At 35.9% G+C, this 72,089-nt stretch overlaps 1 protein-coding gene across 1 annotated transcript; it reads right to left on the bottom strand.

The window, feature by feature from the left end:
• Window positions 1-35,791: 35,791 nt before the first annotated feature.
• LOC106673546 lies at window positions 35,792-64,663 on the bottom strand. The gene is made up of 13 exons (XM_014405695.2): window positions 64,562-64,663; window positions 58,775-58,998; window positions 58,116-58,714; window positions 57,839-58,064; window positions 55,227-55,446; window positions 51,848-52,119; window positions 51,459-51,585; window positions 45,731-45,874; window positions 40,582-40,811; window positions 39,931-40,520; window positions 39,646-39,871; window positions 36,583-36,802; window positions 35,792-36,527 (listed from the first exon to the last, which is right to left on the bottom strand). Exons 1-13 carry the CDS (start codon window positions 64,564-64,566, stop codon window positions 36,236-36,238), a joined length of 3,375 nt encoding a protein of 1,124 aa, XP_014261181.1. The 5' UTR covers window positions 64,567-64,663; the 3' UTR covers window positions 35,792-36,235.
• Window positions 64,664-72,089: the final 7,426 nt, after the last annotated feature.

Genomic DNA, 72,089 nt, shown 5'->3' with positions numbered 1-72,089 from the left:
GACTGGCAAAAACACTGCTGCAATTGGGCAGGGCTAAACTCAGAGGAGTGGTAGGACTACTATGTGGTCACTGGCAGAGAAAACATCTACAAAACATGGGCTTATACAACGATGCTCCCATCTGCAGATTATGTAATGAACAGGAGGAAACCTCAATGGTGATTCAACCTAACACACAAAAAAACTTAAGGAATCAAATTGTAGCAGCGACAGTCAATGACCTGATACTCCTTAGGAGAAAGGTGCACTGAACTAAGGAGCTAGGAAGGTACAATAAGCCAAAGGCTTCTGTGCCTGGGGGGCTCAAACCCCGCTTCCTAATATCCTTATTGTCATACCATACCATATATACTGGGTGTAAAGGTTGGTGGATAGACATCAACTGCTACACCGCCCTAATTAAGTAAATGATATGTAAATAGGAAAACACGTATATAAGATTGAATTTAGGTACGAATGGGTTTTAAACTGCATGCGTTAGATGGTGAATTGACCTAGCTGTAGCATCCCTCCCTAAGTACTCCATACCGATGGATGGACCGATAAGACCTATGTCTGACACCGGTAGGCCATCACTCCAAGTAATTTTAATTAGAAAAGCTAGAATTGCCGGTGGACTATGAGAAGAGAAGGATCAACTCTGTACCTATGTATATATATATATATATATATATATATATTCTTGTGAAGATTTGAGTTAATATTGTAAAAATCCATAGTTTTACTTTACTTTACTAAATTAGTCTTTTTTTCTGAGGTTTTTCATCTCAACCAAAACCCTTATATACAAATAATTCTCTATAAAATGGTATAAAAACAAAAATATTCTGCTTTTACAGATACGATTTTGCTTATTACTTCTTGTCCTACGTAAAAAACAAAGACTGACGTATAATAAATTTTAAATACATTCCCAACAAAGGCAGAAAACCGTATTTCAATAAAAAGTACGTAAATTGGATTTTTTCCCCTGCTCATTGACAAGAAAACTCCGATAAGTCTCTAATATTTTCCGACCTAGTATCACAAAAAAAAGTTTCATTAATATCGGTGATCCCACGTCAGTATCCTCCCTTTGTAAGTATAAATTATTTAAAATTCATTACACAGTCCATCAATCCAGGGGCGTTCTTTTTGCCCAAAGGCAAAGTAAAATATTTTTCCTTGTTAATTTTTATATTTTAAGTGCTTTCGAATAACTACCCCTAAACCTCAAGTAGTACACGCACTTTCATAATCAAAGTATAAATTATTTTTTTTGGATGGTATTGGATTTGGATTTAAGATTAAGATTAAGCTCAAATCCGCACAAGGGTCAAAACACATCATAACGCTTTCTCCGTATTATTCCCAAGTAAACATTCACGGTGTATGCCAGGATTCGAACCCAGGACCGATAGCGTGGCATAACGTTCAAAAACACGCACAACAATCAAAAAGGATAATAAAATGATTGAATACAAAACCTTAAAAATTATAATTAGATTAGATTATAGGTGCCGGCCTCTTTACGACCTGAGCTGTTTTATTAATGGTGTCAGGATCTGTACCCAGTAAAATTTTACCTGATTTTAATTGCTTCAAAGCTTCATCAAATCTAAATGGTTGGTTTATCATATGTCGCACCTCTTTATTAGATTTTAAGATATGACTGTTTTTTGAACACTACCAAAATGGTATTGAGTGATCTACATCCATGGTAATACGCAGCACCACGACCAGTATTGGTCTATTGTCTCCATTTTTTTAATTTAGAGCTACTCGTTAAGCTTACGGCTTTTTGGCCAGACCGCAAAGCTTTTGCAAGGGCTCCCGTGTTCAGGCCGTGGCTTTTCCTCTCCCAGGATTAGGAATCTTAGCCTACAATCCTTCGCACCAACATAGGACATGGTCCGCTGTTTCTTCTTCTTCTTGGCAATATCTGCACATGCTTTTTTCTGTCACTCCGAGTTGATACAAACGCTTCCCGAGTCTGCAGTGTCCATTCAGCAGACTAATTATTTTTCTAATAATTAGATTGAATAGTTCTGCTGTTAGCTTGTGCGATGGACCTTTGATAAACGTTTTTGACTCTTTCCTGGGATTGTTCCTTCTAACGAAGGAATATTTTTTTTAAATCCATTGTCTAATGGATACGCGTTTTTGGCAGTTTAGTATGCCACAAAAGGGTTCAGGGCAAATAGGTGTACTTATCTAACTTTCATTGGGCAATTTGTCAGCAATTATAATTATGGTATGGTATGGTAAAAAAGGGTACTAGGAAGTGGGGTTTGTGCTCCCCAGGCACTTCAGCCTTTTAGCTTATTGTACCTTCTTAGTTCCTTAGTTCAATGCAATAGACTCAATCTTTCTTCTTAGAAGTATCAAGTCACTGACTGTGCCTGCTGCAATTTGATTCCCTAAGTTTTTCCGTACGTTAAATCCCCATTGAGCTGTTGCTTCGCATTCGAAGATGATATGAGTGGCTGTTTCCTCCTCCTAATTACATAATCTGCAGATGGGGTCATCTTTGTATACGCCCATGTTGTGTAGATGTTTTATCTGCCAGTGGCCGGTTAGTTCCTTGATACTTTCTGATACTTCTTAGGAGAAGGATTGAGCCTGTTGCTCTGAACTAAGGAACTAACCTACCTCTGAGTTTGTCCTTGTCCAATTGCAGCAGTGATTTTGCCGGGCTTGGTGAAGGTTGTTCCATCATAAGTTTACTGTGTCTAGCCCCGCTAGAGTTTATCCACTTCTCCTTTTGTTTAGATCCATTCTGCGATGGAGGATTCTATCTTTTGTTTTTGTTATCCCAAGTTCAGCACCTATGTATGGTCTTGCAGATCCTCCTCTGGCCTGTCTGTTTGCTTTCTTGTCACCAAAAATTAACCCTAACCATCCCTAACCATCCCTAACCATCCCTAACCCCTCTGTGCCCTGGCATCCAACATATTATCAGGTTGTTGTGTTTCCCCAAGTTTTTGAGATTTGGATGCATTCTCTGACTAATTTTGGTGTGTTTTTTGACATGCTAATGCTTTAATGGCTGCTTGCTCCCCCATTATTTAACAAGGGTGCTAAATATTCCGCCTTCGACTCTCTCATCTACACATTCACGCTAATAAATGCATTCATGCTAATGTTTTAATAGCCGCTTGGCTATCAGATCTTATGAGGATTTTTTTGTCAGTGTAACCACTTTTAAGATTTTCCAGAGCACATGCATTGATGGCATGTATTTCTGCTTGAAAGACCGAAGTGTACAATAATGTAAATACCAATTAAAAACTGTGTAAGACAACCGCACCTCCAGGCCGGCCTAAATATAGTGAAGGAATTCCACTCAGATATGGTATGATGATAAGGATAACCTAGGGGGTTTGTAGGGTTTGTACTCCCCAAGCACTNCTACACATTCACGCTAATAAATGCATTCATGCTAATGTTTTAATAGCCGCTTGGCTATCAGATCTTATGAGGATTTTTTTGTCAGTGTAACCACTTTTAAGATATTCCAGGGCACATGCATTAATGGCATGTATTTTCTGCTTGAAAGATCGAAGTGTACAATAATGTAAATACCAATTAAAAACTGTGTAAGACAATTAGAATCTGCATAGTTTTGTTGTTGGTTTAATTACAAGCAAAATAAACATACACTGCATGTTAATGGGGGATTAAGGAATACAATAATATCGATTTAATACTATAAATGTTTGAAATACGTTATTTCAGCTTAATCTGCAGCCATTCAAAATTTGTCCTCATGGGTATCAAGCTTTAGACTAAAACTGGTTTAAAAAAAACGGAATAAAATGTATTAGTTGTTAACCCGGTCGAGATATTCAGAGTTTGCCGTCGTGGAAACTGGCCAACATGCTTACCCCCAACCCCAAATGATTTAAAGCCCTCGAAGGGTAAAGCCCCACCGAACGCTACACACACGTTAGCGGAAAGCACAAAAGATTCTTTATCTTTCAGGATAGTCGCTCAGCAAAAAAGGTTTCCCCTTGTTTTACCACTTTTTGATTTTTTTACGGAGATTTTTCCCTTTTATTCGTTTACGCTAAGCCTTGGAGGAAATCGGCACAATTTTCCTGCCATCCATGCCCTTGGTTCTTTTATAAATAAAAAAATCTATTCATTCTAATATCTCTTTGGTACAGAAAACTCTTGTAAATTGTATCCCTGTTTTAGTATTTTTATTAAAATTCATTAACCACTGGAAGATGATTTAGGGCAATGAATCAATGCCAAACTCAACTGAAAACTTCCAAATGTCTCGTGAAAATATGCTGACAGTGTCAACAATGTTGTGTATTGGAATAGAAAATCGAAATTCCCGATTTCAAACGGTAAGTTTTACATGCTGGCGATATTGAACTTAATAACAATTGCATATGAAATGTTCAACTCAATTATAAAACTTTCAGAAATTAAACTTTTACATTAAATATTAATCCATTTATGTTTAGTGGTCCAATTGACCAAATTACTTCTTTCGATTAAATATTCTTTTATGTAAGGTCTTGGTTGAGAAGAAGCTAGTCTCACGAGCGGGAATCGAACCCACGACCTTCGCCTTAATATGCCGCTGCTCTAACCACTTGAACTATCGTGAATTCAACTTTTACATTAACGTAACAATGAATACACGTCATCTTCTCAAAATCAAATATTCAAGACAAAACCAGAAAATTAATTTATTTGAAATAAATATTTCAATACTAAGTTCATAACCACCACCTCATAGATAAAGCATTTTATTATTTAATAATTGCAAAGTTATCAATCCTAAAAATTTGCAATCCTCATACAACTTATACAACGGACTTCATTAAACATCTAGTGCAGAAAAACTGATCAACTAAATTGAATACAAATTATTATTATTATTATTATTATTTTTTGCGTTATGAACTATGCATATTAGACATGTGACACAATTCATATGTGTCTTCAAATTGGGGGGGGGGGTTATTATTATTATTATTATTATTTTTTGCGTTATGAACTATGCATATTAGACATGTGACACAATTCATATGTGTCTTCAAATTGGGGGGGGGGGTTATTGTGAAAAAAGGGCCAGAGGCGACGGTGGGAATCGAACCCACGACCGCGGCGTGAGAGTCTCTCATGCTAACCACTCGGCTACCGCAGTCCCCTATGTGAAACGATATGAAAAATGCTTTATTCAATTAGTCATAATGTACAGTAGGGTACATCCTGATATATTACCAAAAAGCGAAAACAACGGGGCTTTATAAACTTCAACGTGTTCATCCTGTAAACTTTCTATTTTATTTATAGTTTGCACGTTAGCGCAAAAAGTTCTTAAAAACCGCTGACACTTGTGTTACATACTTACAGTTAATAACGAAAAAGTATTAAATGAATTGAATTTATGTGAGAAATAATCTGACAGGTTTTAAGGACGGGATACGTCAGGCTCCGTTCAAATTCAAAATTTCAAATACGACCCTACACTCATGACGCAGCATTTTAAAGGATGTTTTACTTATACAGGGTGAATTGCTACTCGTGCTACAAACTTCTCCAGTAGATTCTTCACCCTAAAATGAACAAAAAAGTTCATATTGTCCATGGTCCGATTCTCAACCATTTCAGAGTAATTTCGCTTTTTATCGATTTTGAAAGATATCACGTCCTGGCGTCGGAAAATCGTGATATCTTTTAATCTAAACATTTCTCTTAAAATCTATAAGCACCGTTGAAATCCCCGTTAATTTTTAGAGAGAATCAAAATCATAATTCCATTGAAATTTTTTAATTTAATTTAATGCCCATTTAGTATGTAATGCTTAAGAAGTTTACAAACAGCTAGAAGGTCAAGGAAGAAAGACCCAAACGTTTTGCCACCTTCATCTTCTTATTGAAAAATTAACGGGGATTTCAACGGTGCTTATAGATTTTAAGAGAAATGTTTAGATTAAAAGATATCACGATTTTCCGACGCCAGGACGTGATATCTTTCAAAATCGATAAAAAGCGAAATTACTCTGAAATGGTTGAGAATCGGACCATGGTCAATATGAACTTTTTTGTTCATTTTAGGGTCAAGAATCTACTGGTGAAGTTTGTAGCACGAGTAGCAAGTCACTCTCAAACATTAGCAATCCTTGAACCACCATTTTTTCTCTTTTTGTCATCAACATCTTGGTCTCACAACCACTAAATAAGAAAATGACGAGTGCGTTGGAAGCGTTATTAAATCAGGTAGTTTTCCTCAAATTTGCTGCCTTCTGAGACTAAAATTAGAAACTCTGGATTACTTTATACACTTTCCGATTTACACAATTTTCCACTCTTTTTGTAGTTCTGGCTGAAATAAAACACAAAAAATTAGCCCAAACATTTTGCCACCGTCATCTTCTTATTGAAAAATTAACGGGAATTTCAACGGTGCTATTAGATTTTCAGAGAAATGTTTAGATTAAAAGATATCACGATTTTCCGACGCCAGGACGTGATATCTTTCAAAATCGATAAAAAGCGAAATTACTCTGAAATGGTTGAGAATCGGACCATGGACAATATGAACTTTTTTGTTCATTTTAGGGTGAAGAATCTACTGGAGAAGTTTGTAGCACGAGTAGCAATTCACCCTGTATAATAACGAAAAATTATTAATTGATCCGTTAGGTTTCGTTGTCCGATAGGCCAAATAAATTTGAAAAATGGCAAAAAGGAGGGAAAATTCAAAAAGGCGGGTTGAGACGGGAGGTTAGTGTCCGATTGGATCGAGGTCAAGATAGCTCAAGTGGTAAGGCAGCGGCGTATCTAGCCAAAGATCGTGGGTTCGAATCCCGCTCGTGACACTGACTTTTTTATTTCAACCAAAACCTTACATAAAATGATTAATTAATCGAAAGAAGTAATTTTGTCGGGTTCGGAATCATAGCCCAAAGCCAACTCTGAGGATTGCGAAATACCGAAACGCGTCTGACAGACCAAACGAACGAGGAAAGTTAAACCAAAATGGTCAGTTATGACAAATTGACGGATCTTCTGATTATATAGGGTGGATTCGGATCAGTGAGAAAAATTTTTGGGGTTAAACCTTATCGAAAATGTAGTAGAACGCCGCCAGAGCGGGTTTCCTATCTTTGTTCAATATGGAGTTATAATTGTTATTGTGTTTTTCGAAAAAAAATCTGTTAAATAGCGTTTACCCAAATTTTTTCGTAAACAACTACAGCATTTTCATTTCTTTGTGACTTCATTCTTGATTAAATGTCATTTTGAATAGAAAAAATGTAAAACTGATCGGAAATCCGTAATTTTCAGATGAATTCAAAAATTTTCCCATCTTTTAATAATATTTTTACGATCTGTCGAATCACACATAAATGACCTCATTTGTTAGCCTTTCTAAGTATGTATGGAATACTGTGGTTGATACTTGTTTTGGAGGAGTAACCATGCTTCAAATGTGAAAAAAACGTGGTCTGGGTTGGGGGAAAGCGAGGTACTTTATTATGTGCAGATTCCTTTCCTTTCTTTTTATTAACTTTTTAGAAAAAAATGCACGTTAACCAAAACAATAATGTATTCAAGATTAAATTTGTCTGAACTGCCTTCTCCTTGTTCCTGATGCACAACCTTGCACGTTTACTCGAGTGGTTCGAGCAGCGGCTTATTGAGCCGTGAGTTCGAATCCCGCTCGTGACACTAACTTTTTATCTCAACCAATATTACTTAAAGAGTAATTAATTCGAAATTATTATCAGAATTGAATTTATGTGACAAATAATCTGGCAGGTTTTAAGGAAAGGTTAAATAACGGGTACAGAAATTTAAGTACAAATTATATATATTTCAATAAATATATAAATAATTAAATGAGTAATATATAAAAAGTAAATATATAGATAAAAATACTATGTGTAACTAAGGTATCTTTTTTTGGTGGCCTGGCTGAATTTCTCTTGAACCAATGACGCTATCAAAAAATTCGCGTTTAATATTTTTAAGTGTAGTTTCAAGTTTTGCCTTTTTATGGAGAATTTTACATGGTACCTCAGGCTCCGTTCAACTTCAAAATTTTAAATACGACCCTATACATCTTGACACAGTTTTTTAAAGAATTTTTGGTGCCTGTTGGTGGAATGTTAACTGAAAGTGGAATAAAATTTTACGCCTTTTCTTTTTCATACAGTGTTCCGGTTATTTTTCTAAATAATCGAAAATGTCCCGAATTTGCGCTATTCTTCAAATATGCAGATTCAGACAATATTCTTCAAATACTTAAAAATATGCAGAATGGATTCTCTGTGCACCACGGGACCAATGTTTATGAAATTTCCCGAGATTGTGCGGGTCGGTTTCTAGATGGTCCCCTATGAATTTCATCGCAAGCGTATCACAGATATCGCCTGCGCATCCGCAACACACAATATATCTGAAACCATTTGTCGGATTCTTATGAAATTTTCAGGGATTATGTGGGTTACTTTCTAGTTGATTCCCTATAATATATTCCAAACGGATTAACTTGGCAGATATATTTTTTTATATTCTTCTATCCCTACTCAGCCCATTTTTTATGGCTAATTTCTGTAGTTTTTTTTCTCGATCGTCCTAGCCTGCTTATTTCTACCTTGTACAAGTTTCGCTGTCAATATTAGAGTTTCTGCTATATTTCTTACCGGAAAAAGAGTAGCAAAACATAATAATTAACTAACGTACTAAAGAAAACAAACTGTACGAGAGACGTATTGTTTTCCTTTAATTAAAAACTGTTCCCTCATAAATTACAATAATGCACTTTCTGAATATTGTACGATATGAGTAACGACTCTCGGCATCTCTTTTTTCCCAGCAATTATGAACAGTCTACTTAACACTTTTAACTTCTTCGAAAGTAATTTCAACTTTAAAGAGCAAGAAATATTGTTTTCTCGTTTTAATTGGCAGGCATTATTTAAACACCCCCTCACGCTTATAATTTTACGCTGTATTTAGCAATTTTTATTTTCAACTAATATGAGAAGAATATTCTATATTTATATGGAAACTGTACTTGAGCAAAGAAAATCAACCGGCTTTTAGCCCTTTCGACCCCCCCCCCCACCCAAGACCCAAAACCGGGGTTGTTTTGTCTACACGCGGACACCTACTTTTAAACCTAAACCACGTGTCAGAAGACTACTCTAATCAATAGTACTTTCGATAAGTGACCTCCAGAATCTTAATCACCATAAACCGACTTACACGAACAGTTTTATACCTGAGCCAAAGCTCGCGTGTATGTCCCACGAATAGAAAAGCTCCCACTTAATTGAAGGATTGCTTGAATCCATATAGTGAGCGAGTAGGAATGCCGACAGATGCAAAAATTATCCTCGATTACGGCAGCCAACTGCAGCCCTTGAAATTTTATTAAACCTCCCACCACTTTACATTTTAATCCAAGGAGAAGCCAGAGCAGCAGCCCACAGGCTCATAAATGAATAACAATCTGCTAAGGTAGTCCATGTAAATAAACAATGAAAACTGAGGGAGGAGATATAGGCAGATGCCATTTTTGGTATGCCAATTGATGCCTCTACACCAAAGAACAACTTTACCAAGAAGTACAAAGTGCCAAAACGGGAAGAATGGGCCAAAGGAAGACCACTAAAAGCAACCTACTGGTATACTAACGGATCCCAAACCGGCATGGATACGGGAGCTGGGGTCTTTGGGATGAAACCCAAGTAGGCTACAGTTTTCCAGACTGAAATCATAGCGATTGAACAATGTGCTACAGAAATAAAAAGACTAGCAATACATTCCCGGAATATAGCCATTTTCTCTGACAGCCAGGCAGCTCTCAGGGACTTAGCCTCATGCGAGGCGAAGGCAAAGAGAGTTTGGAAATGCATGGAGGCCCTGAAGAAAGTCAGCGACACTAATGACCTGACCTTGGCATGGGTCCTGGACATTCGGGGCATAGAGCCAACCAAAAGTTTGACATGTTGGCCAAAAAGGGAGCCAATATGGACTCTATGGGCGCAGAACCCTACTGCGGCTTAGCAGCCTGTCACAAAAGAGTATACATCTTAAAATGGATCCTTAATGAGTCAAAAACCTGGTGGGACTATACCACAGGTATGAGGCATGCGAAGAGATTCATAGAAGGACCATTCGCAAAACTTACAAAAGAATTACTGGAAGGAACCGCAACGGAACCCGGATTCTGGTTGGACTCCTGACAGGGCACTGCCACTTAAAAAGGCAGATGCAATGGATAGGAGTAAAGACAGAAGAAACACTGTGGAGATACTGCCAGGAAGAGGAGGAGACAGCAGAACACATTGTGTTTCTGTGAAGGTCTATGTAGGTGCAGATTCTTGCAACTAGGACAAGAAAAAGTACAAGCAAGATCCTACACCAAGGAACCGCTGGCAAAGCTGTGGAGGCTGGTTAATAGCCTGAAGTTGGCCAGTGAGTTATGAATTACAGAGGATAACGATAGATCTATTCAGGTCGAGGTGCAGTAGGCCTTGTAGCCGCCTCTTTCATCCCTATCCCTATCCCTAATGTTATTTTTGTACATACACAAAGCTTGGTGATGACTGTGCTAACTGTTTCGTGAGAATGTATTTATTAGCGTGAATGTATGATGGTATAATATTATGATGTATATAAGAGTTGATGGTGCAATGTTTTGTACTATCGACCCCTCAATGAGATTGTCTCTTGAAATTTCTTCGAGTTGTCTTCGGGGTTCGGAATCATAGCCCAAAGTCAACTCTGAAGATTGCGAAATACCGAAACACGTCTGACAGACCAAACGAGAGACTAGGAAAGTTAATGGTCAGTAATGACAAATTGACGGATCTTTTGGTTATACAGGGTGGATTGGATCAGTGTGAAATTTTTTTTGGGTTAAACTTAATCGAAAATGTAGTATCGTAGAACGCCTAGCGGGTTTCCTATCTTTGTTCAATATGGAGGTATAATTGTTCTTTTATTTCGAAAAAAATCGGACCTGATGCGTTAAATAGCGTTTCCCAAATTTATTCGCAATTCTGAGTACTTTTGCGGAAGTAGCGATAAATTTCCTAAAGGACTACTGCATTTTCATTTCTTTGCGACTTCATCCTTGATTAAATGTCATTTAGAACAAAGGAAATGTAAAATTGCCCAGAAATCCGTAATTTTCAGATGAATTCAAAAATTTTCCCATCTTTTAGTAATATTTTTACGATCTGTCGAATCACACATAAATGACCTCATTTGTTAGCCTTTCTAAGTATGTATGGAATACTGTGGTTGATACTTGTTTTGGAGGAGTAACCATGCTTCAAATGTGAAAAAAACGTGGTCTGGGTTGGGGGAAAGCGATGTACTTTATTATGTGCAGATTCCTTTCCTTTCTTTTTATTAACTTTTTAGAAAAAAATGCACATTAACCAAAACAATAATGTATTCAGGATTAAATTTGTCTGAACTCCCTTCCCCTTGTTCCTGATGCACAACCTTGCACGTTTACTCGAGTAAAAAACCATTCGCAAAACTTACAAAAGAATTACTGGAAGGAACCGCAACGTAACCCGGATTCTGGTTGGACTCCTGACAGGGCACTGCCACTGTGTGAGTTCTTTTATTTCGAGTGATTCGAGCAGCGGCGTATTGAGCCGAAGGTCGTGGGTTCGAATCCCGCTCGCGACACTAGCTTTTTCATTTCAACGAAAACTTTACATAAAAATATTAATTAATTGAAAGAATATTTGAAAGGGTGAATCAAGTCAGTTGAGTGTTTTTTTGGTTAAAATATGTGTATTGGTATATTCAAGGTACTTCTGCATAACTTGAGATGAAATTTCATTTATTTTTGTACCGCCTGGACTTTTACGGAATGAATTTTATTTGAATGAAATCCACCTGAGGGGGAAATTAACGTTTTATTTCACAGTCAAAACAAGGCGTTTTGTCTATTTGTCCCCTTTCGCTTTCGAGGCTGGCATCAAATGTTGCTTCGGTAAAAAAAAAGGAAAAAGTGCTTTCCTCAATTCCAATTTTGCAGCTACTCCCCGGGGAGTTGCTGCCTTGAGGAATGTAATTCTGTTGGCGCCCTTCTACTCATTATTTATCGATTTCCGTATTATTCTCCCGGCTGTTCCTTTCCGGTTTTGCGGCGAGGGAATAATTTCCTGAAGCTCTTCCCCCCTATAACGTCAGCCGCGGCGTTTGGGACTGCGTGTCGAAAATCTAAAAATACAAACTCAGGGAGAAGATAAATATATCAATCTCTTTTTTTAAAACACAATTCAAACATCAAGCCTGATTATTAGTTGGCATATTCAAGGGCGGATGCAGGTTGGTCATCGAGGGTGGATGAAAATTTCGAATTTTTAAGGCTCAGAAGACCTAAAAATGTGCCAATCAAAAGAAAACTCTAAACATTTTCGGCCCAACGCAATACTTTCTCATTTTTTAAAGGAAAAAACTGAAAAACTGAAAAATTACTATGGAAATTCTAAACTACTATTTTCAAACCTAGATACCAGCAAATTTCAGAAAACATATTCCATTTTATATCCTTTTTAGTGGTGTAATTTCTTTTTTAATTACTTTTTCAAAGGAGAAGAAATTGATGAAGGAAGGGAAAAAACCGTGGTTGACTGTTTGGTAAGGTGGAAAGATTAATAATAATAAAAAATAAAACAACTTAAGGAAATTTTGAATGAATGAACTAAAAACGTTTTGATTCTTAAAACTGTTTTATTCCGGGGAATAATAAAACAATAATACAATAATCCGTTAATCAAAGTTGCAGTCATATTGGTAAATAAGTAAACAATTTCAATATTTCGGTTATTAAATTTCGGTTTATTAAATTCATTCAAAATTTCCTTGTTTTTTCATTTTTTTAAAAATCTTTTCATCTTACCAATCCGTCAACCACGGTTTTTCCCTTCCTTCATCAATTTCTTCTCCTTTGAAAAAATTACATAAAAAAGCAAGTTTTTCAACATTGGAAACAAAATTTTTTTTCAAATTCTGGCTACTAAAACGCTTATTTCAACAACGTTTCCAAATTTAATATTAGTCACATCTTATTGGAAATTTAACGTAGTTTTCAATGGTATCATAGAATCTGTCCAAAACCTTTTAGTTTTTGAGTTATCGTTGTTTATGTGAAGTAAGGTCGTGAAATTTTAAAAACTCATAAAAAGGTGAATAACTCCGAAACTGTTGAGATTCGGGCCATAGTTCATTGGGACTCAGGTTCCATTTCGAATGTAGAATGTACTGGCAAATTTTGTAACATGAGTAGCGGAATACCCTGTATTAATTTTAATTAATGTAACTAATGTTACTTTTACTTAACTTGAATACTCCTTTACCTCTTTCTCATCCTACTAAAGCCTTTTCACCTTCTGGCATTGAACATGTTATCAGTTATCTCCACTTCAAAAAGGGTTTTGGATTTGTTTTGATACGAGTTAAATAGTAGGCTATCTACCAAGGAAAGCCCTCGTTTTCCTTATATCATTAATTCCCATCTGCCAAAAAACATATTTTCCTGTGAATCGGAAATTTTCCATTATAATAGTTTTCCATGAACCAATCAAACCCCTCAATCCATTTTCAACCTATCGCCATATTAGTTTCCATCGTGCAATCTATAAAATTTTCGAGAAACCCTTATTAAAACGCCTGTACCTTATTATTCAGTCACAAAAAACTATTGCGAGCTGCCAGTTGGAATGTAGGTCCCTAGACTCTACAATCCATCATGTCATTGTGTTGTAGATGTCATTTCATAACCTTGAGCAGAAGCTATCTTGTCCCGGTGTGCCCTTGACATGGTTAGGGATGTTTTATCCACCCAGGGGAACCATAGCCCACTTAATTTGGAACTACGGTGACAATGGGTGTTACAGTTTGGCCGTGGCGGGAGGGGGGGTTGCAACCTGAAAACGTGAGCCTCGTGTCCTCGGTCACTTCCCTTTCACAATCCAGGTCCTTCGGCATACTTCCTTGAGACTTCTCCCAACCCTTGGATGCAAGGGGGTAACCAGGCGCAAAATAATGGTGCAGCCTTGAGGGCGTAGTAACCTCTCTAAAGCACAAGCTGGATTCGGCAGCGGACTGAGGGTGCTTTATCAGAGGCACACGAGGGTTAGGGTACCAAATCCTGTCTACATAGATGGGGGAGGCTGCATAACCATCTGAACTACGGGGAATCACAAAATGTTCCAAGTCCAACCCTGCTACTTGGGAATGGACTCGTAGTGGTTTAGTGGCGATGCTCCTGGCAGGAACTTAGTCTGTTCATTTGTGACCTTCGGCGTATGACCTTGTTTATAACCCCGGCGTCACGGGAGACAAAGGATCGGACCATCGAAACGTATAGCCTTGAGGACGCTCAGACTACGCTGACGGAGTCCCTCGAATGCGTGAGAAGTGGTGGATGGGAACAGATAATGGTCGGTGATGCCTGTATGGGCTTACTTTACAGAAGGCAATCTCCTCTAGGTGGTGGTTAGCAATTACACTTTAAACAAAACGGTGGCCGGAGCGTATCCGGATATTCTTACCCTAGAGGAGCCCCAATACTCTGGAAGATAGATAGGATATCAAGGGAGTGCGTGGGAGACCAGGCTGATGCATTTCATCCATCTTGGGTAGTGCCTTTATGCGCGGCATACAAATTTCTGATGCAGACTCGACCACTCTGAATGTGCAAGCGGGGAGTGAGGTTTGTCATGGCCCCTCGGAACTTCTGCACTAACGCTTGCGGCTGTAACACCCATTCAGTCGTGAGCGGAATGCGTCATATCTCATCTTGCGAATCAAAAGCCCACGGGACAGGTACGTACCCTAAAGATCCTCATTGTCCTTTCAAAGACGACCGAATATTTGGGAACGTATGTGCCCTTGACATTTCTCAGGCTTTTCACATGGTTTGCGACCGGACCTCTTGTGGAAGCTGAAGTCATCCAGTACCTCCTACCTAATATACCTATTTACCTAAAACCTGTCATACTGTTAGTTTAGAGTCGACATCCTCTATATATACCATCCGAGCTTGTCTCCCACAATGGAGAATTCTTGGACCTCCCCTTTACAAGTTATATACTGATGGCTTCATATCCTTCCACCTTTCTACACCTTTGCTGACGATAAAGCATAAATCAGTCACCCATACAGAAACGTTCAAAACCATTTGCAATGCCTCGAATTTCGGACCAAGAAGTGAATTTAAAAAAATGCAACGAATAGCCATTTCATGAACTTCATACACTATTTCACCTGTTTATTATAATGGGAATTCACTACTCCCTGTCGAACATATACTTTGCTTGTGACTTCACCTGGACTAACGGCTTACTTGGAATCCGCACACAATACTAAAACGAAACTAGCTAAATAGACATAACAAACTATGATCACTGCTACTCGACCAACTATTCCAACTTCCGCTTAACTACAAAAGATTACATAACACTATAGTTTTCAAATCTGGAATTATGGTTTCGACCTCTGGAGGTCAAACAATCAAAACTCCCAACGCTTCCAAAGTCTTAAGAAAAATTGTTAATCCTGCTTTTAAAGTATCAATGTTCACCCTACACAGAGACCTGTGCTCCCTTTGTTCCAGAAGTAGCGAAAACCTTTTACAAAAAAATCCACTAATCCCCTTCCCACATCCTTAAACCGGGAACACACTTACACGATGCAACGCTATGCGACGCTACTCGATGCTACCCGACGCAAATCCAAAGTCCAATTTTCCATAAGATTCTATTACCCACGTGCACATCTGCCCGATGCCACGCAACGCTACCCTACTCTACGCTCTTCGATCCCCACTGTCCAGATTTTCGTCGGGTCGTATCGAGTACAGTCGAAAACAAAAGAACTGGCCACACATATTTTTATCCAGTCTACATGTATTTTTGTTACAATATTAATTACAACATACTTATTTTAATATAAACCAAATTAACCGAAATCAAAAATTCAATAGTTTTGGTAGAAAATTGATCAAATACCGGAATAACATTTTTTGATATAATGAATTTAAATAGCAATTTATTACACGGTTTTGCTCATAAAATATAACTAACAATTTATTTCATTGTTTTACTCAAAAAATTATACAATTTTCGTCGAGAAGCGTCAGAACACAACAGTCATATTGTTTGTAGTTTATTTCAAACTATGTATATGTAATTTTGTCGTTATATTAATTACAATATTCCTTAATGTAAACCAAATTAAACGAGATCAAAAATTCATAAATTTTTATAAAAATTATTTAATTATGATAGTTAGGCAGAAAATTTATCAAAATACCGGAATAACTTAATTGAAACTAATTGTTTATTACATAATTTTGCTCAAAATAATGCATTAAGAACAAAAGAGGCGTTGCGATTATGATACTGATTTGTGATACACAGCTGGCGTGCGCTTGACGGCGCTTAGATGTGCACACCCTACCGAAACGTGACTAGGCGTCGGGTAGCATCGGGTAGCGTCCCATAGCGTAGCATCGAGTGTGTTCCCGGCGTTATGCTTTGGTCATATAGCTCAATTCCTCTAACATACCAGATAATCCTTTGCCTCAACTGGGTATCAGCCAATAATATAAATGAAAAATATGTAATAATATTAACCACAAGGTAAGTGGTTTTTTGACAAAGTAAGGCCATACTTTTCTTATTTGAATTTGGGTTGAACCAATTAACGGTACAAGTGAAGAGAATTTTAAAATTAATTATATGTAATCATTCGGGGATCAGCTAATGTTCATCGTTACGCCGTTGAGTGAGAGTGTTTACACCACAAATACGCTCTATGCCTGTGTCGAGGGTTACTAATGCACGCAACTTAGGCAACTTAGCTTAAACAATTTGTTGGATTCGTGAATACCGGTCAAGAATGACGTAGTTTAGAAAACACATTTTTTGTCGACGTTTCGACCTTTCTTCGGGTCATCTTCAAGGGGTGAATTACAAAATATATTGCTCGGGAAAAATCCAATAGATATATAAATATAAACTTTGAGCTAAATATTTCGTACTTACGTAAACTGTAGTGCCATTCTTGTGTTGTTGAGCGATATTGTTGTGAATATTTTTGCTGTTTTTATATACGCGGTAAATCTGGGACAATTTTCTTTGATCATAGGCGGTTTTGTTGAGCTCAAACGAAGTCGTGAAAGGGGATTTTGTGGGTTGAATTTGGGATTCGCAGTTATTCAATATTGGAAAGAAGGAAAGAAAGTTAATTTTTAATGTCGATAACGATAGGAGAGGGAAATATAAAAATAAAGTTTAATAATTTATTTGTTTTATATTGTTGCGTAGGTACGGCTGCGTTTGCATGGCTCTGTTCTGTAATTCATATTGTCTGTCTTTTTCAGTGTTTTTTTTAACCCCCCACAGGGTGCCAGTGTTTTTGAAAAAAGCCCATTTGTGAGTATGTCGGGTTCGAATGCAGGGCCGCTGGTTTCGAACCCGGGACCTTTACCTTACATTGATGAGCGCCGTTTCAACGTCTAAACAGGCCACCGTGTGGCCGATGGTGAGGGATTGTTTTTTTTTAATCCCCCTCAGGGTGCCAGTGTTTTTGAAAAGAAGCCCAATTGTGAGTATGACGGGTTCGAATGCAGGGCCGCTGGTTTCGAACCCAGGACCTTTACCTTACATTGATGAGCGCCGTGTCAACGTCTAAACCGGCCAATGGTGAGGGATTGGTTTTTTGGCGTCTTACAGTCATAAATGTGTTTTTTTTTCGTTTTTACAGATATTGCAATGTAATTTCAATGTACTACTGGACAGTTCGTACAATTAATTTTGTAAATTGCATCGAATTTGTATGCTGTTGGTGTTGTGCCCTTGATTTTGGAAAAAAAGTGTGTCTACTGTTTTGTCGTTTTTGAAAGCTATTTTATTGTGTTCTGAGTAGGGAAATTTACTTAATTTGTGTGACAATGCTTACACAGCCGAATATAAATTTGCACTTCTCATCTGTTAAGTGGATTCAACGCCACTCTACTAATCTATGAGTGGATTGGAACGCCTGTTCAAGTTTGGATTCGCGAAAAAGTTTGCCAGTTTGTAAAAATGTCTGAAATACGGCCTGTTTTTTCTATGTAAAATGGGGGAAGAAACTTCACCCAACTTTTATTGCTATGAACCTACTCCAAGAGCTCATCCCTCTGGGCCATTTATTTTCCCCAACAATAACAAAGTATTTATAAAACAAACATTTTCAAAATTAATGAATTAGTCGGTTTATCCTCATCAACCTTCTCATCTCCATGACTCAGCACCCTTCTCAAGCATAATTTTCTAGATCGTTAATTAAGCTTCAGTTTGGATCATAAATTTTGTTTTGAAATCGTGCTATCTACACCTTGAAACGTTTTAAATCGGAATCCCAAAGTGGTAAACATGTCGGATCTCTTTATAGAATTATTGTTGTACCGTTTAACATTTAAATTGTTAAAATGTTGTTATTGGAAAATTGGCGTCCTTATCGACAATTAAGAATAAGTAATTCCATAAACAACCCTCTCAATTTTTGAACAATAAAGTGTTCATTATAAATAGACTTAAGAGAATAAATGGACTTAATCGGGATATTGAAGCTTTTTTTCAAAATCTAATTTTAGTCGCAATTAAATGAGCTTAAATCGTTATTTAGAGATGAAAAAATATTATTTTTGGTGATGATTAACTTAGAAACATCGCCAGACCCATTATACATACACACCTTACAGCATCAGTTCTCATTCATTCTAAAAACCTTACATCTTTCAGATTCCAGGCTCCGTAAAAATAACAGCGTTAGAAATCATACAAAGAAATCAAATGCTTGTTATGCGATCAACCAGCCTTTAATACGATGTTGATTTGGATTCGGGTTGTGGTCTTCAAACATACAATGTTTTTATATCAACGCCCAAGCTTTCGACAAGTTTTATTGCCTTCTTCAGGGGATCTACAGAGACATAGGGACATAATCATTTAAATATTTATAAATTACTGTAAATTACAATAATTGTACTTACAGATACAAAGTCATAACTTAAACACATTATACATTTCACGATATGTATATATACAAACTATTATATAACTAAATTATATAATAAATAAATAAAAAACTTCTTCTTAATAGTCTCTTACCTATATATGCATTTTTTTAAACAGGAACAATTACTTAACAATTAGTATTATTTAGGTACATAAATATCACAGGCGTTTGACTTGAAAATTGTGTTTATCACGTTATCAGGTGAGAGGTTCCCCACATTATCACCTACTGATAACAATAATTTTTCACAATTTTTAAAACAAGATCCTAATTTCTAGTACATTGGTAATTCTATGTTATCACAGCCTGTTATAATAAATAAATAAATGAATAAATAAATAAATATGTATGCAAGTATTGTTACGATATTTGGGGAGAGACCTTGTCTTTTTGTAGAATCCCACTGTATATCACACTCAAATTTTTCAAATCTGTTTTTAAATTACATGCCGTGTTATCCTGATGAATAAATATCATTTCTCTCTAAAGACCTGTATTTTGTTCAGAAGCCACAATTTTGACTCCATCGAAGATAAAGTTATGTTTAGTGGGACATTGTGTACATTTGTCACAATTATCTAGTAATTGTTTTTAAGGAAGGGATGGGCCCAACCTAGACTTTGTCTAGGTCCCAGAGGAAATCCCTCGATCGGTCTGACTATAATTTTGAAATTGCCAGATACCTTTTTTTTTATTGATTTTACTTTTAATAACAAAGTATTACTACTATAAAATGTAACAGTATTATTTTAATAAAAATAAAAGGACAGAAAATGAAATTATTTTATGGTTAGAATTAATTTTAACAATTTATTATTACTAAGCAACAAGCTTGAAATGATATAAATGAAGCATAAACAAACTATAATAAAGACAATTGTTGAAACAAAATATATTCCTTATATTAATCATAAATGATGTTTAAATAAAAATGAAATTAAACCTTTTCTTTGAATTTTATAAATAATTTTTTTTTTTATTTTTAACAAAGTAATAATTGTAAACTGCCTAGATTAAGGAAAGGACTTACCCACGGAGACTGGAACGTTTCGTTTTACTTTTTTTAATATTACTATTTCACAGGCAACAAGGATGGTAGCGTCTTCCCCAGTGAGCAGATCAACTCTATCTCTCCCCCCCAATGTTTTTATTTAAGGCCTATACTCGGCCCCTCCCTTTCTTAGGCTTTATCGAAACTGCAGGTGGCAATTTCAAATTGTGACGGCCCGTAAGATGGGATCGTTACACATTTGATGCGATACACTACATTAGATTTTTGTAATAGAGGTTCTTTACTTTTAAGTTTCTGTAAAAATTCTTACCCACTTTATTATTAAATTTGTAAACAATTTTTACATTATCTATTTTTTCTTTCAACAGTTTTTTTAACTTACTTGATGTTCCAGCTACATATGTAACTGGTTGATAAAGTTTTTGCTCGATAGGTATATTCTCATTCCTTGTTGCTCTTGTCCTGTTTTCCAATAATCTATTTATTAATGATCTTGGGTAACCATTGTCTATTAACATAGAGCGCATTTTTTTCCTCTTCTCGCTGTGGAACCGATCATCGCTCAATTTCTGAGCCCTATCAATGAGGTTAAAAACTATGTTAACTTTCATTTGGAAAGAATGAATGGATGAGAAACGTAGCATCCTGTCCGAGCTGGTTGGTTTCAAATACCAGTTAGTTATTAATTTACCATGATGATGTCCCAAATGATTATGTTCCTATGTCTCTGTAGATCCCCTGAAGAAGGCAATAAAACTTGTCGAAAGCTTGGGCGGTGATAGAAAAACATTGTATGTTTGAAGACTACAACCCGAATCCCAATCAACATCATACAGTCGAAGACTTCCTGGTATGCACATTGGCTATATCTATTCCATAAAATCTCCCAACCACCCCAACCCTTGACAACATTGATAAATGGCCAGATCTCTTCATTCAGTCCAGGAATTTAATTTTTTCTTCCTTTCCTTCATTAAATATTATAATTATAAAAAAGTTAATGAACTGGACGAAAAGTCATTACTTTTCTATGTATTTCTATCTATTCATTTTATGTTCTACAATTAATGCATGTACATCCAGATTTTTATGTTTAATTTTCAATTTACTACGTTCCCCTAAGACAGACGGATTTTATTCCATGTTGTACATTCTTTTATTTATATATTTCATGATGTGCTCAAAATTGTAAAATAAAGTATTTCTATCTAAATGTTCGAGCAGAATATTCTAATTTGATATGATTTAGAAAATTAGAAAAAAAAATTTTGTTGCATATTTTACCATTGTACACAAATCTTTATGTAAGGTATTGGTTGAGATAAAAATGTAAGTGTCACGAGCGGGATTCGAACCCACGACCTTCGGCTAAATACGACGCTGCTCTACCACTTGAGCTATCGTGATTTCGATCCACTCGGACACCAATTTCCCATCGCACCTTTTTGAATTTTCCCTTACACACTGACTTTTTTTATCTCCTAGTGCCTGCTCTAACATCGTTTTTCTCAAAAGCTATCGATTTTCATAGTTGATAATGTGTTTTAAAAAAATTGGAAAAGATTATTTCCATTATAGAAATATTTTATATATTAATGGTAAATATGTCGTTAAAACCTACCTTTTTCTTCTTTTAAATTATATGTTAGGCGTTAAAATCGTATTGGACATTTCAATCAGATATTCGAATAACGACTTCTCAATGGAAAAATTTTAAGGGTCAAAAAATCGATAAATTTAAATTAAGACGAAAATTTATAATTAAGGTTCTCTAGAGGTGCTAAAACGAGATTTCATATTGGTTTTAAGAAAAAAATTATGACCTAGTTTACTTGAAAAATATTTGGTTTTTTTAATATATTTTTATTGATAAACTTCGATTGCTTTTACTGTAATTTTATTGCAATCTTCAACATAATTCTGTAAAATGATATATTCACGAAGTTGATTTGAGCAAGTAGAAAGGTGAAATAAAAATATTAAAGTCCACAAATGTAAGTCCAAAAGGAAAGAATGCAAAATTGTATATCTATTTTTTTAAACCCACCAACGTGGTCCTTCTTTGATAAATTTAAATTCAAACAAAAATTTATATTTGGAGTTCTCTAGAGGTGCTAAAACGAAATTTCATATTAGTTTGAAGAAGAAAAGATTACGACCTAGTTTACTTGAAAAATATTTGGTTTTTGGAATTTTTTTTTATTGATAAACTTTGAAAGATTTTACTGTAATTTTATTATTAATTTTTATTATCGTAATTCGTAATTTTATTTCAGTCATCATAAAAAATTCTGTAAAATGACATTCACAAAGTTGATATGAGCAAGTAGAAAGGTGAAAAAATATTAAAATACGAAAAATTTTAATTTTTAAAATTTTTTGGCGAAACCAAATCCTATTGTCAAGAAGTGGCGTTCAAGTGACCGATATTTTGTAGTGTAGAATCACCCACAAATTTTTGGTATAAATCAGTGACCCACCAACCTGGTCGTTCCCTCGTCAGACTAGTTATTGGGTGATGGAGGAATAAATTGATAAATTTAAATTCAACAAAAATATATATTTGGGGTTCTCTAGAGGTGCCAAAACAAAATTTTTAATTAGTTGGAAAAAAATATGACCTAGTTTACTTTGAAAAATATTTGGTTTTTATAAAAAAAATTTTATTGATAAACTTTGATAGCTTTTATCGTAATTTTATTACAATCTTCATAAAAAATTCTGTAAAATGATATATTCACAAAGTTGATTTGTGCAAGTAGAAAGGTGAAATGAAAATATTAAAATACGAAAAATTTCCAAATTTTTTGGCAAAACCAGAGCCTATTCATAAAAAGGTGTCCGATATTTTGCAGTGTAGAATCACCAAAAAAATCTTGGCCAAAATCCAGCTCGTCCGCTCGTTAGACTGCGTAATGGAGAAATATCGACTACCAATTAACCTGGGTGAACAAAATTTTTATCTAAAATCTGTTTTTTAAACCTGCTTGGGCGATCAACTAGCAGCTTGAGCATTTCCGCTTTTGGTTTTATTATCCAATGAAATTTCGTTTGATCAGGTCTTTTTTATTTAGTGATTTCTTTTTTAAATCTGAAGAAGCTGTATTTTGCGAATTTTTTGATCATTTAGTCAGCTCATTCTCGCGATTTTGGTCTATCAGTCTGTTTTGGGCATCTTTAGTGCTGTGTAAACTGATATTTATTTTTAGCCTAGTTTCCTAGATTTGATTAAGATTTGTCGATGCTCGATATGAAGGAATTGATTATTTATTTATTTTTTTTATAATTATTTTTTAATTTATTAACTGATAAACCCCGACTTGTTTTGTAATATTATTTGCAATAAGGAGGAACCGTCAACTTACCAAGACAAACTTACAGAAGTTTATAATAAACAAATATTACCTACTTCGTCGTAACACAAACGTTTCAATTTTCCGTGCTTGTGATATTTACCGTGTCTACAATCGGCAGGCCTTGTCTTTCTCCGGTCGGAAAAGATGCGAATTGAATGTCTACTGTCAATCCTGAAAAGGAAAAGTTCCTTTTCCGAAGTGACACTAAAACTTTGTTTGACATCTATATTGACTGTGGCGTTGGCGAACTCGTCCAGAAAAGAGTTCTGTTTGATTTCTTCTCGGCCGAACCCCACCTCCTGCGACAGCAGACATTAAGCCAGTCGTATCCTCGCCCTTCTAAATTTAACCCCGGCAACCACCCTTCAAATAAAGTAACGGATGTTTTCTCTCCTCGTAAAAAAAATACACGACGTTCTGGACAAAAGTCCTAGTCCTGTTATTATTTTTTAAACTATTTTCAAAATTCTAATAAAAATAATAAAATTGTGTATCTTTTTATTGCTGCCTTACAACAAGACTTTTAGGTCTTTTCTAGGCAATGAGTCACCCTGTTAACCTATGGGGTGTGAAGAGGAAATTTTATGGTTTTTATCGTCCGGACCTGTCCTCTAAAGGGATTTCTCAGACGTCCAGTGTATTCCGAATACTACACCAGGAAGATTTTACATGCATGGACTTGTACTCTGGCGAGATGGTTACCAACCAGGTTCAGAAGTGCTCCTAAAAGCATATCTATACATGTGTCTTGAAAAAAGCAATTGTGTGACTATTGCCATAGTCTGCGTTCAGTCACACCCGGAGAGAAGGCACCCTATGCCGGTTCCCTCCAGCTAAGGTACATTGTTTGCAAACCACGACCATCACGAGTCTAACTTCAATTGAAGACTACTTGGAGATTCCGGAAGTTCCGAAGACTTATGCACCCGTTGCCTGAGGCGTGCGGGTTCAGTAAACCAGGAAGCCTCTGCTAAAGCATTGAGGGGAATAGAGTTAGAAAAGGAAATAAGGAAAGGCGGGGAAAGTGAAGGTAAGGGAGAAAATGGACTCCATGGTTACCTCTAGACTCTTGGGATGGAAGGACTTCTCCAGGCCTATAGGGAAGCACTAATCAGCTGCTACAGATTAATTAGCGAGGGCAGCTGGAATCATAAGTGCAAAAACATAGGTCACTCGAAAATCTCTCAACTATTGAGTAAGGTTAACGGTCAAATATTAAGCGTTAGTGATAAAAAGATTAAAACCCCTTCGGGGAAAAAGCACTTTCAGGTAGTCACCCCTTGTGATTATGACTATAGTCTGGATGATGACCATGGTAACATAGACTGCTATACAGATGGTTCACTTATCAAAGGTAGAGGGAGTGGTGCAGGAATCTACATACCAAAATTAGGGATCAGCATCTCCTCCCCTCTTGGCAATAACACATCCGTTTTTCAGGCGGAAATCTGGGCCATCAATGTGCGTTGTAGAACACTTATGGAAAATAAAATTAAGGGAAAAGATATTAAAATCTTTTCTGACAGTCAGGCTAGTCTTAGGGCATTACAAAAAGATTTGTCAACCTCACGATTGGTGGAGGAAACTATAGATCTTATCAATAGGATCTCTTTCAGGTTTGAGAATAAGGTGACCCTTATTTGGATACCAGCACATAAAGGACACCATGGCAATGAAAAGGCGGATGGCCTAGCCAAGGAAGGTTCTAATACTGCATTTGTTGGGCCACAACCGGTATTACCTCACTCTATGAGCACAGCGAAAGAGAGTATCAATAACTGGGGCATGAAACAATTCCTTAGGGAGTGGAATTTATCCCCCGGACACAGGCAATCGAAAGAGTTTGTTAAGGCGATCAAACCAGCAGAATCAAAATGGCTATTCTCTATCTCAAGAAAGGGAATTAGGAGGCTGATAGGTATTCTGACGGGCCACTGCCCACTGAGAATACACCTCTTCGTAATGGGTATCCTACCAGATCCCTTTTGCCGCTTCTGCGAAATAAAAGAAGAAACGGCAAAGCACTACCTCGCAGAATGTGATGGCTAAATACGACGCTGCTCTACCACTTGAGCTATCGTGACTTCGATCACTAACTTCCCATCTCAACCCCACCTTTTTGCCATTTTTTAAAATGTCTTTGATCGGATTGGATTCTCGGCGACAAATGAAATGGCCACGGAAGTGTGAAGTGAAGTGTACTTCATTTTAATTCATCAAATTCACTATTTTTCATGGTCCGCTTGACCAATTAATAACATTCAATTAATTAAGGTTTTTAGTTGAGATGAAAAAGTTAATGGCACGGCATTGAAAAATGGCGAAAGGAGGGAAACTCATAAGGTGGGGTTGAGATGGGGAGTTGATGTGATTGGATCGAGGTCACGATAGCTCAGGTGATAAAGTAGCGGCGTATCAAGCCGAAGGTCGTGGGTTCGAATCCCTCTCGTGCCATTAACTTTCTTTCATCTCAACTAAAAACCTTAATTAACATAGATAATATAAAGAATGGGACCAAGAATGCTCCCTTGTGAGACGCCCTGATATCCGTGAACCGCTGCTCTTCCGCTTGAGCTATCGATCGGGTTCGAATCATTGTATAAATTAATTTTTTCACATCTTACATTGTTATCTGCGATAAAACTGTCGTTTACTTTCCTTTATTACAAGTAATTAAGGATAAATATTAGGAGATGTGTATAGTCTATAATCCAGGCACTGTGTAGTAAAATATATTACTTTCCCTACTAATAAGCCAAATAAAAAGATTTCATTGCCGAATAAAACCCGTTTCACGGCCGGTTTTACAACCGGCTCTAATTTGCGACTCGGATTCGGGAAGAAAAGCCGATTAATAAACCGAACGTCTCATCATTCACGGGTTAACTGCTGGTTATATATACCAAAGGTTGTTCGGCGAAATTCATCGGATTTGGAGTATATCCAAGACGCTCTTATTGTATCAAATACCCCTTGATTGGAAATTATTGCTCCTCCCTAAGACCACACCTCGACCTTCCGGCAAGAAATTAAATTTGTCTGTCAATATTACTTTGTTCTATCATTCATACTTAATAAGTTTAATGCATTGATTAGCAGGCTGTCAAGCTGTTGACGCATCAGAAACAGTTGATTTCGACAAATAGTTAAAATTGTACTACCTTCAATTAGGTAACAAGTAACAATGACCAAGGTTATACATACAAAATTAAAAACAAGAGAGGAGAAAATACTCCAATGTTACTCAAATATTGTCTGACTGATACTTGTGTCATTATCACTTTCACTATCATCACCATCACTTCCTAGGAGATCTCACGGCCGTAAGGAAGTGAGGTGATGATACTGAAAGTGATATGTGGTCAATTCTTTCATGTAAGTTGTTTTGGTCTAACACACTCTTTTTTTTTATTAAAACATTTATTTATTTGATATTTACAACTACAAGTAATGTATTAAGTAAATATGTTCGTATATGTTGAATTATAATTTGAGGCTCTTGTAGGAGAAGTTGCCCAGTGGTAACACTCCTTCACACTGATATCTTGTTCAGTCTTCATACAATGAGAAGGTCTCGGGGCCAGTTTCGCTTCAATCGTCTTGGAGGATTTTCAGTTAGGGTTGGAAGTGTCGTATTATTAGATTCGTGTGTGTGTTCGGTAATTGATGAAATTTTTTATAGCGGGTTTTGATGAGTTCATGTACAAACGGGATGTGTAGGTCTTTATGGATAGTGTAATTTGAAACGTAAAAAGGAGCATTTGTAATTTGACGGAGAATTTTAGATTGGATTGATTGGAGACGCTGGGAATCCTTGGTTGAGCCCCACACTTCACAACCGTACGCCCAGAGGTCTAATCATTGTCTTGTAAATCAAAAGTTTATTTTCAAGGTCTAATTTTGATCGTGAGTCGAGTAATATTTTTAACAATTTATAATGTCGGTTTGTTTGCTGTCTTTTCAGTCTTGTATGGGGATTCCAAGTCAGTCGTTTATCCATGAAAAGTCCAAGATAACGCACAAGGTCAGTGGTATACAATGGAATGGTAAAATTGATCTGTGTGCTTTTTGTTAGGTTTACCTTTATTCTCCACTTTGTGAACCATATTGTTAATTCATTCAGGTGTTGTTGTAAGTGTTGAGTGTTAATTGAGGGGTCCGAATTGCGTGTAAGAATCGCTGTATCATCAGCGAATGTGTGTGTCGAAATGTTAACGTGTGTAGGAATATCTGCAGTGTATATGGAAAATAGAAAAGGGCCAAGTATGCTTCCCTGAGGAACACCCGCCCTTATGCGTATATAAGGTGAGAATTCAGTTCCCTGACGGACTCGACAAAATCGTCAGATAAGATCTCAGTATAAGATAGTACGTATGAGGGAGGATGTTCCTCAGTTTCCAAAGCAAGCCTATTTCTAGTTCTAAATCAAGAAAGAGACCCAAGCAATGTTGTTTTTGTTCGAGGGAAGAGGCTATATTGTCAGCAACACGATGTAATTGTTGAGTTGTCGGGTGAAATGTGCGGAACACAAACTGATAATCTGGAATAATATTAGAATTTTCCATTACTGGCCATAATCGTCAGAGAACTAGTTTTTCTAGTATTTTGGCAAAGATAGAAAGTATAGGAACTTGGAAGATCAGAAGTTTATTTAGAAATCGTGAGATGCAGTCTGGTGTGATGTAGGTTTCAGAAAAACATTTTCTTTATCGTGCCAACGTTTCGATCTTGATGATGATCACTAATCACCACACATGATCTGGAATAGTATGAGAATTTTCAATTATTGGCAGTAATCGTCGGAGAAGTAGTTTTTCTACTATTTTGGCAAGGATAGAATGGAGACTAATGGGTCGATAGGAATTTGGAAGATCAGAAGGTTTGTTTGGCTTATGAATCATTTTAATTATAGAGAACTTCCATTGCAATGGAAAATATGGTCCTAGCTTTGTATAGGTATGTTAAGAATAGTAAGCCTCTGTGGGGCAAATTTTGTAACATTTGTTTTGTAATTAGATCATAACCTGGAGCTTTTCGTGAAGGTAGTTGTTTAATAGTAACACACTCATTTTAGAATTTTGCAGTAATTTTTGTTTAATCTTTTTATTTTATTGATGGGAGTTTTTTTTTAATATGAACTTGTAGTTTGTTCATTTTGGTTGTTGACGACGTATGATATTTATTTTTCAGATTTTCAGGGTCCGCATGACAAAGGTATTTCAGGTTTAGTATTCAGTAGTATTCTAGGATTGTCCTCTCCTCATAGATTTGGTCTGCCAGATGTCTTTGGACATAGACATAGTCAGTGGTGGATTTTTTTAATATTTCATTTTATCTAACCAGTTTTGTAGTCTGACATTTTGCTAGAGGTTTGCTATTCTATCTGGTGTTGACTGTCAAGTCAAATTACCCATATTCAAGGGGGGATTTGACTAAATTTTGTTTAATAGGACCGTTTTTATATGGAAAGATTGTTGTCTAGGTGTGAATTGTAAAGAACCAGTATTTTTCGTTGGTTTGCTCTGTCAAGCAAATGTCGCCAACCTTGGTGGCGAATTTTGTTTAGCATATCCTTTTGACATCGTGAATTTTTTAGAACTCTGCGGTCTTCACTCTTCCCAGATTTGGTCTGCCAGATGTCTTTGGACATAGCCATTGTCAGTGGTGGATTTTTTCACATTTCGCTTTGTCAAGCCCGTGTTGTATTCTGAATCTTTTTTAGAGGTTTGCTATTCTAGCTAGTAATTGACTCCCAAGTCCAATTACCCATATTCAAGTGGGGATTTGACTAAATTTTGTTTAATAGGACCGTTTTTACATGGAAAGATTGTTGTCTAGGTTTGCGTTGTGAAGAACCAGTAGTTTGGACGTTTCCGATCACCCCGTTCCTGCAATTTTTGTTGGTTCGATCTGTCGAGCAAATGTCGCTATCCTCGCTGCCCATTTTTGTATAGCATATCCTTTTGAAACTGTGAAGTTTTTTAAACTCTGCGGTGTTCTCTCTTCCCAGATTTGGTCTGCCAGAGGTCTTTGGATATAGCCATCGTCAGTGGTGAATTTTTTAACATTTCGTTATCAAATCAGTTTTGTACTCTGCCATTTTTCTAAAAGTTTGCTATTCCAGCTGGTATTGATTGTCAAGTCGAATTACCCATGTTTAATAGGGTCATTTTTACATTGGAAAATTGTTTTCTATGTGTGCATTATAATGACACAGTAGCTTGGATGTTTCCGATCACCATGTTCCAGTTATTTTCATTGGTTTGATGTCAAGCAATTATCGCCATCTTTGGTGGCAATATTGTTTAGCAAATCTTTTCGACGTTGTGAATTTTTCTTGAACTCTGCAGTGTTCTCTGTTCCCAGATTTTGTCTGCCAGAGGTCTTTGGACATAGCCATCGTCAGTGGTAGATTTTTTATCCTTGGTGGCCATTTTTGTTTAGCATATCTTTTTGACATTGTGAATTTTCTTGAACTCTGTGGTATTCTCTACTCCCAGATTTTGTCTGCCAGAGGTCTTTAGACATACGCCATTTTCAGTGCGGATTTTTTTAGTTTCGCTAGATTATACCATTTTTATTCTGAGATTTAAAAAATATCTGCATAATGTTGATGCATTGTCCCGCTCCTTTTAACTGACAATTCTAGATGTTTTTAACTGACAAAAACGTTTCTATTTATTCAAGCAACAATACAGAAGTTTAAAATCCAACTTTAACCTAAAAAAAGCACAAAAAGAAAGAAAATATTACGGTGAAAATCAAACAAAACACGAAGAAAAGAGGCAACATAGTGAACTACCAAATTACGTTGAATTTTTATATTTGTTTTGCTTTTTTTACCCTATGGAAAGTGGGTTTGACAATTGCTGTGTTTTTTTGTCAGTGTTTAGTGTCGCATCAATTAATAATATTAATTTTATTTTAAATAGTATATTTTTGGAAAAGTGTAGGCAGGAATATAAATTTGTTTTGATACAGTCCCAACTGGCCAAGATGTTTACAGCGCAGATGGAAGATTTATTATAATGGGAGATGAGATCTTTATGAGAGTGTGGTAGGTGCTTTACTTTATTCAACTGAACACGTAAATTTGAAAGACAAAGGTTCTAAGAGAGGGCCGGAGATGATTACAGGGGATGGAGCGTTAGAAGGGGTGAGGCTTCATGTGATTACTTCCCTTTTCTAAGAAAATTTTTTTCCCTTTAACATTTCCCTCGGCAATTTTTCCCACTTTATTTCCGACAAGAAAATATCGTTATTATATATATTTTCTTTGTGTTAGCCCTGATTTTTAGAAATGTATTTGAAGGGTGACTGATGATAAAATATTTCTAAGGGGAGAAAAAAACTGGTTATAGGTAATAGTTAATTAATTTTTTAGCAAAGGAGTTAGCAATACTTTTTTACCTTCTTTATTTAACTGCATCTTTAAAAATATTCATACTTCTGGAATAGAAAAAAGAACACTGTAAATAAAAGATAAAAACCATGCGAATGTTCGCATGAACACAAAACACTCTCCACAGTTGGTGTCTATTTAGATAATTTTTTCTTCGTCCTTGTTCAACAAGAAAAAATCTTCAGAAGACATCCTGCTAAAATTCGGGAAAAGTAATTTTCCTATGATGTTATTTGGCATGCCGATCCCAATTTCAGAATTGCCTCCTTTTTTATATTTTCTCTTAGTAATTTTGTTACATTAAAAAAGAAATCTCTGGTAACTGCACATCTTTCCATTTAATTATTACTCTTTCCAAAATCCTATCTTTCAACTATGTGGTTTAAAGTATGAAACGAAACATCTTTCTTCTATCGATTATGGCAAAGAGAGTGTTCCGCAAGGCAGCATCCTTGGTCCTATTATATTTTCCCCTTACACTGGAGACATTCCTTTCAATCCTCTTTACTACCATAACAGACGATACCAAAGCGTTTCAGAACCGCGAGACCAATTATTAGCCATGAGAAACCTCTAGGACCAAAGAAACCTGTTCGAAAGAATGTATGAAGAAACGGAGGATCAGACTCAGAGAAACCAAATTTCAAAAAATAACTTCACCTTTTGCCAATTCACTTCTCATCTCTTATTGGGAATGTAATTTATTAGCGAGAATGGAATGGGTTGAACTCCGCCCCTAGGGATATCGAAAAATCTGGAGTGAGTGTGTAACGTCTGAAAAGTAAAAGTAGTTATTAGCGAGAATACATCGCGTTCTCAGTGGTTAATCTGAGGTACAAGTGAGAGGTTAGCTTTTTAGGATATCGACTTAATCTTCATACAAAAGCAAAGAGTTAGTGTTCGAGTGAAAAAAAGTGCACAAAAAGAATATCCTAGGTTGGATCATCCACAATTCCATCATCAGATGATGTGAATGATGATGTGATATATGAATATACTAGGAAGTTGGGTTTGTGCTTCCCAAGCACTGCAGCCTTTTGGCTTAATGTACCTTCCTACTTCAATCGATTAAATCCGTCTTCACAGAAGTATTAGGTTGGAGGGACTGGCTTCGCATTAGAAAATGATATGCGTGGCTGTTTCTTCCTCCTCAATCTGCAGATGGGATAATGATTTATATCCCCGTGTTATTTAGATGTTTTTTCGGATGCCAGTGACAGGTTAATAGTCCTATCACTCCTCTGATGCCTTACTGCAGCAGAAAATTGGCCAGTCTTGGTGAGGGTTGTTTTTGGTTGGATAAAGCGTAGAGTATAATATAAAGAAAAACATTGGTACAACACAGAAAGGGTTTTATACCGCTGCGTTTAATCCATCATGCATGTAGACGGGTGAGTGAGGAATAAATAAGAAAAATAAACAGAAGTCAAAGACATCGAAGAACAAATATAATTGACGAAATAGGCTGAAAATGTGATTAGATCACTGGGGAAAAATGGACAAAGTAAACAACAAAAGGGACTTCTGGTAAACAGAAAAATTAAGAACCCGGACCAGAATACGATATATCCAATTCGTTGTAATAAAAAAATAAAAAATTATATGGCAGATCATACGAATGAATTGTATTCTCTAATAGTCACATACACCCACAAGTAATATAATTTTTTCAAAATAAAATTGTATGATTTAAAAAAAATCTATGACGAGAGATCTACTTACCATTAGTTGTTCAGGGTTTGTTTAAAAATCTCCAATAAAAAAATAAAAAAAGGATTATAATGGAAAGTTTATAAAAAAACATCATTTGGAAATGGTTTTATTTATTAAAAATGGTGTGACATTCAATATATATATCATAATGATTATGGAATAAGATAAAATACATCCAGCGTAAATTAAGCAAAAATCCATTAGAAATTTATTCTGTCCTGTCCTGATAGTTACATCACATAATTTATAATTTAGTTACAAGCAATATCAAACTTTACAGTGGTTTTAACTCACATCATTATTTTACGATTTTTTCGAAATGTTAATGGCAAATGTTTAGAGAAAGTTTATAACATTATTTGTTTCTTAAGTGTTTTTACGTGTATTTAAATAAACGTATGTACAAATTAGTTTTTAAAATGTTCCTAAGAGAGGTTCATCACAGGTGTAAAGGAATGAAAGCCCAGAGTCTATTCCGGTTTGGCGCAAACGTACCGCCCACCAAATCTTTATAAGAAAAATGGTCTTATTGCCTAGTTTGTAGTAAAACTAATTATGGTTCTAAAGGTACGAGAAATTTAATAAGTTGGTGCATTAAAACAATCCGCTACACTATAAAATGAAATTGTCGATTTTTCAGAACGAATCGATGGAGTTTCGAGTTTTTGGTATTATTTTTTTTTAACTGGAAAGGACGATTAAAACGTCTAAGAAAATGCATACACAAAAATTCAATGACTCATTCTTAAGACGTTGAACTTTTCCTTCAGAACTCGATGATGTCAATTAATCCGTTTAATTGCTAAAAGAAAGGAGAAAATTGAAAATTAAATTCAACTCGAATGTAATTTTCATATTTTATTCAATTAGATTTTCCATTTTCTCCTTGGTTTTTGAGTTTCTGGTAGGTATGAATTTTTTTCAAAGAAAAAGTAGTATCAGAATGTGAGAAAAAAAAACAGCCTAAAAAATTCACCCATTTTTTTAATACCTTGAACTTTTCCTTTCGAACTCGATGATCTCAATTAATCCGTTTAATTGCTAAAAAGTAGAAAATTGAAAATTAAATTCAACACTAATGTAAATTTCATATTTTATTCAATTAGATTTTCAATTTTCTCCTTGGTTTTTGAGTTTCTGGTAGGTATGAATTTTTTTTCAAATAAAAAGTAGTATCAAAATGTGAGAAAATAATCAGCCTAAAAAATTCATTGATTTATTTTTAAGACCTTGAACTTTTCCTTCAACTCGATGATCTCAATTAATTCGTTTAATTGCTAAAAAAGGAGAAAATTGAAAATTAAATTCAACTAATGTAATTTTCATATTTTTTTCAATTAGATTTTCAATTTTCTCCTTGGTTTTTGAGTTTCTGATAGGAATGATTTTTTTTTAAATAAAAAAGAGTATCAAAGTGAGAAAACAATTCCTCCTTAAAAATTCAGTGACTCATTCATAATACGTTGAACTTTTCCTTCAGAACTCGATGATCTCAATTAATCCGTTTAATTGCTAAAAAAAGGAGAAAATTGAAAATTAAATTCAACGCTAGATTTTCAATTTTCTCCTTGGTTTTTGAGTTTCTGGTAAGTATGATTTTTTTATGTATCAAAATGAGAAAAAAACACATCCTCAAAAATTCATCGGTTCATTTTTAAGCCGTTGACCTTTTCCTTTATAACCTGTCAATTTCAATTTACCCTTTTAACTGTTTAAAATAAAGGAGTAAAAATCAACTTTTCATTATATTTAATCAAATTTTATCTCGTTTTTTTTCTGTAATTTCATTGTTTTCAAATGAAAAGGAGTTTGAAATGTTTGAAAAAATTTATTCACAAAAGTTCTTCGATTCGTTCTGGAAATATTGAGGTTTTTGTTCAGAACTCGACAATTACTCGTGTAACTGGTTAAAGGACAAAATGGAAAATTTATTGAATAAAAGTTGGATATTTAAATAACACAAAATATCGGGTTGTCCGGAAAATAATGCAGGATTTTAAGTTTTCATTAAAAAAAATCTATATAAAATATTCTGTTTACGTTTACAGGATTACTCATTTGTATGAATGTCAACACTTATTAATCCTCTTCCAAATGATATTGTTTGTTTACCTCTGTAGCATTCCGCTACTTGGAAATAATTCAGTCATCCTTATAATGTCAAAGCGAGAATTTCGTACGATTTTCTTTTACGAGTTTAAACTCGGCCGAAGCGGAGCCCAAACGGCTAGAAACATTAACCAAGTCTGGGGCGAGGGTTGTGTTAATGAGTGCACTGTGCAAAGGTGGTTTAAAAAATTTCGGGAGGGAGATTTCAGCCTTGAAGATGAAGAAGGTCGTGGAAGGCCTTCCTCTCTTAATGATGATGTTCTGCGATCAGTGGTGGAAGAAAACCCCAAAACAACTGTTCGAGAACTTGCAGAGCAACTCAAAGTCAGTAAAACGACCGTCGCTGACCACCTCAAGGCGATTGGAAAAGTGAAAAAACTCGAAAATTGGGTTCCACACTCATTAAACGATCGCCAAAAAAATCAGCGCTTTGATGTTTGTGCATCACTTCTTTGTCGAAACAAAAATGACCCATTTCTGGCCAGAATTGTTACATGTGACGAAAAGTGGATTCTCTACGATAACACTAGACGTTCTGGACAGTGGCTCGACAAAGGAGAAGCTCCAATACATTTTCCAAAGCCCCCAACTCATCAAAAAAAGGTAATGGTTACGGTATGGTGGGCTTCATTTGGTTTAATACACTACAGCTTCTTAAATCCTGGCGAAACCATCAATGCTGAATCATACTGTAACCAAATTAATACCATGCATCAGAAATTGGCAGTAATGAAGCCCTCTTTGGTCAATCGGAAAGGGCCCATTTTGTTGCATGACAACGCTCGACCACATGTGTCACGTGTAACGTCACAAAAATTATTGGAGCTTGGCTATGAAACTTTGCCTCACCCACCCTACTCTCCGGACCTCTCGCCTACTGACTACCATTTTTTTAGACACCTGGACCACTACTTACAACACATAATATTCAAAAATCAAACGGAACTGGAAAATGCATTTATTGACTTTATCAATTCTAAAAATTCTGAATTCTACTCAGACGGAATTAATAAGTTACCAACACGTTGGGAGAAATGTATTGAGAGTATGGGAAATTATTTTGATTAAAGAACATTGCTTTAAAGTAACTAGTTTCTTTTTTTTTGTTTAATACCAAAATCCTGCATTATTTTCCGGACAACCCAATAAATTTTTATGTTCCATTCTATTTTTAATCAGAGTAGATGAGTTTTAGTTTCACAGTATAATTAAGCGATGATCCTCGTGAATTTTAGGAAACAGACTGACCGGAAGCGACCTGACGCGAGCATTCCTGACCTCTCGGACTCTGCGGGATCACGAGTGCTGGAGTAAAAATTGTCTGATGTCCTCAGTCCGTGTCGGAGATTCCAAGCCTCGAAGAGAAGTTACTAGAAGAACTTTTTTTGGATTTGCGGTCGGCGGAAGGTGAATGATTGGTTCTTTGATCTGTGCTGGTGACTGGACATCCGTGTAGATTTCATAATCCCCGCAGCTTAATAGTACCGTTGTAAATTTTATGTGAAATAAAAGGCTAAGTCAAGAACGTTATTGTTTATCCAACCTAGAGCCATTAAAAAACGATAAAATGGAATGTCTGGATGACTGGAACTAATGTTTCTTTTTCTTCGCCTCTATCGGTTTCTTTTTCATCTTGTGGCAAATACACAAGATCAGACGTTTGAGCAATTTCAAAATAACAACTAGGATAAACATTACGATTAGAAAAAACGGCAGAAGTGTGTCGAGGTTGTGCAATTGATAAAACGGTAGTCGGGCGGAATGCGGTTGCAGCGCGTTTTTGTGTTTGATCACGAATTCGATCCAGAAGACTGCTTCTTCCAATGGAGAGTTGGGCCTGTCTCGGAACAGCTGAGACCTCCGTTTGACTTCCGTGACGTATCTGAAATCGTACAGTTTAAAATGCTACTTTTATCAAATATTTTGTCAGTACTTACGAAGGATTGTTGAGGATTTCGTTGATAGCCAGTAACAAATTGTGCTCAGTTAAGTTTTCAAAATTCATCCTAATGCCATAGCCAGCGTTTTCGGCCTGTATTGCGTTTTTGACCTGATCTCCGAAAAACGGTACAGAGATCAGCGGAACGGCATTGTGCACAGCTTCCATAACGCTCAACAACCCACCATGGGTAATAAATAGTTTCGTGTTTTTATGAGCTTAAAAAGATTTACTAAAATAAATTATACTATATCATACAGAAAATATCGTGCGAGTGTTTATAAAAGACATAGCCTTTTATTTTTACGCTGTCTGTTTTATTGTACAACTAAGTCCGGTTCCAAAAGTAATTTTCATGTCGAATCTGCTGGTGTTATTAGAATTTTAATAAGTTTGCGCGTCATGCCGACTTGTTTACCAAAGTTTTTTTAAATGTAATGCCCTATTTTTTGTTTTCCTTCAGACTCCAATAGTTTCAATTTATCGTGTAACTGGCTAAAAATGAAAAAACTGAAAATTTAATTGAATGGAATATGAAAATTTAAATCAACACAAATTAAATTAGTCATTTTGGAGGGGGAACATTTTCATCATTTTGAAAATGTTTACAATTTCATAATTTCAATTTATCCTGTAAATGGTTAAAAAATGAGCAAATTGAAACGTTAAGTGAATCAATTATGAAAAAAAACAATTACATTTGTGATTTTTGAGGATCAATTTTTTTCCACATATTTCAAAAGCCCTCACAACTCGATAATTTCAATTTATCGTATAATTGATTTAAAAAAAAAGAGAGTGAAAGTTCAATTGAATAGAATGTGAAAATTTAAGTCAACACAAATTAAATTAGTCATTTTTGAGGGGGAACTTTTTCATCATTTTGAAAATGTTTACAATTTAATAATTTCAATGTATCGTGTAAATGGTTAAAAAATGAGAAAATTGAAAATTTAAGTGTATCAATTATGAAAAAAAGCTAATTACATTTTTTATTTTTGAGGATGAATTTTTTTCACATTTTGAAAGCCCTCACAACTCGATAATTTCAATTTATCGTATAACCGGTTTAGAAAAGGAGAAAAGTGAAAGTTTAATTGAATAGAATGTGAAAATTTAAATCAACACAAATTAAATTAGTCATTTTTGAGGGGGAAATTTTTCATCATTTAGAAAATGTTTACAATTTCATAATTTCAATTTATCCTGTAAATGGTTAAAAAATGAAAAAATTGAAAATTTAAGTGAATCAATTATGAAAAAAAAAACACTAATTACATTTGTGATTTTTGAGGATCAATTTTTTTCACATATCTCAAAAGCCCTCACAATTCGATTATTTCAATTTATCGTATAACTGGTTTAAAAAAAAAAGAGAAAGTGAAAGTATAATTGAATAGAATGTGAAAATTGAATTGTTGTTGATTTAAATTTTTCATATTTTATTCAATTAATAGTCCCATTTTCTCCATTTTTAATTAATTACACGATAAATATAAATTATCTATTTCTAAAGGAAAACTTCAACATCTTCAGAACAAATCGACACATTTTGTGGATGAATTCTTTTTCACACATTTTGAGTTCGTGATATGATAATTTCAATTTATTGTGTAACCATAAAAAAAGAAAAAAATTGATAATTTAATATAATAAAATACGAAAATTGAGTTTGTGTTGATTTAAATTTTTCATATTTTATTCCATTAATATTTCAAATTTTTCTTTGTTTAGAAATTATCGAGTTCTAAAGGAAAATGTTCACACCTTTAGAACAAATCGATACATTTTTGTGGATGAATTATTTTTCACACATTTTGAGTTCTTATTATTTTCAAAATTTGTAAAAACAATACATATTCACAAGTTCATTGATTCGTTCTTGAAATATTCATTTTTTCCTTCAGAACTCGACAATTTCAATTTATCGTGTAACTGGATAAAAATGGAGAAAACTGAAAATTTAATTCAATGAAATATGAAAATTTAAATAAAACAAAAAATAAACTACTCATTTAGGAGGAACTTTTTCACCATTTTGAAAATGTTTACAACTTGATAATTTCAATTTATCGTCTAAACCTTTGAAAAATGAGAAAATTGAAAATTTACGTGAACAATTGTAAAAAACAAACTAATTACATTTTTCATTTTTGAAGATGAATTATTTTTTACACATTTTGAGTTCTTATTATTTGATCATTGCAATTTATTGTGTAACCATTAAAAAATGGAAAAACTGATTCAAATTTTTTATATTTTATTCAATTAATATTTCAATTTTATCTTCTTTTAACTAGTTGCACGACAAATATAAATTCTAGAGTTCTAAAGGAAAACTAAACTTCTTCAGACAATATGATGAATTTTTGTGGATGAATTATTTTTTACACGTTTTGAAAATTTCACTTTATCGTGTAACTAATAGAAAAAGGAAAAAATTGGACAATTTAATTGAATAAAATATGAAAATTGAAATTGTATTCTTGTTTTAATTTTTTGACCAGTTAAGACGATAAATTGAAATTATCGAGTTCTGAAGGAAAACTTTATTATTTCCTGAAGGAATCGATGAATTTTGGAGAATGTATTTTTTTAAACCTTCCAAATTTCTTTCTATTTGAAAAAGATAATAACAAAAACTCAACAACTCAAGGAGAAAATTGAAAATTGAAGTAAATTTTAAGTTTTTAGAACAGATCGTTGAAATTTTGAGAACGTTTTTTTAAACCTTCCAAATTCCTTTCTATTTGAAAAAGATAATATCAAAAACTCAATAACTCAAGGAGAAAGTTGAAGTAAATTTTAAGTTTTTAGAACAAATCGTTGAATTTTTGATGTCATTTTTTTATTATTGAAAATAGAAACATACTGAAATTTTAACAGCACCAGCACATTCTAAGTGAAATTTTACTTTTAGATCCATACTTTGTTTTAAAATTTAAAATTAAGCATTATTTTTCTTTCGATTCTTAAAAAGTTGTCACGATGATCGGATGTAGCAAAAACGTAATATTTATCGTATACATACAGTTGAGAATATATATTTTATTATAATTACCAAGAATGTCCTGTTGTGGAAACCATTTAGATAGTTTGACATTTTTTGGAGCAGCTGGCAAATTGTCGCTTTCCCATTTCCAGAGTACCCTCTGGTTTAATTTTCTGAATACATTCATGAATGTGTCTACAAGATCTGAATTTAACAGAGTAGATATTTCTATGTTCGATCCGAAGCTAAAGTAGATAACACCATGTTTGGCACCGTTCATGAAGTTTTCTATATCCTAAAAAAATTTTAAAAATTATTCTCATGGGATTTACATTTTTTATTTGATTTATCAACCTTTGGCAGAGGCTTGTTAGGTTGGATGTTTATTCCACCGATTTCCTTCACGTGGGGCGACTTCGGATAAGGGTAACCGACTGAATAATGGGAATTAAGAAGGATCAGTGCTTTGTCTGACATGAATTTACGAAGGGGCGGACGTGACTCCGAGCCGGTATAGTTGAAATACTTATCCGTAAGCCACTGAAACCTCCATTGACCTAGATAACAGACCAACAGGGTCGAATATGTGATGTACGCGTTGTGAAGCCTTTCGAGATAGTTCATGTTGTCGGTGAACTCCGACTTGTAGTCGATCATGTAGGCCGGGTTGTCAGGTAGACCGGCTAATTCGTTGATCCACGCGCTTTCTCCGTGGGGATTGACATCTATGCCAATCGCGTTGAACTTGTGCATGAAAGCCGCCAAAGGCTCTTGGAAAAACAGCGACTCAGTCATGATCACGTCGTACTTCTCGTCGGAATGTATCAACCCTTGAAGTTCTTCAGACTGCAACACTTTTTCGGTCAAAAACAAACCCATTTCGTTCAGCCAGAAAGGTATCACGGGGGAGCTTAATTTTCCGAAATCGATCAAGTTCATTTGTTCTAAAAATAAAAACGCAGAGAAGAAATTTATACTGTTTATTGTATTTGTGATGTAACTTACCGGTCAAGTCTTTAAGATAATTTGGTAACAATAGTTGTTTCAAATTTGCCGGCGGTTGTTCCACAGGAATCGGACCGACAAACATGACATGGTGACCTTTCTTGGCGAGTTCGACTAAAATTGGACGGAAAACGTTGTGGTGGCTTTTGGCCGGGAATGGGAACAAGGCCAAAATTCTAGCTGCGAGAGCATACTCCAAACACGTCGTTAAAAACAAAATAATAATTAACCTGAAATAAAAAAATCTATATTGATTATGATATTACAATGAAATTTTACAGTTTCATTACTTAATTTTTTAAGAAAGTGCATGATCTTTCTTCAATCAACAACAATATAATTAGAAAAATTAACGAAAAAATTCGAATAATTTAAATAATAATTACAATTAATTAAGTTTTTTAGTTGAGATAAAACAGTCAATGGCACGAGCGGGATTCGAACCCACGACCTTGAGCTATCGTGGTCGAGCTACACCAACGACCCATTTCAACCCCACCTTTTGAATTTTCCCTCCTTTTTTAGATGGGACGGACCAAAAGGGGGGGTTGAGATGGGAGGTTAGTGTCCGAGCGGATCAAAGTAACGATAGCTCAAGTGGTAAAGTATCGGCGTATCTAGCCGAAGGTCGTGGGTTCGAATCCCGCTCGTGACACTGACTTTATTATTTTTTTATTTAATCTCAATCCAAAAACCTTAGTTGATTGAAAGAGTCTGCTGGTGCTATACAATTGTAATAACTAAATTCAATAGTTTTCGTGGTCCGCTTGACCAACTACATTTCAATTAATTAAGGTTTTTAGTTGAGATAAAGTCAGTGTCACGAGCGGGATTCGAACCCACGATCTTCGGCTTGATACGCCAATGCTCTACCACATGAGACCTGTGTGTGACCTCGATTCAATCGGACAATAACTTCCCATCTCAACCCCACCCCATGAATGTTCCCTCCTTTTTGCCATTTTTCAAATGTCGTGTAATCTATTTGATTCTTGGAGAGAAATGAAATGACCACGGAGAGCTTTAGTGAAGTATACTTCATTTTGCTTATTACATTTATTAAGTTTCGTGGTCCGCTTGACCAAATAAATTCGTTTCAATTAATTAGGGTTTTGGTTGAGATAAAAAAGTGAGTGTCACAAGCGGAATTCGAACGCAAGACTTTCGGCTAAATACGCCTCTGCTCTACCACTTGGCGTGTTTAGCCGAAGGTCGTGGGTTTGAATCCCGCTTGTGAAACTCACTTTTTTATCTCAACCAAAACTGTAATTACATTCTAACATTGAGAAAGTTTTATTAGGTCGGTTTGTGAAAATTAATTCAATTTTAGATCAACTTGAAAAAAAGGTCTTGGTGAGGTTAACAGTAAATATCTCGAATACTATTGAGAATTTGAGAAAGGTGGGGTTGACCTTTTGAATTTTCCCTCCTTTTGGCCATTTTTCGTGTAATCGGCAAATCGGTCGTGTGAAAAATGGCAAAAAGGAGGGAAAATTCAAAAGGTTGGGTTGAGATGGGAAGTTAGTGTCCGATTGGATCGAGGTCACGATAGCTCAAGTGGTAGAGCAGCGGCGTATCAAGCCGAAGATCGTGGGTTCGAATCCCGCTCATGCCATTGACTTTTTTATCTCAACTAAAAACCTTAATTAATTGTAATATATTAATTGGTCAAGCGGACCACGAAATTAGTGAATTTAAGGAATTAAATAATAATAATAAATGCAATCAGAAGATCATTGAGCATTATAAAGGAATCGCAAGGAATTTGTAATGCCATTATTTGCTCTGACTCGAAAAGTGGTCTCGAAGCAATCAAAAATAATTTCTCGGTTGACCCATATATCTTAGCAATTTACAAATATCCCTATGAAATCAGAACAGTCAACAAACATGTGATATTCGTTTGGGTTCCTAGTCATGTCGACATTTCTGGAAATAAAAAAGCTGATCAACATGCAAGGAACGCCGCAAACCATCCACAAAGAACAGATCAATTTCCTCTCCGCCCAGATGATATAGTCGTTTATGTTAAAAACATTATCAAACGAAAGTGGGCGGCAAGATGGATTGTCTGTAGAGATGGTATGGAAGAAATTAAGCCGGTTGTACGTAAATGGCCAACTGAGGGACTTGAGAGAAAAGAACTTGTGATCCTCTCGAGATTGCGAATAGGTCACATCAGGCTAATCCATAATAGGCTTTTAATAGGCGACAACCTTCCAACTTGTCCTCGATGTATGCGAAGTGCAGAACGCATCATTTTGACAGTAAAACATATTTTGGTCGACTGTCCCACTTTACAACCCTTTAGACAAAGGCTCAACCTTTCGAATGATTTACAGGAGTTTCTGGGTCTCCAGTGTTTCTTTCGAAGAGCGCTTTTCAGCTTTCTCAAATTTATTGGAATTTGTAATGAGATTTAGGCCTTTTCCCAAATTGTTATACCATTGAATGCCTGCTAATATTCGAATGAGAGTTGTGCGTGCAAGATTTCTTTTTTCATAAGTTTTTGAGGCTGTCGGAGCGGAAAAATTAAATGGAAGAAAATACAAATTGCGGGGTAATAAACTGCAATGCTCAAAATCGCAATTTAAATAAGAAAAATACCTCCCTCAAAAAAAAGTGTTATTGTGTTTTGTTTCTTCTTATTATTATATAGAATTAGCTTATGTATCATATTTGAATGGAAGAATAAAAGGATAAGGATGAACCTAAAAAATCCGTATATACGGTAGTCATAATTGACCTATTTATTATTTAAATTAATTATACTTTTTATGTAAGGTTTTGGTTGAGATGAAAAAGCTAGTGTCACGAGCTGGATTCGAACCTACGAATTTGGACTCAATATGCCGCTGCTCTAACCAAGTGACCTATCGTCCACACGGACGGTTCCTAAATATCTGAAGAAATCTTGAAAAATATATCAAATGTATTTTTTTTCATTACCAGAGGATTCTAGGAGCCATAGTTCACTTAATGTGGAACTGCGGTGACAATGGGTCGTACACTGTGGCCAAAGCGGGGATGCAACCTGAAAAGGTGAGCCTCGTGTCCTCGGTCACTTCTCTTTCTCAATCCAGGTCCTTCGGCAGGCATATTTTTTTGAGACCTCTCCCAAACTTTGGATGTAAGGAGGGTATCCAGGCGCAACGTTATGGTGTAGCCTTGGGAGCCTGGCAACCTCTCTAAAGCTCAACCAGTATTCGTGTCGCCATCCGGGTCGGCAGCGGACGGCGGGTGCTGCATGAGAGGCTCACGAGGGTTAGAATACCAGATCCTGTCTACAGGGGGAGGCTTCATAACCATCTGACCTAGGGGTAGCAGAAAATGTTCCAAGTCCAGCCCTGGTGCATGGGAATGGACTCGTAGTGGCTTAGTGGCGATGCTCCAGGCAAGAACATAGTGTGAACCTGTTGCTCGGGGGTACCATTCCCGGTTTCCTTCCGAGGCAATGTTCCTCTAGGGGGTGGTTAGCAATTCCACTTTAAACAAAACCGCGGCCAGGTCGGATCCGAAACTTCTTACGCTGGAGGAGCCACAATATTCTGGGAGATAGAGAGCCTTCTCTATCTAGGGAGCCGGCGGGACGACCCAGGCTGATGCATTTCAGCCATCTGAGGTTATTCTTTGCAGCCCCATCCTCTCGGAATGAACAAGCGGAGAGCGAGGTCCGCGTCTACACCAAAACTTGGGGCTGTAACATCCATCGTGTCGCGAGCGGAGGTGCGTCATCTTCATCTTGAGAATCAAAATGTCCGATAGGGCCGAAAGGCTAGGTACGGACGTTCAAGATCCTCATGTCCTTTTAATGGTTCAGAGTAAATACGGGAAACAATGTCTTTGTTGTTCCCAAGAATGATGATTCGGTAAAATGTGGTAACTGAAGTTAACTGAAAACGAGCACATTTTGACACTTGCTAACAAAACTCTCACCTTTAAAACTGGAAAACTACTAGGGTTCTATGTTACCAACTTCTTAAAAGTGCGTGTAAGGCTTGGGAGATGATCACACTAATGCGCTTTACCGTTACTAAATACAGGTACGTCGATGAAGGCAAAGATTCAGATAATGACGAAACAAATAGATGTATGAATTTCCAAACTTATTGAGTAGTACCATACAATAGATACAAACAGAAAACTCGTTTCATACAACAAACCCACACAACAACAAGGGCTAAAAACAGTCAGTTTCCCCCCCCAACAACTTGCTATACATGTACTGCTTAACGACTCGGAATGCTTTATGTCAACCGAGCTTGCGCATAACGCACGCGTTTAGTTCCCGATGCATATTAATGATGAGACAGTGATTGATGAGCCAGTTAGCCAACTTTCAAGATCATGTAGCTACATAGGCCTCCTTCCGCGGAAAGCATCGATCAAAAGGTTTCTCGCTTTCTGACACCTTGTCGAAAAACTTCGTTACGGCATAGGGCTCAGAAATTCTCGAGGAACCACCTGTCAAGGGAATGTCATATTTAACGATCGTCTCCGCGATATCAACCGATTTTAATACCAAATCTTTGGAATTTTGTTTGTACAAAAATAAGTTGGAAATCAAGGACGATGTAATATCCGAGCGCGAGGTAGGATGACTTGTAGAAGTGAGAGTCGATGTCAAGGTCAGGATTGCCTCACCTAACGTCTAATTACATTCTGTAGTAGATTTAGTCTGACATAACTTACTCAATAAAAACACAATGAAGAAGATAAGATAAAATGTACAATTAAATTGTACCTATAAGTACATGGGAGATAGGTTTTGATCAACGCCCCACGAGGTGTACGGAACAAAATTCCCATTTACAATTTTTTAGTTTTATATTTTTTGATGATCAAAGATTTCGGCATCAGATTGAAAAGTCGATAAAAATTAACAGAGTTTATTTCACTAAAAACAGTTTAATGTGGACGATTTGGTAAATATTCTGACAGGAAAAAATAAAAAAAATTCAGACCAAAGACAGAGAAATAACTACTTATAAAAGGGCATTATTGACATAAAATATCTATGTTACTGATTATTAACGTTATTAACTGTTATAACGCAGGCCATAAGAAAAAAACCCACTTTCAGGACAGTCGAACAGATAACTAAGTTTAAAAGAAAAGTTAAAAACGATGCCTTTGTTCTTTATAATACCTCATGGCCGTTCCGAATTGCGCGTCCACTTTTATCACCACAACCACATCACTGAACTCCCAGGAAGCACTGAACCTGGAGATCGTGAAACGCGTTGGTGGGGGACGTCGGAACCGGTCAATCATAACTATTAACTTGAGACGTCTTCCTTTTTATAAATCGATTATACATTCAGTTAAAAATCATGAAAACCGTTCAAAAATGTTGGTATCTAAGTACAATATATAAAATATTTTTATAATTTATACGTATTTGTTAAGTGGCCATTATTGACCATATTAATTAAGGTTTTAAGTTGAGATAAAAAAGTCAGTGTCAGGAGCGGGATTCGAACCCACGAACTTCGGCTTGATACGCCGCTACTCTACCACTTGAGCTATCGTGACTTCGAACCCCCCGGGCACTGACTTCCCGAATCAACCCCACCTTTTGAATTTTCCCTCCTTTTTGCCATTTTTAAAAAAAGTCTTTGATCGGATTGGATTCTCGGCGACAAATGAAATGGCCACAGAGAGCTTTAGTGAACTATACTTCATTTTAATTCATTAAATTCACTATTTTTCGTGGTCCGCTTGACCAATTAATAACATTCAATTAATTAAGATTTTAAGTTGAGATAAAAAAGTCAGTGTCAGGAGCGGGATTCGAACCCACGAACTTCGGCTTAATACGCTGCTACACTACCACTTGAGCTATCGTGACTTCGAACCCCCCTGGCACTGACTTCCCATCCCAACCCCACCTTTTGAATTTTCCATCCTTTTTGCCATTTTTTCAAATGTCGTGTAATCGGATTAGATTCTCGGCGACAAATGAAATGGCCACGGAGAGCTTTAGTGAAGTGTACTTCATTTTAATTAATTAAATTCACTATTTTTCGTGATCCGCTTGACCAATTAATAACATTCAATTAATTAAGGTTTTAAGTTGAGATAAAAAAGTCAGTGTCACGAGCGAGATTCGAACCCACGACCTTTGGCTAGATACGCCGCTACTCTACCACTTGAGCTATCGTGACGTCGATCCCCCCAGGCACTAATTTCCCATCTCAACCCCACCTTTTGAATTTTCCCTCCTTTTTGCCATTTTTAAAAAAAGTCTTTGATCGGATTGGATTCTCGGCGACAAATGAAATGGCCACGGAGAGCTTTAATGAACTATACTTCATTTTAATTCATTAAATTCACTATTTTTCGTGGTCCGCTTGACCAATTAATAACATACAATTAATTAAGGTTTTAATTTGAGATAAAAAAAGTCAGTGTCACGAGCGGGATCTCGTGAATTGACCATATTAATTATTCCAATTGATTATTCTTTTCATCTGTTTTTGGCTGAGGTGAAAAATTAATGTTACGGATTCGAACCCACGACCTTCAGCTCAATACGTCCTTGCTCAGTTGTCACGATAGCTCAGGTTATTAGGGCAGCGGCATATTGAGCCGAAGGTTCAAGCCAATTCCAGTTCATTTTTTAAAAACTAACGAGCCATTCCTTGATGTTTTTAATTTTGTCAGTTATGGTATAATCCAAATCTCAAACTTCGAGTCAAAAATCGTGTCCGTTTGTCATCGATATATAACCAAAACACCAACCGTAATCTTAAATTCCTAACCCTAACCCTGACATTACCTAATTAGTCCCAAATCCATCCTAACCCAACCCACAAATCTAACCTAACCTAACTCCACCAATCACCCATGTGTATCTTGGATCTTTATCGTGTAAATGGATACAAATGCTCACGCAAAAACAATTGTGTTCACATCCAAATGTTATCTACGTTAAAAAAGATTCAATTCACTAATTTCGTGGTCCGCTTTACCAATTAATACATTACAATTAATTAAGGTTTTTAGTTGAGTTGAAAAAAAGTTAATGGCACGAGCGGGATTCGAACCCACGATCTTCGGCTAGATACGCCGCTGCTCTACCACTTGAGCTATCGTGACCTCGATCCACTCGGACACCAACTTCCTATCTCAACCCCACCTTATGAGTTTTCCCTCCTTTTTGCCATTTTTCGTTCGTTTTGTTCGAATCCCGCTCGTGCCATTAACTTTTTTTCATCTCAACTAAAAACCTTAATTAGTTAAAAAAGATGGTGAATTTATTTTTACAAAAGATTCCAGAAATCATTATATTTCATGAAAACCAAAACGGTTGTTGCGATACCGTGAAGAATCAAGAAATTTATTTTTAGGCATATCATCGGGAATATAACAGAAAAGAAGATGAATTTTGAATTTGATAAATTAATTTTATTCCTGAACTTCTTCTTTTTTCTCTTGGACCAAACTCCGCTGCTAATGAAAATTAAAAAATTGTTATGATAGATTTTTTAAGATTTCCTCAGAAACATGGGGACCGCGGTGGCCAAGTGGTTTTGGCGACCGACGTGTATTTGCACCGCCGGCGGTTCTGGGTTCGAATCCTGGCATAGCCGATGGAATTTCTCCTGGCTACAATTTTGTTAAAAATATTGCAAAGTTATTTTGACCCTCTACTGCGATACCCAACTGGTAGTTGAATCTTTATGTACGACTAAACTAAATTCATTTCTACTACAATGACAAAAGTACAAAAAATCATTAACGAAGTTCGATTTTATTCATTTTAATTAATTATACTTTTTATTTAAGGTATTGGTTGAGATTGTTTTCGTCTTCGATTCTTGGTGAATCTTGATTACACGATATTTGAAAAAATAGCAAAAAGAGGGAAAATTCGAAAGGTTGTAGGTTTGAGATGAGTTCCGTGTAGACGAAGGTCAATTGGTAAGAGCAGCGTCATATTGAGTCGAAGGTCGTAGGTTCGAATCCAACTCGTGTCACTAGCTTTTTCATCTCAGCCATTACATAAAAAGTATAATTAATTTAAATAATTAATAAGTCAATTATGACTACCGTATATATGAATTTTTTATTTTATTATTATTATTTAATTTATTTGAATTTTTTTCGTTAATTTTTCTATTTATGTCAACTGATAAAGCAGCGGCGTATTGAGCGGAAGATCGTGTGTTCGAATCCCGCTGGTGACACTAATTTTTCATCTTAACCAAAAACCTAAATAAAAAGAATAATTAATTTATAATTTTTGAAAAAAGATATATAAATGACTATATATAAATCTACAGGACGAATCTTAAAGATTTACAACCTGGTTGAATTTGTTAGAACTGATATAAGTATTTTTAACTTTAATTAACATTAAATATGTAAACCCACAATGAACGAAATATTTCTATGATAGATATAATACATAAAAAATGTAAAAAGGTTTATTTAAACCAATTTCAAACAGGCCAGAATTAGATAGAGACCACATTTATATTTATCTTAAAATTATAATAAATTATGGAAAGTACACAAAAGATTGACTACAAAAACATTGAAAATTTAAATAAAGAAAATAATGAAAATGAAGTAAATACCTTAAAACCACTCCGCATAAATATAAATGAAGATAACCTTAACCTACAGGAAGATTCGGAAAAAATAATGCCCAGTACAAAAATTTATTGACACATAAAAATGTAACGAAAAACCAGTTACAATTCTTTATGATTCCTAAGAGGTGAATATCACATTTAATACAATTTATTATATCTTTGTTATTTTTATCGTATTAAGATTAATTTATTTTAGACAGGGTGTCCTGTGATCAGATGTCAATACTCCAGTATGTTATCCTGCATGTCAAATTTGACGAAAATATCACTATTATTCTCAATTGCATTTGAGATTGTTCCCTTTTCCTGTTACTTCAACTTTTCGCAACTTTTTTTCTCCAGAAAGGTACCGCATGTCCTAAAATATTAAACTTACAATCAATTTTATTGCTTCAATGGAGAGAACAACAAAAAACCTATGAGATTTATTTCTTATTTTTTTTTAAATTGTAACTTTAAGCAAAAAAATAGATAACAAAGAAAGTAAATACAAAAAAGTTAAAAGAAACTTTCACGAGTTTTCAGTGTTCTTGTCTATAGTTGAAGTAAGCTTTTATTGGTTCTGTAAATACTGACAGGTATTACGCATACAGAAAAGTTCCATGAAATGAACTTTAACCATATATACTAAATTTCTCAAAGGTCAGTTTTCATTAGTGTAAAATTAACTTTTAATTGCACAAAAGTTCATTTTTTGGTTACAAATAGTATAAAAAACTCATTTTAAGACTTTTGTTAAACATTTGTATAAAAATAATAGAAATTAAACAAACAATACTCTTTGGCCTCGGTATTTAACAAAAAAAATCAAGCTTCAATAAATTAAATTAAAATTTCCAAAATGTTCTATGACCTTCTTAAAGATTATGCAAGCCTGACATCGTTACCTGGCAGATCTTTTTATGTTTTCTTATTTTGGAAGCTTTGCAGCTTGCTTAATTTTGTATCAAAGAGGTTTTTTAGTTTACTTGTATTACTTTCGTCATTTTAATAGAAGCTTTAAAATTAGTGATAACTAATGTTTAATTTTTTTTAACCATTTGTAACCCTTCGAGAAATTACAAACCTTTACATTTCATAAGTAGATTAAATCAATTATTCATTAAACCCCATGGTGAAAAAAAACTGACTTCACAGAAAAAATAAAAGTGTCCACAACCATCATCAAACCCCATGGTGAAAAAAAACTGACTTCACAGAAAAAATAAGAGTGTCCACAACCATCATCAAACCCCATGGTGAAAAAAAAACACTGACTTCACAGAAAACATAAGAGTGTCCACAACCATCATCAAACCCCATGGTGAAAAAAAAAACACTTACTTCACAGGAACAATAAGAGTGTTCACAACCCTCATCAAACCGCATGATGAAAAAAAAAAACACTAACTTCACAGAAAAAATAAGAGTGTCCACAACCATCATCAAACCCCATGGTGAAAAAAAACACTTACTTCACAGGAAAAATAAGAGTGTTCACAACCCTCATCAAACCCCATGGTGAAAAAAAACACTGACTTCACAGAAAAATAAGAGTGTTGACAACCATCATCAAACCCCATGGTGAAAAAAAAACAGTGACTTCACAGAAAAAATAAGAGTGTCCACAACCATCATCAAACCCCATGGTAAAAAAAACAAAACACTGACTTCACAGAAAAAATAAGAGTGTCCACAACCATCATCAAACCCCATGGTGAAAAAAAACACTTACTTTACAGAAAAAATAAGAGTGTCCACAACCATCATCAAACCCCATGGTGAAAAAAAACACTTACTTTACAGAAAAAATAAAAGGTCCACTACCCTCATCAAACCCCATGATGAAAAAAAAAACAGTGACTTGACAGAAAAAATAAGAGTGTCCACAACCATCATAAAACCCCATGGCGAAAAAAAACACTGACTTCACAGAAAAAATAAGAGTGTCCACAACCATCATCAAACCCCATGGTGAAAAAAAAACAAAAAAAAACACTGACTTCACAGAAAAAATAAGAGGTCCACAACCTTCATCAAACCCCATGATGAAAAAAAAACACTGACGACAGAAAAAATAAGAGTGTCCACAACCATCATCAAACCCCATGGTGAAAAAGAAAACACTGACTTCACAGAAAAAATAAGAGTGTCCTCAACCATCATCAAACCCCATGGTGAAGAAAAAACAGTGACATCCCATATTAAAATAAGCATAAAGTCTGTTGTTGGGTCCGTCTTCACTCGCGAGTTATCTTCATCATTAGTCTTCTTCAGTGAGGAACTAAGAGTTACCTGACAGTCAGCTGCAGACTAACAGCGAGCATCAACTCAAAAATTGTTGTCACAACCTTCGTCAAACCCCATGTAGTCATGGCGTGGAAGCTTATCTTGACGTATTGACATCTGTTCTCTGGACACCCTGTTAATAAATAAACTAAAAATGTTAAAACAGATCATGATTTTTTTATCAATCCAAATGAGAATCAATAAACTTAACAAGAAGTGAGAGGAATTTAAAAAAAATTTAAGATTGAAAGTTATTGTCAGAACTGTGCAGCATATATCGTTAAAAACGATACAATGGCACATTTGTTTAGAAAAGAAAATACATTTTTTAATACAATAAATAATTACTAATTAACAATTAATAATATATTCTGATATTATACAATATTTTCATTTTTTCTTTTTCTTAAAAACTTGTGGCGATTTTTTCCCTTTGAGGAATAATGAACGGGATAATTTAACAATATAAATTAACACGGTGATAATGACCACCATGGTAAAAATAATATCTAAATTGTGGAGTTGATAGAATGGAAGAAGTGCAGACTTGGGCTGGAGAACGTTTCCGTTCCTGATAACAAACTCTATCCAGTAGACCGCCTCTTCCAGGGGCGCCCTAGGCCTGTCGTGGAAAAGTTCCGATCTCCTCTTGGCATTTATTGTGTAACTGCAATAAAAAATGTAAACTTTATCATTTATTATTGGTCTATAGCCTCTTACATATATGGTCTTATTGTTATTTTTTTCTAATTCGTTGAAGAAGGCGTGTTCTTTTAATTATTGGATAATGTAGTTATTCTTAATCTTATTTTCTTTATTGGAAGGAATATTTATGTTGTATATTTGATGGTATGTAGAATCATACCAGATTTCTTCGTTCATAATTCTTTACAATTGCAGCATTGCTTAAGACCGTTATTATCTAAGCCATCTATGAGGTCCTGTCCCTTAAGCCATGAATGGGGATTCGAATTTAGTTTGTCTTCTATAGCTGAAAGTATTTAACTTGAAAGTTATAGTCTGGTCGTAGGTAGATAGGATGTCAGTACATTAGAAAATAGCTTTGATAAATCGTCTGATTTTTGGTTAATAGGTATATTTGTACGTATTTCACGTTAGTTTATCGTCTATAGTTAAAAAAAAACTTGAAACTAATGCGTTTTTGTCTAAGTCTTGTCTTAAGTTTCTGTCTTCTAAGAAACGTGTGGGTATTCAACGTTAGTTTATAGTCTATACTTGAAAAAACGTACCTGGAAACTAATATTCTTGTCAATCAGTAGGTAGTGTGGTAATTAAAGAAGAAAAAGTGCTTTGATAATTCGTCTGAATTTTGGTTAATAGGATGGGTTATGTTGTAACATTGGACGGTTTAAGAGAATGGTCTAAGTAATGTTTCCCATCGAAGTCATTGTTTTTGTCTAAGTCTTTTCTTATGTTGCTGTTTTCTAAGAAATTTATGCGTATTTCACGTTGGTTTATCGTCTATAGTTAAAAAGAAAAACTTGGAACTAATATGTTTTTGTCTAAGTCTTGTGTTCAGTTCCTGTCTTCTAAGAAACGTGTCGGTATTCAACATTAGTTTATAGTCTATAGTTAAAAAATCTTAACTGGAAACTAATATTTTTGTCATCAGTAGGTAGTGAGGTTAGTACAGAAAAAAAGTGCTTTGATAATTCGTCTAAATTTTGGTTAATAGGATTGGTTATGTTGTAATATTGGACGATTTAGGAGAATGGTCAAAGCAATGTTTCTCATCGAAGTCATTGTTGTTGTCTAAGTCTTTTCTTATGTTCATGTCTTTTAAGAAATTTGTGCGTATTTTACGTTAGTTTATCGTGTATAGTTAAAAAAAACAACTTGTAACTAATATGTTTTTGTCTGTCTTTTCTTATGTTCCTGTCTTTTAAGAAATTTGTGCGTATTTTACGTTAGGTTATCGTCTATAGTTAAAAAAAACAACTTGAAACTAATATGTTTTGTCTAAGTCTTTTCTTATGTTCCTGTCTTTTAAGAAATTTGTGCGTATTTTACGTTAGTTTATCGTCTATAGTTGAAATTACTTAACTTGAAAATATTATTCCGGTCATCAGTAGGCAGAATGGTTAGTACGGAAGAAAAAGAACTTTGATAATTCGTCTGAATTTTAATTAATAGTAATGGTTTTGTTGTAATATTGGATGGTTTAGGAGAACGTGGTCGAAGTAAAGTTTTGCATCAAAGTCATTGTTTTGTGGACAAAACATGGATAAACGGATTTGAGGGGTATCGATTTTTATGAAAATTTTGGTAGTAGATCGAAAAATATTAGTCTCATGTTCAAGCCTACTTACCAATGGCCCGAGGGGGGGACTTTTTTTTAAAACCTAATTTAAGTAATTTTTATAAATGTTTTTGTACCTTAATTATGCATTTATGTCAAGGTTATTTATATTATTTCATCTGGCCATTTACGCGAAATAAGAAAATGTTATGCAGGATTGTATTAAATGAGTTGTATATAAAAAGTAAGTAGGCCAAAAAAAAATTTACATTAGAAAAAAGTTCAGATTCGTTTTAAGCTCCCTTTAAAGCCCTAAAATACAAATTTTCTTACAATTTAAAAATGAGACATTTTTTAACTTGCAGCCGCGGGCATTTTTATTTTTTTTTATTTTTTAATCGGAGGTGTCAGGTTATCCACATAAAAATTCATAATTCCTGTGGATTTGATGTAATTTCATCGTAATTGAAAATGAATCATTCTTTTTATGTAAGGTCTTTGTTGAAATGAAATAGTTAGTGTCACGAGCGGGATTCGAACCCGCGACCTTCGGCTCAATACCGCTTGAGCTATTGTGACAAGTGTAGACCAGCGCCGTAATGAGCCGAAGGTCGTGGGTTCGAATCCTGCTCTTGACACTAACTATTTCTTCTCAACCAAGACCTTACATGAAAAGAATAATTAATTAATTTGGTCAATTAGACTACTAAACATAATGCAGTTATTGAAAATGTTCAAAAGCTTAAAGTTTCTTCTTTCCGTCAATGTCAACAAAGTTTATATTTAAAGATATTGTCGGTTGGGGAAATAAATATGAAAGCAGAATAAAACTTCTAAATGTTTTTTTGTTTTTTTTTATATATCTCCAGTTTTAATATTTTCACGGAAGCAAACTTTGCACCAATTTATGTAATTTATAGTAGCCTCAATTCAAGTAAACTCTCTTGTAAAGCTGAGGTGTCGTTTTAAAATTATAATTATTTATACAATTTTCGAAAGAACATCACGGGTATATTTGAAAAGAGAAAAATTAAGTTAGAAAATTATTTTTGTTTTTCATAAAAATTTGTATTCAAGGGTGTTTGATGTGTAAAACTCGAATATCAAATTAGTATTTTGATTAAAAATTATTTTAACCTACCTTTCCTTGGTCCCAATTTACGTAATGTATTTACGTATTTCCCAATTAAGTACGGGGGCAAGAAGGGAAAATAAAAGAGAAGAAGAAAAAATAAAATAATTTTTCAGAACCTACGCTATTCCCGGCAAATGTGCAATTTTGACGTAGTGGTCAAGTGACTGACTGAAGTTAAAATATATAAAATTCAAATATATTTAAAAGGGTTAAGGTTTTTTTTTAAACTCAGCACTTATTGTCCATTGACAAGAATACTTGGACATCACAACAAACTTTTAATTAAAACCGTTGACTTTCCGCCCCCCCTAAGTCACTTCTACCACACAGTTCAATCACAATCAATATAATATAAATCACCCACGTATCAATATCTTACGTTTCATCGTTGAGTACTTTGTCGATCGCCCATCTCAACGACGTCTCGGTTAAGTTGTTAAAATTCAGCCTGATGCCGAATCCACCAGCCACGACGACGTCCGAGTTTTTCGGTTGATCTCCGAGGACTGGTACAACTATTAGAGGTACTGCATGGCATACGGCCTCAAACAGACTCAAAATACCACCTTGAGTTATAAATAGTTTTGTATTTTTATGTGCTGAAAAAGAAATATTTATCAGTCTACGCCAGAGTACTTTCAAGTCATTTCAAGATATCCTAATTGAGTATAAGCTCGGAATTTTAAAATAGAACACTGAATGGCAAAAAGGGAAATACGGCAGACTAAAAAAGCAAAGATAAAAGAGCCAGGAAGACTACCGGCCAAAATATAGCCTCATCCTTTCAGACCATTTGTTCCTTGTTATGCTTATTCCTTCTCAAACCTTTCTGTCTTTCTGAAGTTAATATGTTCTTACGTTAATTATTTTCACTATATTGGAAACCTTCCTCAGAAAGCCACAGTATTTTTAACCATTATATAACCCAGGCTTTCCTCTCTTATGGAAATATTCTGCACTCTGTTAAACTATTACAATTAATTAGGGTTTTTAGTTGAGATAAAAAAGTCAACGGCACGAACGGGATTCGAACCAACAATCTTCGGCTTGATACGCCACTGCTCTACCACTTGAGCTATCGTGACCTCGATCCACTCGGACACCAACTTCCCATCTCAACCGCACCGTCCGAGTGGATCGAGGTCACGATAGCTCAAGTGGTAGAGCAACGGCGTATCAAGCCGAAGGTCGTGGGTTCAAATCCCGCTCGTGCCATTGACGTTTTTATCTCAACTAAAAACCTTAATTAATTGTAATATATTAATTGGTCAAGCGGACCACGAAATTAGTGAATTTAACTCTGTTAAACTCTTAAAACTGACATACCTCCCAATCACATATCCACCAACAGATTCAGACTTCTATGTCCAAAATCTTTGGAAAACTTCTTTTACTACTTGCTGAAGTCGGGAGGAGTGGTCAAGAGCGAGGTAGTTTAGAAAACTATTTTTTCCTTTTTGCTGACGTTTCGACCTTTATTCGGGTCATCGTCAGGGCATAAATTGTGATACTATTCTTGCGGTGTCGTATTGATTTTATGTGAAAGTGTTGTGTTCTTCTAGAGCAAAGTCTTCAAACTTTCAATCTACTAGACATCACAACCAGATGCCGAATTTATTCAAGTCAGATATTTAAGATGTAGACAACAAACTCTTACTTCCAATGAGCTTATGGAATCACGAGAAAAGAATTAACAGAAAACCTACCTATGAAGAATTTTATGACCGAAATCTATTTTAACAGCCAAAACTCAACTAACTCTAAATTGCCGCATCCACATTGGACATGTGGTGTGGAGTCCACTGTGCAACGTCCAGCTCATCCCATCCTTTCACTGAAATGTCCTCAGACAAACCATCAAGCTCTTTACTATGTCTGTTACGACCTCTATTCGGGTCATCTTCAGGGGATAAATTGTGATGATATTCTTGCGGTGTCATATTGGTTTTTATGTGAAAGTGTTGTGTTCTTCTAGAGCAAAGTCTTCCAACTTTCACTCCACTAGACATCACAACCAGATGCCGAATTTATTCAAATCAGATAATTAGGACCTAGTCAGCAAACTCTTATGGAATCACGAAAAAATAATTAAAAGGAAACCTACCTACCAAGAATTTCAGGACTCAACTAACTCTATAAACTACTGCAACCACATTGGACATATGGTGTGGAGTCCACTGTGCAATGTCCAGCTCATTTAATCCTTTCTCTGAAATGTCCTCAGACAAACCATCAAGCTCTTTACTATGTCTGTTACGACCTCTATTCGGGTCATCTTCAGGGCATAAATTGTGATGCTGGTGTCTTATTGGTTTTGTGGAAAGTTTTGTGTTCTTCTAGAGCAAAGTCTTCCAACTTTCACTCCACTAGGCATCACAACCAGATGCCGAGTTTATTCAAGTCAGATAATTAGGACCTAGACAGCAAAATCTTATGGAATCACGAGAAAAGAATTAACAGGAAACCTACCTAACAAGAATTTCAGGACTCAACTAACTCTATAAATTACTGCAACCACATTGGACATATGGTGTGGAGTCCACTATCCAATATCCAGCGCATCCAATCCAGACATATCGTCAAAGCTCTTTTCTATGATTATTACTTTTGTCAACGAACTGTTCCTGCTTCCAAAAGATCCACACGAAGCTTTCGATCATACTTCCAAACACTTTCCCACCCTGAGATGCCCAAAACGACATGTCTTGGATATCAATTTCACATATTGAGTGCTGCAATTGGATGTTTTCTCTTACATTGTCCTACGGGTCATGTGCTGGTGAAGGGTCAATGTAAGTTGAAAAAAAGAAGAGTACGGTAACGGTGAAAACTAGTTAAGGTTTTTAACGAAAGTTTTGAAAAAAAGCTCGTTTCTGGTTGTGGCGTTTGGTATTTCTTAATAGTTAATCGTGCTCTTAGTAAGTTCATTGTAACATAAAAATTTTGAAATTTTAATATACAATTCAATAATATGGATGAGTTTTCTATTACCCAGTATATCACCCTGAGGGAACCATTTGGAAAATTTAATGTTTTCGTGTATTCCTGGTCGCTGGACGCCATCCCATTTCCAGAGAACCTTCTGTTTCAATCCACTCAGGACTTTAAAAATTATTTGCTGCTCATCGCTGCTCGTTTCCGTCGAGCTGTTGAAATTCGTGCCGAGGCTGAAATAAATAACCCCGTGTTTCGCTTCGTTCATGAAATCTTCCAAGTCCTGAAAATAATAAGTTTATTATTTCGATAGTTTAAAAAAAGCAGTACTTACCTTTGGAAGAGGCTTGACGGGTAGAACGTTGACACCTCCGATCTCTTTGACATGGGGAGCTTTCGGATACGAATACCCGACGGAATGGTGGGAATTGATTAAAACCAAGCTTTTATTAGCAACCAGCTTTCCGATCGGTGGCCTGTCTTCCCAGCCTGTATAATTAAAGTATTTATCGACCTGTTTTTGCATGAAAAACAGTCTGTAATATTGCGACAGGGTGGTGGCGATAAGGATAAACATATTGTAAAGTCTATCTCGGTAGGTGAATTCCCAGATTGGTTTACCGAAATTAGCTTTGTAATCCAACATATATTCGCTGTTGCTTGGTAAACCTGATAGCTCGTTCACATCGACCACATCGCCTACTGGATGTATGTCGATTCCGATTGATTTAAACTTGTGGACCAGGGCTGCTACTGGCTCCTGGAAAAGCATTGAAGACGACAATACGACGTCGAACTTTTCATCGGAATGTATAATTTCCTGTACACCGCTAGAAGAGAACATCTTGTCGTTCAAATCTTTTGTAAATCTCGCTAGAAAAAATGACATTTCTATGGCCGAGTAGGAGGCCCAATTTCGTATATTAATCACACCTGTTGAACACGAGACGGCAGTAGTAAACATAAAATTTAAAGCTATGTGTGACAACTCACCTGAAAATTCATCCCTGTGGTTTTCAATCATTATGTGCCGCATGTTTGCACTGGCAGGCTTATAAGGAAAAGGTGAAACGTACGTAACATTATGACCTCTATTCGCTAGCTCGTTGAGAATCGGTCTAAAAACGTTGTGATGACTCGGGACAGGGAAATAAAAAAATCCCAAAATATTTGCTCCCGAGGAAAAGTTGATGAACATAACAATGATAAGAACAGGGCTGAAAGAACAAAGGTTTTCCTTAAATATTATACTTTAATAAAAACAAACAACCTAGCCCATATCTAAATTATTCAAACATTAGATGACTTCACCATAGTCAACACATTTCATAAATAAATCTAAGATTAATGTTTTAACCAACAAAAGAAGATAACCGACTGGTATTATTTCGAGCGTATGTATCCGAGCGTTTTTATCTAAGAAGTTTTATTTTTAAGTAATATAAGTGTATTTTTATTGAATGAGAATTCGCAACAGCACAGGTTCAAACACCTTTCTTTGTGAAAAATTGTATGTCGGGTTCGAATGCAGGGTCGCAGGATTCGAACCCGGGACCTTTACCTTTACGTTAAGCACCGTGTCAAAGCCATAACCGACTCGGCCACTGACGCCCCCAAAAATATGGTTTGCTGTCTTCAATCTCCTTGTATTTCAATGTTATTTACATCAACCAATGTGGCTTGGTTAATGTGGCTAAATGAGATTATATATATTAGGTCACATAAAACACATGGCACAGAAAAATAGTAAAAACGTGTATTCTTGGGGGGCATTTTTTTAACGTGTGTCCTGGGTTCCACTTAAAAAATTCATAACACCTATGGATTATCCATAAATCGACATTATTATATCCGTTGGAAAGCTGAATATCTCTTATTTCTATTTTTGTCAAGAATGACTAGATTTCATCCTACTAAAATGAGATTAATTAAAGAAATAATCAAGAACTCTTCAAGCATTTTTTATATATATCACGTAGACAAAACGATTTTAGCCAAAAACAACTTAATTTTGGATTATAAAAACGCCGTAAGCTTTTTCCAACTTTTAATTTTTTATTTAGACTCATATTTTTAGACGAGGATATTTTCGCCTCCTCCTCAGTACATTTTTCTAACATTTGTATAAATCAACAATAATAAAATAAATTTTTGGACATTTTGGATTACATTTTGAGTGCCAACAGACGACTGGATTTTTACTCGACTGGTAGATGTATTTCTATCATAAGAAGTCCAAAAAAAGAACGGAAAAAATGACGTAAATATGGCCTCTATAAGAAAAAAATACACGTACCGTCGAGAAAAAAAGCCAGTCGTCTGTTGACACTCAAAATGAAAGGATCGGGTTGGTTTTTAAAATATTATTAAGGTCCAAAAATTTATTTTATTATTCTTGATTTATACAAAATTTAGAAAAATGTACGGAGGCGGAGGCAGAAAGAGCCTCGAAATGCATCTACGTAAAAAATAACATGTTGTAAAAGCTTACAAAATTTTTATATTCCAGATTCTCATCATTATCCACCAAAAAAAGCAAGAAACAACTTAATTTTGTTTTTAAAGCTCGTTAAACTTCTCAAATAATTTTTTGGTGAATTTTTTTTCTCGCTGATATCCGTTGTTCCATTTAAAAATTGACCACCTGACATCTGGATTTGATCAAAATTCCATTTTATTATATCAATTATTAGAGAATTTTTTCAAAATGTCTGTGATTGTCGCTAAGTTAAGTGAAATAAAGACGAAATCACTAAAAACTCTTCAAACGTTTTATTTTAGATCTCAGATAAATGGAGATTTTTAAAACAAAAAACAGTTCAAATTGCTTTTCAGAGCTCGTTATAGCTTTCAAATACCAATTTTCTAAATATGTAAAAATGATAATTTTTGCCTGATTAATCCGGGGGTAATTTTTTTCTCGCTGATGACCGGTGTTTCGCATAAAAACTTAACGAAATAATAATTTATTTAATTTATCGAAATTTAACGCTATTAATTAGAAAGCTTAATTTTTATGCTTTCCTTGTTTTTCAGCAACATTTAGATAATATGCTACTCAGATCAGACAAAAAAAGCTCGAGCTTAAGAGCTCTAGAAAGCAAGCATTTATGTGAGAATTTTTAACACTTTTTTTTAAGTGGATAATTCAATTTATGTTATTATAAATGAGAAAAATAATAAGAAAACTCAGGAAATTTTTATTTCCATAGTACTTATTTATTTATGAAGGCGATTTTTGAGACTACGTGTTGTCAAAAAATTCTGCACCTCTGTAAAATTTCCGGTGGAACGGTGAAAAACATTTTTTTTGATAAGCGAAAAATGATTATCAACTTTGTTTCTCGCTAATAAAAATAGAAATTATGTATTTAAATATCTATAATAAGGCTATCCCACAAATATAATTTTGATTTAGTGACCGTGCGACTATTTTAAAATATATTTATTTTTTAATTAATAAACAAAATGAATATTGTTTTGTTATTTCATATAATAGACTATTTGAGGTGGTTAAACTAAAACTGAAATTCTGCAAGTCATCCACTTTCGGACGATAAGGCCGTCCTTCATTCTCCGAGGTCTAATGTATTTATAATTCTCTAAAAATCGGTTTTTCTCTCGAAAATAATGAAGAAAAGATAATTTATAAAATAAAAGTAAAAAAAAACATTGTTTCTTCCATTTGATTTTTGTTGGGAGAAAGTTTTAAAAGTTCAAATAATATACATGTAATAATATAAACAAAATTAATTAATTGTACAAAACGTATATATATTTTTGTTCAGCTAATACTGCAACACACATTCAATACGCATTCACACAAATAAATACATTCACACCCAATACTCCATCAACCTGCACACAATAACAAACCAATCCAATTGGGGTCGATGGGGTACTATTATAAATATTCCGCACAGCTGGAGGGGCGATGGGGATGCTATTCCACCATCATCCCCTTCCCATTCACTCTAATAAATACACTCACTCATACAAAATACACTCATACAGAACACATATCTTTACGGCTGTATATATATAATAAAAAATTCCCAATTCCCCTAAAAAGCGAAACAGGGAACCTTGAAGCTCGCTACCGTGTCCTACACGCTCTCTTTATGGAACCAAGGCATGAGCAACAGGCACCTGCGCGGTCTTTGACCCAATTAAAAAAACGTATATTAATAGGTGACATGGTAACATAACAATAATTCAATTGTATTGCATTATCATTTGTTTATTTGATATTTATTGATGTGCCCTTTTTCGTTTTCTATTATAAAAAATACAATTTAATGTATGATACATAAAATATATGGTTAATGCATTAACGAAGTTTTTATTAAGTTTTTATCAGTTACTATCAAATAAATTAAAAGTATGTGTAAACTCTTTTTATTATTTTCATTTTCTCTCAGTTTATTATAATAGCTTTAATGTTTCAAATGTTTTAATTTGAATCATTAAAAGTTCGGTCGGAACAAAAATTTCATCGTGGCAAAATAAATACATTAACACACCTTTCTCTTCCGTTTTAAAGTGGTAATATATCGACATTGTTTTTAAAATATTTAAAATACCTCTATGGATGAAAGTAAATATAAAAATTGGTATGGAGTTTGAATTAAATTTTTAATATTTTCGAAAGGGAATAAATATTAATGTACCTATATAAATAAATATGAATAAATTAACATTAGCAAAACAATTAAACATCAATATATAAATAAATGCAAATAAATATTTACACTGAGATATCACACATCATTATAAATTGAAAAACGCTCTCGAAATGTCACCGTATCATGATGCCAGTAACGTATCTAAGTTAAATCAATGCTGTAATGAAGAATGCGATTGCTTGATGCATCCTCTACTTCTAAGGCATTGCAGCATAATATGAAGCAGATATCACCGTAAGAGAAATGTTCCATAAATAAGTTCATACGTGTCATAAAGGAAACAATTATTTTAAAAAATCCCTTTTACATTGGTAAAGAATAACTAAGTCATATATTTTCGCAAACCTAATATTGTAACTTTAACGAAACATAAAGTACTATTCACTAATTTCGTGGTCCGTGGTTTCATCTCAACTAAAAACCTTAATTAATTATCATCATTACAATTAATTAAGGTTTTTAGTTGAGATGAAAAAAAGTCAATGGCACGAGCGGGATTCGAACCCACGACCTTCGGCTAGATACGCCGCTGCTCTACCACCTGAGCTATCGTGACTTCGATCCACTCGGACATCTTCCTATCTCAACCACACCTTATGAGTTTCCCTCCTTTTTGCCATTTTTAAATTCGTTGACTTTTTTTCATCTCAACTAAAAACCTTAATTAATTGTAATGATTTAATTGGTCAAGCGGTGGAGTTGAGATAGGAAGTTGATGTCCGAGTGGATCGAGGTCACGATAGCTCAAGTGGTAGAGCAGCGGCGTATCTAGCCGAAGATCGTGGGTTCGATTCCCGCTCGTGCCATTAACTTTTTTTCATTTCAACTAAAAACCTTAATGAATTGTAATGATTTAATTGGTCAAGTGGACCACGAAATTAGTAAATTTAAATAATCAATATGAAGTACGCTTCATTAAAACTCTCCGTGGCCATTTCAATTGTCGTCGAGAATCTAAATCGATTACACGACATTTGAAAAATGGCAAAAAGGTGGGGTTGAGATAGGAAGTTGATGTCCGAGTGGATCAGGTCACGATAGCTCAAGTGGTAGAGCAGCGGGGTATCTAGCCGAAGATCGTGGGTTCGAATCCCGTTCGTGCCGTTGACTTTTTTATCTCAACTAAAAAACCTTACTTAATTGTAATATATTAATTGGTCAAGCGGACCATAAAATTAGTGAAATTAATTATAATGTACTATGCAAAATTTATATCTCGTCTATTTATATTTAAATCTATATATCTATATAAGTATTGGGATTTTTGGGCTTGATTACGCCGGGTAGAATTTTTTTCACACATATGTCGTGCGTTCCCCATAATAATTCATTACTTCTCTAACTCTTATCTAATCTAACCGTCATAAAATTTAATCTCATTTCTTTGAGGCTGTCAACAACTTTTACATTTTGTGTAAATATAAATGGAATCAAAATAAAGAAATTAATCTTCTCAAAAGTTTCATTTTATTCATTTTGTTCTTATTTATTTACAAAAATAATAATTGCGCTATCACTTAATTTTCAAAGTTTCCAAACAACTGCAAACTGTTCTTCTTGATCGGTGTAAAAATCATCATTATTATTGTGATTTTCAAGAAACAGAAAATCGCGACGATCAGGATGGAAGATTGATTGTTTTAATTAATTAAGGTTTTTAGTTGAGATAAAAAAGTCAATGGCACGAGCAGAATTGAATGTTTTATCTCAACTAAAAACCTTAATTAATTGTAATATATTAATTGGTCAAGCGGACCACGAAATTAGTGAATTTATTGATTGTTTTATTTGACCACAAATGTGTATTAATTTTTTTTAGGATGATTAAAATGTATACAATTTTGCTTCTTAGGTATCGCCAATTCACTTGCCGGTGGATTAATTTTTTTCATCTTTCTGCACTGTAAGTTTATTATTTTATATATTATATATATTTTATTATTTAATTGTGAAAAAAACCGGTTGATTATATTTAACTGTCTCATAAAAATTATTTGCTTAATCCTGGCTATACAAAAATTAATACCTTGAAAGTATTTATTTGTTGTCCCAATGTAATTTACGATTTTTTGTGTTTTTAAATTAATTATCATACCTCATGGTTTTATTCCGAAATGAACGATGGTTACACTTTTATCGCCACTTCCCTACTGATTACTCAACTCGCAGGTAGGAATGTACTTGAAAGACATGAACCGAGTTGGTGGGGATGTCCAAACCGGTCATTTCAACCTAGAAAAAATAAATAGTTTAATAATAGTTTGTTTGCTTCAATTTAAAACATGTTTTATACATTTTTGTTCCAACTTGATACTTAGGACCATGCATTGCAAATTTTTTTAGGAGGGGGGAGTCAAGTAAAGTTTCCAACCTTTTCTTCATTTCATTATATTTAATTGTCTATCGGCCTAATTACTTCTTTGAATTAATTAATCTTTTTACGGAATGTTTTGGTCGAAATGAAAAAGCTAGTGTCACGAGCAGGATTCGAACCCACGATCTTCGGCTCAATTTGCCGCTGCTCTACCACTTGAGCTATCGTGACTTTGATCCACTCGGACACTAACCTCCTATCACAACCCCACCTTTTGAATTTTCTCTCCTTTTCGGTATTTTTCGTTTGTTTTACCTTTTATAAGCCTCTTTGAAGCATCTAAAAAATTGAAATTGTACAGCTTCAATTTTGCCTAAAATGAATCGATTCTTCTTTTCCTGATGGATGTCTTATTTGTTATAATTCCATTTTATTTTTCTTTAATGAGAAAGTGAAATAATACTTTTTATACTTTGCCTAATTTCTTCCCCTCCTGCTAAGCCAAATTAATTATTAAAATAATTAAATTAATTAATTGATTAAACCAAATTTTCAAATTTATATACCAACTCCCCACCACAACACTGAACCTTTCGAACCTTTCGAATTTTCCCTCCATTTTTCCATTTTTCAAATATGAAATCTGGATTCGATTCTGGGTGACTTACGAAGTGGCCACGGTCAGTGAAGTTATACTTCGTTTTACTTATTAAATCCATTATATTTAGTGGTCTATTGACAAAATTACTTCTTTCAATTAACTAATCTTTTTACGTAAGGTTGAAATGAAAAAGCTAGTGTCACGAGCGGGATTCGAACCAACGACCTTCGGCTCAATACCACTTGAGCTATCGTGACTTGGACCACTCGGACACCAACTCCCCATCTCAACCTACATCCTTTCGAATTTTCCCTCTTTTTGACATTTTTCAAATGTCGTGTAATCAGGATTCGATTCTCTTCATTGTGGAATCACTAAGTCCTTATCACGGAAAGTGCACTTTTTATCAGAAAACTAAGCACTTATTGCCTTATCTGTCTTTGGTTTCACTCGACACAGTAGAGATATTCACTCTCTGCTTTTTCCATAGGTGTTTGTTAAGAAGTGACTTACAGATGCTTATAATTTTACTTGCTGCCTGCTGACGAAGAGGAGTTTATTCGTTTTTCTATTTGAAAAAAATTACGAATCTTTTAACTTGCCTCATACCTGACGCTTTCATTTTTGAAGCTCCATCGTCAGCACAATTTTTATGTGCCTAGTCGTACTTTCGATCTAATGGATGAGATGGTTGCCCCTTTTTTTGATAGTTGGTCGGCATGTCGTCTCTTTCTGTACCTTATTTTCCCGAAACCCAAGGCAAACTAAGGACCATTTTAAAAGGTCGTCAATAATCAGGCCTAGTCCTAATTTCAACGATCCACCTTAGAACATCTAGCACATAAAAATTTTTCAGAGCATAGGAGACAATAGAAATTTTTAAGCCAGAGTCAGTCGAATTCCGGAGATTAAAGCACATGAAAACCATTTACTAAAAAGTCGTCAGATTGGCTTTTTACATCCGTCCATGATTTGCCTGAGTAATGAGCAGAAATCATCTTTATAAGTAGTTAATGCTCCTTTTAGATCTTCGGTGCACCCAATGTCGTTAACATACACTAAAAAGAGGGATCTAAAACGTAGCCTTGTGGAACCCTATAGTTTACGACTGGAACCGTTCAATACAACACCCCGTATTTCCGTTCATCCAACTTTGAACTTAAATTTCACGATCTACGGTGTCAAGAGCATTTGGATTATTTATTAAAAAATCCAGCAACCTTCGTACCATTGTAAAAATTTCAAAGATTTCAAAATAAATATTTTCATTTTTTTTAGATGCTTCTTGGATAACAAGGTAGACAAGCCTTCTACTCAGATTATGAGATGTGCTTCCCTGTTGTGCTTCAGGCTATTAACCAGCCTCCACAGCTTTGCCAGAGGTTCCTTGGTGTAGGATTTTCTTGTGGTTTTTCTTACTCTAGTTGCAGAAACCTACACCTACCTTCACAGCAACATAAAATGTGTTCTGCGGTCTCCTCCTCTTCCTGGCAGTATCTTTACAATGTTTCTTCTGTCTGTACTCCTATCCGGTGCGTATGCTTTCTTAAGTCGCAGTGTCCAATCCGAAACGGCTCACCTCGTGTTCTCATCCACGGCCCTTTTTCTCAATCCGAGTTCCTTCATTCTAGCCTGTGACCCCTCCTAACCCGTGGTTACAAGGGGGGTATCCGGGCACAAAATAAAGGTGCAACCTCTCTAAAGCACAAGCTGTACTCGCGTCAGCCTAGGGTCGGCATGGGCGGCGGGTGCCTTAGCAGAGTCACACGAGGGCCAGTGCACTAAATCCTGTCTGCATCTGTACCACGGGGTGACTTTTAGTGAGTTTCAAAACAAGCCCTAACCAGCTCTAGTCACCACTGGGAAAGGTTTCGTGGTGACGCCCCTGGCGGGAAATTAGGCAGAGGCTGTCTTCTATTTTTGACCTTCGTGAAGCTTGCGTATGGCCAACGGAAAACCCCCCGGCCTCACGGGAGACGTTGCGACCGGACGACAGCATGTAAGCGTTGAGGACGTCATGATCATGCTACAGTCCCTCGAATGCGTAATTAAACGGATGGAAGCGGGTAGTGAGTCGGTGTCTTAGACTCGAGTATGCTTTGCATTGTTGTGTGCGGCGTGGTACCCTTGGGGAAGCGAAGGATCGGATCACCTAGGCTAGGCCTATGGCGTCCCTCGAATGCGTGCACCAGGTGTAGGCTGAGCTCGATAAGAGACTTTACCGTAGACAGTATTAATCTAGGGGTGGGCAGCAATTCCACTTTAAACTAAAACCGCTGCCGTTCCCGGAAGTTTCTACGCTAGGGGACCCTCTATACTCAGAGAGATAGAGTGGCCTTCTCTATCTAGTGAGTACGCAGGGAGGGACGGGCTGATGTATTTCAGCCCGTTAGCCCCTCGCGCGCGGCATACGACCCGTTGCACAATGCGGGCCCGACCATTCGGAGTGGACAAGCGGAGAGCGTGGTTGTTCTGGCCCTTAGGGGCTGGGAAACCTCTACACGAATGCTGCGGCGGTAACACCATCCCGTCGTATGCGGAAGTGCGTCAGCTCTCATCTTGAGAATCAAAACGTCCGATAAGGCCGAACAGGCTAGGTGCGGACGTTAAAGATCCTCTTGTCTTTTTGACGATGAGTATTCGGGAACGAACTGTCCAATCAGGAATCCAACCAGAATCCTGGTCCGGTTGCCTTCCAGTAATTCTTTTGTAAGTTTTGCCTGACGGTGCATAGAAGGAACGTCCAACCGTCAGTTCGATCTTGGGGTTCAACCCATAGACCCCATCTCCCGTACCATTGTCGGTTTTGTTTCCGTCGGTATACCAGTAGGAGATTGCCTTTAGCGGTGCTCCTTTGGCCCATTCTTTCCGTTCTGTACTTTGTACTTTTTGGTGAAGTGGTACTTTGGAACAGTGGCATCAATTGAATATAATTAGCAATGGCATAATTGTCTAACAAGTTCTACTGACATGCATTTCAAAGTTATTATATATGAGAGTCGATTATTTTAGTTTTAAATAATATGTAAGTAGAACAGGGAAATAGAAACAGCCTAGAACTTACCCTGAGCGAAGGAAGACAGAAGTTTACAAATCTACCTGTGAATGTAACCAAGTGGGTATATTGGTTAATCCGGAGGAAAATAAAAGCATATGCTACCAATCAGTCGGGATAAATCCAAGCCGGTGACAACAAAAGAGAAGTAAATTTGTTCCGACTTCAAAACACCGAATAGTGAAGACAGGGCACAAAATAACCTGGAAAAAATGTCGTGGAAAGACAAATATATATAAAAGAAAACTATTGTCTTAGATTCCACATCATCAAATACTTCAAAGATTCTACTAAATAAGAATAAATGTACAAAAAGTTACCAAAGCAAAAAAGGTTCTTAGGTCATTAGGCATAATTATTCTCTAAAAAATACAGTCACGGATAAAACATAAAAAAAACAGTCGAGTCAATTCGCTAAGATTAGAAGAAAAGCAGACAGACTGTTCATATTTGTTCATAATGATTCCCTGTGAGAAACAGCCGGCTAATAAGTTGTACGGGGATGGCCGGTGGCGAAGTAGCAGGGGGTGGATTGACTGCGCCCTCGGGGCCCCAGATAAAGAGCCGAAACCGGGCAGAACGCCAACAACATCCGCTTAGCTCTTTGTACGCACTTATCTCGGGCAGATTTAATATTTGGTCTTTACAGTAGTAGGCGTTAATAACAGTTTTTATTTGGAATAAGATTGAGAAATGTTTTTTTGTAACGGTTGGTCGATTTCCGATCTTTCTTGCGACATGCGCTTATAAGCGGGAGGCGACGTGCTATGTACTTATGCTAAACGTGACGTGAACATTTAGCTTACGCGTTTCACAACTTTTTGAATAGGGGAAGTCAGGGTTGCAAAAATGCAATAACCCAGAGAGATATATTCTAAAACCATTACCATTGGCCAGTCTAGTAAAGAAGACCTCTCGATCAAGATGGCACCATATACTGATACACTTACGCATCTCGAACGAAAGGAGATACGTGCAAGGAGTAATCAGACCTGGAACCAAATATTGTTCTATACCATGATGAAGTCCCTGCAATCGACAGAAGTACCCAGTTCAATCTGCATGAAAAACAAAATTACAGCTATCAAGTAAGCCACGAAAACACTAAGTTGAAACATTAGCCCAAAGATGGTGCCGAGTTGACAAACAAACAGATTAGGTATGCTACATAAAATCATTTTTTGCTGGGTTACAAGATATGTGGGAGTAAGAGGCAATGAAAGAATAGACGCCCTTGCAAGGAAGGGGGGCATACCGCTTCTGTGGCATAAGGGTTCACGCTTTCAATGTGTACCTTAGACAAACAGACTGAAAATAAAGAAACAGAGGCATTCACTCATAAGACACAACAATCCAAGAACCTTCTACCAACCTTTGGAAATAGTAACAGAATGCATCAAAGGAAGCAGGAAAAATCCTTGGATCCAAAGAGGATTCTGCAGACTAAATGGACATTTCAAGAAGATTGATGTAACCAAAATGCACGTGCTAATTCTGCAAAGAAGCAGAAAAAACACCTACTAAGAAACTGGTACTATACTTGCCAGGAGACAAGTTTTGGCTGGCTCCTTGCTAGATGAGTCCGCTGAGCCCCAGACAGGCAAAACACTAAGGCACTACTCACACAGAAATACTCAAATCTCGGAACGACTGGTATACTCGTAAACTAAGAGACGCGTCATATGTAAGTTGGTAGCGCCACTCACACGCCATTCCAGTAGTGGAGGCTGGGCTACTCTGAGACAACGAGACTGACATACTGATCTCCTAGTACCTCAGTTGCGTAGTTTCCTACATCGTAGTACGATGGGTGAAGCTTTTAATTTGAAGTTTATGGTTGAAGTGGAGAAATTTCGAATGTTACATAATGTTCGGTACGTGTCTTTTCTCATTTTGTATGAGAAATTTTGAATCTGAATCTTGTAATTCTTTTAAAGCAACAAATAGTCTAAATTTATGTTTCGTTCTATATATGGGTGTAACCAAAATCTTCTCACTGTCCTCTTTATGCGACAGTGATAATACAATAGTAATGGATAATATCACTATTTGTTCGCCAGCAACCAAATTCAAAATGGCGCCGACGAACACCACCGAGAGAAAAGGATTGAGTTAATAAAAATATTGTTTCGGCACCAACGGGAATGGAAGATTCCCGATTCTAAAAGGGATGTTAGTTTAGGAATGGTTAAATGAAGGAATAAATAATGAACGGAAAGGTAGTTGGAGACTCACTGTTTAATGAAGTTTCTATGGCTTACAATGTGGCCCAGTCATAAAAATTGACAGGCAAACTATTGAGGCACCACCTGTCGTCACCTACTTGGGAGTCAAGATGTCCTCAGGATTAAAATTCGGAGCCAACGCCCGGTACACAACAGAGAAAATTCCAGCACGGGTTGCTGTCGTAAGGGCCATGTTTGGTGCGGCATGCCTACCGAAGTCGTCAAATTTACTATTCGGCATTGTGTCAGTCGGTTCTCCTGTACGCAGCCCCTGCGTGGGTACGAGGGCTACGGGCCGCCGACTGGGCAATAGCCTTGAGCGCCCAGAGAACGGCGCTATTAGCCGTAACACAAGCGTATCGGACGACATCCACGGACGCCCTCCAGGTCATAGCCGGCAGGCCACTGCTCGATCTGCAGGCGAGGGCAGTGTCCGCTGCCTGGGAGGTGGCAAACGGTCATCAGCCTAATATCCCCATAAGCAATGAACAGGATGCGAACATATGGATGCTTGAGGAGTGGCAGCGCCGGTGGGATAGGTCAGCCAAAGGCAGATATACGTACCAAATATTCCCGAGCGTAGCAAGGAGATTAGAAGCAAAGCATGCCCATGTGGACCATTACATGGCGCAACTCTTAACGGGGCATGGGACTTGCCGAAATTATTTAGATTTGGCCTAAAGACCAGCCCATTATGCCCGTGCGGACACGAGGAGACAGCTGAACACGTTGTTTCAAGGTGCGAAATGTATAGCATCCCCCGAACTAGATCGCTGTTTGAAACGAATACCGAGGTAGCTAACATCAATTCATTGCAAGGGATCGTTGCTAGACCAGATGACTTCAAGGCCACCATGAGATATTGGAAGTCCGTAATGCGGCAAAAAGGCTGGCCTGCTTAGTAAGCAGTGACGCCTAAACATCATGCCATAGATACCGAGATAGCCACATTGCTCTTCCCCCATGTTCCAGCCGGACGCCTCCGTGTGGCCCATCCTGGGGGTGTCATATTGGCACCGCTAAGTTCCGGTGGGGGAATCTGAGCCACGGCCACTAGGCAGAGAAAGCCAAAACGTCACCTGCAAAGCCCTCTCAAGGGCCTAGAAGCGGGACACGAATAGAAAAGACCTAGTGGCTTACAAAGTGGCAGATGATCGTATTGGAGATCTGAAGGCGATGACGGTCTGAAGGCGATGAAGACTGGGAAGCGGTGAAGGTCTCCTGAATGCAATATCGTGCGTTGTTTGGCGATGATTAGGCCGGTATACCGAACTGGTTCCTGTAGCGTCGTTGATGATGATGATGGATGATGCAATCCAGTAGCGGTGAGAATGAGAAGATGCAATTCAGGTAGTAGCCAGTAATATGATGGCGTCTTCGCGGGATAATGAAAGGATGTTTGTTCGCGGGATTATAATGATGGTAGAT

The sequence above is a fragment of the Cimex lectularius genome, unplaced genomic scaffold (assembly GCF_000648675.2).
Source record: "Cimex lectularius strain Harlan isolate CLEC.00 unplaced genomic scaffold, Clec_2.1 scaffold42, whole genome shotgun sequence".
NCBI classification, from domain to species: Eukaryota; Metazoa; Arthropoda; class Insecta; order Hemiptera; family Cimicidae; genus Cimex; species Cimex lectularius.
This window is presented reverse-complemented; position numbering and strand designations above follow the sequence as displayed.

Coding starts and splice junctions, on each gene's coding strand:
- LOC106673546 (XM_014405695.2), bottom strand. Junction 58,065..58,115: donor CCGTCAAGCCTCTTCCAAAG/GTAAGTACTGCT, acceptor TATTATTTTCAG/GACTTGGAAGATTTCATGAA. Junction 40,812..45,730: donor CAATTCGGAACGGCCATGAG/GTATTATAAAGA, acceptor TTTTTATTTCAG/GTTAATTATTATTTTGTTTT.